The sequence below is a fragment of the Saccoglossus kowalevskii genome, chromosome 15, assembly GCF_978046115.1.
Source record: "Saccoglossus kowalevskii chromosome 15, keSacKowa6.1, whole genome shotgun sequence".
Lineage (NCBI taxonomy): Eukaryota > Metazoa > Hemichordata > Enteropneusta > Harrimaniidae > Saccoglossus > Saccoglossus kowalevskii.
The window spans coordinates 23,467,478-23,539,566 of NC_140655.1; the positions used below are offsets into that span (position 1 = coordinate 23,467,478).

General features: G+C 35.3%; 3 protein-coding genes across 7 annotated transcripts; 2 read left to right on the forward strand and 1 right to left on the reverse strand.

Moving 5' to 3' along the window:
- The first annotated feature begins 8,045 nt into the window (after positions 1-8,045).
- On the forward strand, positions 8,046-12,559 carry LOC144364584 (organic cation transporter protein-like). Its single transcript, XM_085508531.1, has 3 exons — positions 8,046-8,256; positions 8,340-8,454; positions 12,496-12,559. Exons 1-3 carry the CDS (start codon positions 8,046-8,048, stop codon positions 12,557-12,559), a joined length of 390 nt encoding a protein of 129 aa, XP_085364657.1.
- Positions 12,560-13,174: 615 nt separating this feature from the next.
- LOC102802950 (uncharacterized) lies at positions 13,175-28,429 on the forward strand. 5 transcript variants are annotated; one of them, XM_085490589.1, is made up of 15 exons: positions 13,175-13,416; positions 18,894-19,023; positions 19,305-19,580; positions 19,772-19,865; positions 20,999-21,105; positions 21,247-21,459; positions 22,757-22,952; positions 23,080-23,192; positions 23,313-23,381; positions 23,488-23,568; positions 23,775-23,843; positions 23,951-24,049; positions 24,286-24,348; positions 24,459-24,566; positions 25,239-28,429. In XM_085490589.1, the coding sequence occupies exons 1-15, from the start codon at positions 13,375-13,377 to the stop codon at positions 25,394-25,396; spliced, it is 1,818 nt and encodes a 605-aa protein (XP_085346715.1). In that variant the 5' UTR covers positions 13,175-13,374; the 3' UTR covers positions 25,397-28,429. The 5 variants fall into 5 exon arrangements, with proteins under 5 accessions (XP_085346715.1, XP_085346716.1, XP_085346717.1 ...); XM_085490590.1 differs by having other exon boundaries at positions 21,250-21,459; XM_085490591.1 differs by having other exon boundaries at positions 13,175-13,407.
- Positions 28,430-55,409: 26,980 nt separating this feature from the next.
- On the reverse strand, positions 55,410-62,130 carry LOC102802842 (organic cation transporter protein-like). The gene is made up of 10 exons (XM_006812528.1): positions 61,828-62,130; positions 61,348-61,451; positions 61,080-61,234; positions 60,199-60,367; positions 59,840-59,987; positions 58,861-58,979; positions 57,979-58,196; positions 57,781-57,895; positions 55,737-55,946; positions 55,410-55,449 (listed from the first exon to the last, which is right to left on the reverse strand). The coding sequence occupies exons 1-10, from the start codon at positions 62,128-62,130 to the stop codon at positions 55,410-55,412; spliced, it is 1,581 nt and encodes a 526-aa protein (XP_006812591.1).
- Between the last annotated feature and the right edge of the window lie 9,959 nt (positions 62,131-72,089).

A 72,089-nucleotide genomic window follows, 5' to 3' on the forward strand; every position in this document is an offset into this window, starting at 1 on the left:
TGTCCCAGACCATCGTATTATAATAGCTAGGCTGACCATACCATCATAATATATTAGGTAAATTTTCCCAGACCATCGTATTATAATAGCTAGGCTGACCATACCATCATAATATATTAGGTAAATTGTCCCAGACCATCGTATTATAATAGCTAGGCTGACCATACCATCACAATATATTAGGTAAATTGTCCCAGACCATCGTTTTATAATAGCTAGACTGATCATACCATCATAATATATTAGGTAAATTGTCCCAGACCATCGTATTATAACAGCTAGGCTGACCATACCATCATAATAGTTTAGGTTAATTGTCCCAGACCATCGTATTATAATAGCTAGGCTGACCATACCATCATAATATATTAGGTAAATTGTCCCAGACCATCGTATTATAATAGCTAGGCTGACCATACCATCATAATATATTAGGTAAATTGTCCCAGACCATCGTATTATAATAGCTAGGTTGACCATACCATCATAATATATTAGGTAAATTGTCCCAGACCATCGTATTATAATAGCTAGGCTGACCATACTATCATAATATATTAGGTAAATTGTCCCAGACCATCGTATTATAATAGCTAGGCTGAACATACTATCATAATATATTAGGTAAATTGTCCCAGACCATCGTATTATAATAGCTAGGCTGACCATACCATCATAATATATTAGGTAAATTTTCCCAGACCATCGTATTATAATAGCTAGGTTGACCATACCATCATAATATATTAGGTAAATTGTCCCAGACCATCGTATTATAATAGCTAGGCTGACCATACCATCACAATATATTAGGTAAATTGTCCCAGACCATCGTTTTATAATAGCTAGACTGATCATACCATCATAATATATTAGGTAAATTGTCCCAGACCATCGTATTATAACAGCTAGGCTGACCATACCATCATAATAGTTTAGGTTAATTGTCCCAGACCATCGTATTATAATAGCTAGGCTGACCATACCATCATAATATATTAGGTAAATTGTCCCAGACCATCGTATTATAATAGCTAGGCTGACCATACCATCATAATATATTAGGTAAATTGTCCCAGACCATCGTATTATAATAGCTAGGTTGACCATACCATCATAATATATTAGGTAAATTGTCCCAGACCATCGTATTATAATAGCTAGGCTGACCATACCATCATAATATATTAGGTAAATTGTCCCAGAATATCGTATTATAATAGCTAGGCTGACCATACCATCATAATATATTAGGTAAATTGTCCCAGACCATCGTATTATAATAGCTAGGTTGACCATACCATCATAATATCTTAGGTAAATTGTCCCAGACCATCGTATTATAATAGCTAGGCTGACCATTCCATCATAATATATTAGGTAAATTGTCCCAGACCATCGTATTATAATAGCTAGGCTGACCATACTATCATAATATATTAGGTAAATTGTCCCAGACCATCGTATTATAATAGATAGGCTGAACATACCATCATCATATATTAGGTAAATTGTCCCAGACCATCGTATTATAATAGCTAGGCTGACCATACCATCATAATATATTAGGTAAATTGTCCCAGACCATCGTATTATAATAGCTAGGCTGACCATACCATCATAATATATTAGGTAAATTGTCCCAGACCATCGTATTATAATAGCTAGGTTGACCATACCATCATAATATATTAGGTAAATTGTCCCAGACCATCGTATTATAATAGCTAGGCTGACCATACTATCATAATATATTAGGTAAATTGTCCCAGACCATCGTATTATAATAGCTAGGCTGAACATACTATCATAATATATTAGGTAAATTGTCCCAGACCATCGTATTATAATAGCTAGGCTGACTATACCATCATAATATATTAGGTAAATTTTCCCAGACCATCGTATTATAATAGCTAGGCTGACCATACCATCATAATATATTAGGTAAATTGTCCCAGACCATCGTATTATAATAGCTAGGCTGACCATACCATCACAATATATTAGGTAAATTGTCCCAGACCATCGTTTTATAATAGCTAGACTGACCATACCATCATAATATATTAGGTAAATTGTCCCAGACCATCGTATTATAACAGCTAGGCTGACCATACCATCATAATAGTTTAGGTTAATTGTCCCAGACCATCGTATTATAATAGCTAGGTTGACCATACCATCATAATATATTAGGTAAATTGTCCCAGACCATCGTATTATAATAGCTAGACTGAACATACCATCATCATATATTAGGTAAATTGTCCCAGACCATCGTATTATAATAGCTAGGCTGACCATACCATCATAATATATTAGGTAAATTGTCCCAGACCATCGTATTATAATAGCTAGGCTTACCAAGCCTTCGTAATAAAATAAGTAGACTGTCACAGTCCATCGTATTGTAATAGCTAGACTGACCACACCATTGTAATATAATAGGTAGACTGACCACACCATTGTAATATAATAGCTAGACTGACCAGACCATTGTAATACAATTAGTCTAGTAGGAAATAGGGGTCCCCATGCACCCCAATGATATATTTTTTTAACTTATATTTTTTGAATCCTCAGGATGTCTAGTACAGGAATTTTGATGTTCCCATTGCCAAATTTTGTCCCATGACGTCACTAGGTGGCCATTTTGACGGCCATCTTGGATTTTTACAGAAAACAATAATCGGTACAACTATTGAACTAGTCATCCTACAGAAACAAACAAATACATTTTTCCATTTAATTTGGACATGGGGAATTCAATGAGAATGTTATTTGTATGATTTTAAAAATAAATAAAATCATTTAAACCTGCAATAACTATTTCAAACTGTGTATAATTTTCATTAAAATGTCCGCATCGTAACATATATTCAACCTGACCAGTAACAATGATGAACATGTCATTTAAATATATGCATATCTGATTCACACATTTCACTGTCACGCAATCTAATGCGATCCACGTGTAGAGTGCACGTATGTGCATGCATCGATGTACACATGTATTATCGCGCACGCATCGATGCACACATGAATTATCGCACACCCTGGCTGTGAAATGACGATTTTGTGCGTCCAAAGTTCAGTGAGTTTTTGTTGAAATAAGGCATGTTTGTGTTCTCAGTACATTAGTTTTCCAATTTTGGCGTAATAAACCTTTCCATTTATTTAAAGTGGTATAATTTTGCATTGTCAACCAAGGCGATCATAGCCTCTTTCATTGGGTCAACAAAACTGAATAGTCACCTCTATTGCAGTAACCATGTGTATATCCAATTTGTTTCTGTAATACAGAGGATATTTTTTTTAGGATTCACACTACCTATTAATCCACAGGCACACAACAAGTCTGGTGCTGGTTGTGATAAAATCAGGTAATAGATTGGATTGTATAACCAAATTAGTAACATTTATACCAAATTGCATGGTATTTCAAAGCAATATTTTTTTCTGTCTTCAGAGTTTGGTGTGGTGTAAAACATATAGTAATCGGTGGTGGTGCTTGTGAACTAAACAATCTTAGCTAGTATAGAACAATAGTGTAGTGGTAGACAAACATGCCTAAATCAAGAAAGCGTAAGAGAGATAATGGTAGTGTGTTTAAAGATGTACACAAGCGTCCTCATGTAAGATGCATTTTGCATTTCATCATGGATATTTCACACCATTTAGTAAAATTAAAGGATCTGCAACAGACAAGCTAGCTCAGCTGCATGATATTCGTGACAAACGACTTTGTGAACCCAGAGATTCAAGAAATAGAATGGATGATATATGCAGTAACATCACAGAGGCAGCTACCAAAACTTCACTAAAAACAAAGATCGTCTGAAGAGTTCTAATATGCCATCACGTTCTCCCCGAAAACCATCTTCTGTCATGTACATGTTCCCTCCAGAATGTATCTTTTGTGGAAAGCAGGAAGTTAAAGTATCAGGAAAAACTGAGCGATGTAGTAAATTCCCTGTATTTAAGGACAAGAGTGGAACCCTCTATGAACCAACCTGGAAACAGATAGAATCTAGAGCACTAGAAGTGGGGAATATCCATCTCCATCGGATGGTGCAAGGTGAAGACTTGTTTGCACGAGAGGCAAATTCCCACCAGTCATGTCGCAAGTCATTCAATTTGCAGTATGTTAATCACATACATTATAAATCCCAATCCTCTCGCTATGTGTACAACACAAAGCAAGGTCGCATCGCTGATGCTCATCTCAAGTCTTTCAATACTGTACTTGTGCAGCTAACATCACTGTCTCTTCTTTACATACAAGAGTTGGAAAAACATGGGTTTGTTAATCCAGCTTATAGTAGTGAGAAGCTAAAGGCTTGTCTTGAAAACCATGACATTCATAAATCAATCGCCTTTGCAAAGGTCAATCCAGGTGACAAAGGCTGTATCACCTATAACCTGGTGTACAGTACCAACATGTCTGTTGCAGATGCAGTGACATATGCATATAAGCTTGGATCAAAAGACAAGTACCATGTAGTGGCCGGGCTTCTTTGTACTAAAATCAATCAAGCATTCAATCAGTCACAACCACTTCCTTGGCCTCCTACAGCAGATGATCTTGAGTTGCACTAACCAGACGCACTTCTTCCCGCTGAGTTAGTCAAGTTTCTTAATATCTCTGGTGATGCTGACATGGGTATATGTGAGAAGACTAGACGTATAGTGCTTTCAATTGGCCAGGTATGTAATATTAAGTCTGACACGTCTTAGTAATAATGTTCTCCATAATTTTATAATAGTTTTGTGTCATTCCAGTTTCTCTTATTTTTTTTTGCAGGATATCTGTCGAGCTGTAACAAAAGGAGAGTGGAATTATCAAAACACTTCCTTCTTCATACGACACATGTACCGCAGTAGACAGCTCACTACTATTCTCAACAGACTAGGTCACTGTGAGACATATGACTTCAGCTTGGAACTTGAGACTGCACTAACTCATGCTATTGATGAGGTTTCCAGTTCGCTCACTCCAAAAATAATCACTGGTGAAGGGAATGATATGTGTCATCTTGAGTGGAACAACATGAACAAAATAACAACAAACATGCATGGCCGTAATGTCGTAAACAGTGCTGGTGGAATCATGATACAGGAGGTGAAACCAGGATTAGATGTAACCAGCCAAGATCGAATACTTCCTCTACTTCAATGAAGCAAGATACGCTCATAGAAGGTTGACACTCCTGAAACACTGATACCAATCCACATCTATAGTCGAGTGAGACCAAAATTTCCTGATGGAGCTGTGTTTACTCAACCCATGGTAAATAAAGAAGTGTACTTGAAGTGTATTCAAGAGTATCGAACCTGGTTATTTGCATGGGTTGCTGGAAGCAGTGGAGAAAAACAACTCATTCCAGGATTTGGTGGTTTTATATCAGCAACTGGTGTCAAGCCTTCCAAAAAGTCAACCATCGATTACTTCACCCCAATTAATCAACCCTTCACCGAGTACTCTGTCATTAAGGAGCTGCTAAAGAGGTCTGAGGAGGCTACCATGGAGGTGGGGCAGGAGTATGTCCTCAATACATTCGACCTTAGAGGTTGCATGAAGGCACTACCACTAATTTGCAAGTTTCCAGATAAATACAAGATACACATTGTCACAATAGGGCCGTTCCACACTGGGATGAATTACATGGGCATGGTAACTGGTCGCAAGTGTAGATGCTCAGGATACTTTGAAATACTAATTGGAACTGAACTCATCACAAGTGGCTCCCTTTTGTCTGAAAACTGTCAGTGAAGTCATGGAACGATTGTTGATTGAGCAATTCATTGAAGAAGAAGAAATTGAGATAACCAATCCTGCAGTTCTACTCAATCTTGACCAGCCATGTAGTCGTGAGACCGTCAACCTTGCTTTGCAGGACCCCTCTACTCTCACCGTCCTTGAGAAGTATGTTGCCTATGAAGACAAAGTACGTACAGGCCACCTTGGCAAGACAGCAATCTTTTGGCTTAGTGTGATAGACCATGCACGTCTTATTCTAATGCTGCAGTATTCTGTGAAAACTAACTTGACTCTCTCTCTGGTAGGGGAGAATGAAAAGCTGACAAATAAATCAAAAGTGGATCTTTCCAGTAGGGACGATCTTGTTCCACATGTTGCATGTGTAAATTATCGGCTTGCCATCTTCAAGTGAGCTGACAAGTCTTTCTACTGGTCCCCCAAACCATATGATCCAGGACAGGGCTGGGCGAAGAATGAGAAAGATATCTTGGAGCCATTGTGGTCATGTGGTCCGATCCTCCCTTCTTCTCTAATTGACTTGCTGGTGAAAACTGTAGATGACGATCAGGAAGAAGAAGAAGAGGAGCAAGAGATTGATTATGAAGATTTTTTAAGTGATGACGACTAAATGATGACATTACCAAAACCTGTAGCGAAAAAAAAATATATCATTTTTCTGTCAACTTTTATGTCAACTGAACTACGCTTTTGTGCTTTTCACTAACTTTAGTTTACAGATATACTGGTGAATAAATATTGTTTTGTATACATAATATTGTGTACTTATTTTTACTACTTATGCTAATTGACCAAAAAAGATATCTTGGCTTTTGGGCATTTATACTGCTTCAATATTAAAAATAATATTCTCCTTGTCCCCATGTCCAAATTATATGGATAAATGCATTTATTTGTCTCTCTGGGATGTTTGGTTCAAAAGTTCTACCGATCATTGATTTCTGTAAAAAAAATCCAAGATGGCTTCCAAAATGGCCGCCTAGTGACGTCATGGGACAAAATTTCGCAATGGGAACATAAAAATTCGTATACTAGACAACCTGACGATTCCAAAAATATAAGTTAAAAAAATATATCATTGGGGTGCATGGGGACCCATATTTCCTACTCGACTAAATAGGTAGAATGCCCCACACCAATTTTTATAAGGCCACCCAAACAATAGCGATAGATAATACATATTTGTCATTGTACCTTAGTATGTGTTGCCTACTATCAGTCTCTGACGTACATTAGTAAATGCATATTTGGATCGCAGTGTTTGCCAGCTATCCCCCGTGAGCAGGCGATGTGGAACGATATTTATGGAATAGAGTATGCACATATATTTCGTTGTACCCGTCACTTGCTTTCTCGCAATCGCTTACCAACCCGAGGACCTTGCCGGGTTCAGCAACAATTGGTAGCTGCGAGATTATTGCTTCTGAACGTCTCATTTTGTTTGCTCACCGAAATACCCTTCATTTGACATAGGTTCCAATCAGTATACAATATATTGGGTATCAAATGTATCAAAGCAAATGTAAAGATATATTTTTGAATGCATGAATATAATTACGGCTATATATTCATTGTCATCACCACACATATTTCATAAAAAAATCTGGTGTTCTGTAGTGAAAACATCTATACAATATTCACCAATATATGTGTCCAGTCGTCAAACTGGGCACGGGCTTCTTAAGGCGTAGCGCCACAAATAACATGCAATGATATACCGAATTGACGACAAATTGTGTGATAGGATTAGTAATTTTATAGTATAGAATGGGGAATACGTGTAATACTTGATATGTTTTAATATTGAAAATATTGTAATTTAGTTAATTCTTCTAAATTATTTTTCAATAATTCAATGGTTTAGAAGAACAATTTAAATCACTTCATTATATGATCATCTGTTACAAATATAAAAATGTGCAGCATTTGAACGATTCTCTTGTATTTTTTTTGCTTTCTGGCAATTACGGGCATGTAGTAAGCATCTGTACTTTGTTTTTATTTCAGACAATTGACAATTCCTCCAGAAAATGACTCAACTAATACACTTTTCAGTCTTTTCCGCCATCGGAAAATGAAGAGAAAAACTGTGATCATTTACTACTGTGTGTAAGTTCCACTTTTTGATAGTGTTATTGAACAATTAAATATGTTTTGAACAAACGTTTGTACTACCATTACGAAATACATTTACTCATATAATATAACATTACGTTGAGATTTTACGTAACATGTGTAAGTTTGTATTTACTGAAGCTCTTCAATGTGTTTGATGTATTACGGATTAACGTTCAACGTTGGAAATCTAGGCGGCAATAATTACACGAATGCTCTGATTGCTGGAGCTGTCGAGATTGTAGCTTATTCCTCGTCGATGTATTTGGTGGAAACACGCTGTGGTAGAAAACTGACCATATGTATATTTTCAATGATAGCAGCTATTGCGACTGTATCAAGTGCATTTATATCTCAGTGTAAGTATAGTTTATATTGAATATTAATCGACACTGATATTTGTTTATTATTCTTATATATTATCACCCGTTTATACCCACAGGTGGAGGTACATTATGGGTCATGGCTGCTGTGCACATGGTTGGAAAGTTTGCAGCCACAGTGGGTTATGCAGTCAGTCAATTATATGCAGGAGAGCTCTTCCCTACAACATTGAGGTAAACAAGAACGTGTTAATTCGTTCAACTCTGCACATCCACTAAATGATCAGCTCATCTGATTACCATATTTGAAATGGACTTCACAGACGATGAATAATAATAATAACGCACATGTGTGTACACAGTTGTATTGAGATTGATAAGCAGGTCACAGCGAACAGTCATCAGCATCTCTTTGTTCACTTATATAATACTAGTATATGCATGGAGCACATGCCAAACATATTCCCTATATGATATTGGCTAGTTGCTGATATGACTGCAAATTTCTCCACGCTGCTATCGACATTGATTTTACCTCACCCGTTAGGCTTTGTAGCTCAGCGCATGGCAGTCAACTTGTAAAATGAGCCATTTTGTGTGAACCCATTTTTGTACAGAATATGCAAACAGATATTTTTAATAGAACTGGCATTTAATAAGTGGTAATTGTCCGTTTCACTTGAGATGTAACCCAAAAGTTGTTGTGAATTTGCATTATGATTGAAAAAAACGACCAAGAAATTCAAAAATACTGGAAGTACGAGCAATTGCAAAACAAAATTCCGAAATGAACTAAACACAGAAAGCACATAGGTTTTACTAAATGAATTTGAATGACCAGAGAATACAAACTTGTAAGCAGCAACAAATGAAGCACAATATTCTTAAAAGTTTCACTTTTATATCGCGATTATTTACAAGGACAATATTGTTAGTAGATGATAATTAACTTGTTTAATACGCCCTTTGTCGACGAAGTAAAAACAACTCATTTGAAGTGGTGAATGTCTATATTGTCGGTTACAGCTTAAGGCAGCAATGTTTTTGCTCGAATATAAAAAGGAGAATCTAAAGTGTGATTTTCCAAGTGTTCAACGCGTAACGGGAATTCAAGAGCCTGGACCCAGTTACCACATTATACTCAGCGCATGGCAGTCAACTTGTAAAATGAGCCATTTTGTGTGAACCCATTTTTGTACAGAATATGCAAACAGATATTTTTAATAGAACTGGCATTTAATAAGTGGTAATTGTCCGTTTCACTTGAGATGTAACCCAAAAGTTGTTGTGAATTTGCATTATGATTGAAAAAAACGACCAAGAAATTCAAAAATACTGGAAGTACGAGCAATTGCAAAACAAAATTCCGAAATGAACTAAACACAGAAAGCACATAGGTTTTACTAAATGAATTTGAATGACCAGAGAATACAAACTTGTAAGCAGCAACAAATGAAGCACAATATTCTTAAAAGTTTCACTTTTATATCGCGATTATTTACAAGGACAATATTGTTAGTAGATGATAATTAACTTGTTTAATACGCCCTTTGTCGACGAAGTAAAAACAACTCATTTGAAGTGGTGAATGTCTATATTGTCGGTTACAGCTTAAGGCAGCAATGTTTTTGCTCGAATATAAAAAGGAGAATCTAAAGTGTGATTTTCCAGGTGTTCAACGCGTAACGGGAATTCAAGAGCCTGGACCCAGTTACCACATTATACTTTTTTAAACTTCAATTCTGCCAATGGCCATACTGCCGAAATTTAGTTTATAATAAAAGACCCAACACTGAAATTAATTGTATATGCAATAAACTAAAATATGACCAAATACTATTGCAAGCGATTTGACATAACAACGGGCGCTCCACCAACCTTTTGTTTGAAGTAACAAATCTGGAAGCGATCCGTGTGTGAAATCGTATTTAGGTCATTTATGTACAGTAGGTAATTTTACTTGGGTTCGGCACTGGTGGTCTTAAGTACAAGGAAATGGCTCAAGGCACAGCATTATTCCAATGTGAATCAAAAGTAAATCTATAGTAGTACGTGCGTACGTATAAGCTCAAACAAACTGTGTTTTCGGATCGATCTTTTGCCTATATTACGGTTTTTCTCTGAGCAATTGAAAAATTGTTGCAATCTACAGGTTAGCAGGTAGAAGCAAATTGTTTTAAAATTGAGGGTGCTATCACTGATATACTCAAATCAATATTCGTCGTAGAGGTCGCTATTGTATTCTGGAAAAGTCCTCTTTTCATTTAGATACTTTATCAACTATAGTGGCTGTCACACGCAACGTAATATTACCGTAATTGGTATAGTACAGGTGTGATGTGATGGTTCAAATACCAAAATGGCAACAGTAACAAAAAGACTTCCCTGGCGGCGATGATAAAATACGAACACGGAGCCAACAGATGAGGTTTCAACTGGTACTGGTATTATTATACTCTGCAAACATCAAGTACAATAACGCGGTAAAACTCAACTACTCCAATAACTAGATTCTTAAACTCCAATACAATTCAACGAGATCTCCGATCTGATCTTAGTGCTGAACAACTCTCCTATATATACCCCCACTGTCTATAAATAGACCATTACATCAGCATACATAATGAGTCTGGAACTTACTACAAATTTCTAGAATGTTCCATTACCTTCTATTGCCTTCTACAGTGTCCTATTACATATTCAACCAGCTTCTAAAAATTCCACCCAGACACAGTACGGTTCTAGAACATTCTCAGTCATACGGAAGTGGTAAGCAAGTCGTATGCGACAGTGGCACTGTCAAATATATATAAAGTCGATCAACAAATGTTGATAACTACATCAAATCTTTTGAAATTTCCAATACCCGAAGACAGTATATTGATATGCATATTACAAATCACATGATGACGTATTGATAATGCAATTCATTCATAAAGTGGAACGATGTCAAACCTTTGAAATGGTAAAGAAATTCAGATTTCTTCGATGTGACTTACTTACACAGCTATGTCCTTGCGTTGAGTTACCTGCAGTTCTGATACCCAAGCACTGCATGAGACACAATCAGGCAAAAAGTATCTCCCAAATAAGACACAACCTTCAAATTTGAATACTCTAACACAATTATTAAGCTCCTCTAAAAGCCAAATCATTAACTCGTTAGCTCTATTTATTTATAAGTGTTTTTTTAATCAAAGATCAAATGAGAATAACCTAATAAGCTTGTATGTATATATATATATATATTAATATCCCCATCACATTATTGTATAGTGCTTATATTATCTATTGACGCCCTCTTCATCTATATTTTCATACATATTTTGTAATATAAATTTATTTCCTGTCAATAATTAATTTGTATGATTGTAATGGGCCGGAAGCCATTTTACAATTAATAAATTATGATTAAAATTGATACCCTAAAATATATAGGCAATTAGACAAGAGAAACCCCATTTCATTTTTTTATCCCGCGTTATTTTGACGTGTAGTGAATAATCCATGGTATCATGGTCGTTTGAATCTTTCAAAGTCTTGACCATTCATCATCAATTATGTACACTAACAGTACAATGAAACTTTGTGAACCTCGTGTTGGCATTCATGATGTATTCTTGGTGTCGATGGCCTTCTCAACAATGTGTCCTCTATTGACTGATTAACGTACTTTTGTCTGTGTGAAACGGAGAAATAGAGACTCGTGTGTTGTACAGGCTGGCGCCAATGAAAGGTTACGTTCATCCATACATTTTAATAAACCAATGATTTGATTGAACATTTTTTTTCATTTTCCAGGTCGGTTGGAGTAATGTCAACTACATCCTGCTCAATTCTGGCTAGCTCGCTTGCTCCTCTTCTTCTGCCCCTTCGAATGACCTGGAACCCATTGCCACAACAATCATGTCGGCTTTTATGGTATTAACTTTACCTGAAACAAGACGCAGAAAACTTCCTGCGAACATGAAGGAAGCTGAGATGTATGCATGTTATTATTTTGTTTGACATTTCCTGATTTACACAATTATTATTTAGATACTTACAAAACTGTGCCTGAATGGCTACCCGGCGCCACAGTTTTAGTAGACCAATCAGAGCGTAGATTGTTTGCTATTCCGACGTATCAATTTAACCACGTATATGTCCTGCGATTAAACTAGAGGTCTGTGGTTATCTTGCTAATCCCGTTGTGTGTGAAACGATAGACAACACACTAATGAAAAATACTGGTAATTCCAAATACAATAATGTATTGTATATTTATTTTCACAGAAAACATCCTAATTGCGAAAAAATCACAAAGGAACTCCACGATGTCAACGGCACAATGGTCTGAAGATCAAAACAAATCTGTCAATATCGCATAGAAATCAACATTGTATCATTTTCTCTTTGTAACATGAGTGTATAATACTAAGAACTGGCTTTAATATTGGAATCGCGATTTGTTGACGTACTAAAATTCATTCAAAAAAAGTTTATTTTCTTTTTCGCTTCGGTGAGATTGAATATAAACATTTTGATTTGTCAACTCGAAATTTAAATGCTCTCATTTTATATATTAACGATTCTTTGTTGGGTTGAAAGAAGTAAGTTTTGCACGTTTCATCAGACAGATTAAACTGCGCTATAGAAAATCAATTTCACATTCAACGCGTCCCAGATTCTACATCGAAACAAAGCAACGAATATAAACGATATGATTATGAAATCTCTATGTAACAACAACAATTACCAATGCTTCTGTGACGTTTAAGACATCGGAAAATGTTACAGTTCTCTCTCGGCGAGATGTATTACCAGTTGCTGATTTATTATTTATTATCCTGCATTTCGTATAGGATTTACATCGAAGTGTCGTAGTCCTGTACTACTTAACATAAAAGTTTTGACCCGCATCCCGACCTATGACAAATAGCTTTCTCAATTGTTCGTTCATGCGCGAGTGCTTTGTTACACGCCATGTTTAACAACTCGTCCCTTTGTTGATGACGCAGTGCGGAATTAGAGTATAGAAGTCTCTTCTCAAACTTTATTTGGGTCTTCAATGTTTACGTAACATAAAAAAAATTCATTAAGATTTGAGCGAGAGTCTATTCTCGAAGTTGGTAAACTTTTAAAGACAGAAAACAACCGTAAACGACGCTCAAGATGGTCTGGGTATTTCAGTTAAACAAAACATTGGTACGTAGTGTAAGTAAACATTAGTTGTTCAAAATATAAATCCACTATCCATGGCGTTACATTATATGATTAGTAATATATTCAGCATGCAGTTTTGGGATCTATTTGAACAAAATCGTGTTGGTTAATATATATTTTACTAGTTGTAGATCGCGGATTCAGTTTTTTGAAAACTATCATTATGGAAATTCAACCCTGGTAGCGGTATATGTAATGGTAACAATTGAAAAGCAATTATAATTAGATACGTAAGATAATAATTTTCTCGTGTGTTTAAAAAATATTTGTGGTTAATTTGGTATTAATATCACGTATGTTATTGTCACGTGCCTTTGAATCAAATAGAGGGCGAGATACGGGTCACTGAATTGTTTGAATGTTGTACATGTCATTATGCAATTGTATGATACGTCACACAATATGCCCTGTCAGGCTAGCAACACAATACTCGCTTACACCACGGTTACTGAAAGAACGGTTAGGAAACTATACTGTTAAATATGCTAATTATCCATTCATTTCGTGTTCAACCACTATGACGTCATCGCTTATATTGCTATCTCCCTACACTGCTTATGCGTGTCCACAAAATTGAAGAAATAGAGCTCATTGAGTCGAAAGATCGACGTAGAAACATACTTCTGTGCGAATGATATTTGAGTTTTCGTTGTACACACAAAATACCAATAGTTTGTCTTGTTGACAGATTTGTAGTGTGTAAATCGAAACTTACCATGACATTTGTAACCCTTAAAACTCTATTTGAAAATGTTATTATTTGCTAAAACGTTATTGTTTAGATATTTTAATGCGGAACTGCGATTATCATAACTAGTTTCAATTAGAAAATAACGCTTTTGTGTTGAGGTTATCGATGTCAGCCATAATGCCTGCCTTTGCACAAATTGCTAATAATTGGATGGAATTATATTTTAGTACAACGCATTGTTAAATAAGTATTTATACTTTACATTGTTATAATTTCTGTAAGTTAAAGACTAAGCTGTTGTAGAAAATGTTCATCGTTTCAGTAGAGCGATCGTAAAACTGCGTCTACTGATGTCCAACATGGCGACGAAATTTTGTACCCCAAAAATTCATCTCTGAGCGTTTCACAAGTTTGTTTTGCACATTGAATTATAATCTGTGTGAATTAGAATATGCGATTCTTTTATGAAAGAACTATGACAGTTCAAACAATGTTAGTTTCATTTTCTTGAAGTTTGCAGACATTTTTCTCCCAAATAGCAATGTTGGCCATCTTGATTTTTGTTCTGACCGTGGCGGTGAAAACGACCCAGGAAGTTGTATGGTTTCATAGTGCAGTTTTAATCTGAATATATATATATATATATTTTTATTGCGGTGTTATTATTCATACTAAATCCTGACATTGCTGTATAAATCGAGAAGATTTGTTAGGGGAAAAAAACATAGAAAACCCCAATGGGTGGAATTGTCGAATATGTGATTATCAGCAAATTACGATCGCGGCAACGTCGGGAGTATGCTATTTCCCCTTTGTTTTAAATTTTTACTGAGACACGCGTTCCAACAAAAGAATCGAGAGAGAGGAGCGTTTTCCGTTCGAATCTAAAGTAAATGCTAAACAAATATAAACTGGTTTTGAAAGAAAAAAAATACAAATATTCGTAACTCTGGTTTCACCTTGCTACTCTCCTTCAAGAATAGTATCTTTGGTGAATAATTGTCACACCAAGGATACTATTCCTGACTTACATGAATTCGAGAGTTTTCGTTGTGCGGAGGGTGGTGCTTTTATGTCACATTGCAACAGCCTGGCACATCACTCCCGGGAGATATTCATTATTCATTATAAATTTGTCATTTTAAAGTAAATGCAAATTATGCGCTTCGTTTGTTCTTGTCATGTGTTAGTAGCGATAATCGCGGATGTGACGTACTCAAATGCACATCGATGTTAAAATGTGCTTCTGGAAACCAGCACGATGTGTATGCGTGGATGAGAATGTCGATCGGCCAGAGTATGTTTGAAACAATAAACCGGTGCAGAAAGCGGATATACCAAGAGATATTGTCACTACTGACGCGAGTGCAAGACATAGAGTGGATTGTCAAAAATCAACCACTCTCGAGCATTGCGCTCTATGTCCCTATAGTATAATATTAGTTTTGTCGATTTCAGTTAGCAGCAGGATTTTCCCTAATGTGTTTTATTTACGTAAAAACACGCTCTTGTCCGATCAGAACGATGTATTCGGGCAATTATATTACTGGTAGAATATGTGTTCCATTTCATTCCACGTAACCAGTTCTCTTTCATTCATCCTAGCATACAGTATTTTTTACTCCGCGGCCAAACTATCTGTTTGTTAACACCTCGAATCCTTACAACTGTTTGTAACCACTGACCGACAATATTATATGTTTTGCATATATACTTGGCATGTTGGCGTTCCACGTGGAACTGAAAAAGAGCACTAGAAAACAAAAAACATGGTAGTTTGTGCAGGTTGACAGCAGCACGATCCACAGTATGCTATCTTATACATGTTTTTCCACTTTCATCTAGACTTTTCATTAATTGGATAGTTGTAATAAAAAAATGATTAGCGCGCAGACAGATTTATATTGTTTAAAAATCCCTGCTAAATCATTAGTATTGTTGAAAATGTCTTATAAATCGCCAATATTTATACCGAAGTAAAATGTTTGCATATTATATATATATATATATATATATATATATATATATATATATATATATATATATATATATATATATATATATATATATATATATAAATAAAGACTAACATTCTGTGTAACTGCAGTGATATTATTTTTCAATTGTGAACACGCCGTGTATATCTGGTCACCACCTCAGTTGTCTATCCATTCTACAGCAACTGTGAAAACATCAGTGCACGGGTGTATCGATTTCCATGATATTAAAAAAAAATCCCGGACAATGTATATGTGACGACACAGTTACTAGGAGTTAGAGATGTAAATTTAATTCAGTTAAAATAATATGGTTGTGATAAAATCATAGCATCATCGCTCTATGAATTACACATTTTTGAGCATTTACATACTAGTATTCTAAATCACGATTTGTTGGAAGAAAAAGTCTCCTCAAAAGTACATGTATCACCACAAAGGCCATTTCCATGATTGAAACTATTATCCACCGTCTTTCAACAAATTTATTCTTTTAATGAAATCACATGACGATGTCATTTTGAAATGTCTTGGTGAATATGTATTTCATACATTAAATGTTAGGTACGAAATTTCAGATCTATTGCTATATTGTAAACGCACAAATGTTCTTTGATTTGTAATCACTTTATGGGCCGAAGGCCTTTAATATTTGTAAATAAAGACCATATATAGCGTAATAGCGATTGGAACAACATTCGTTAGTAAACGAATCTCGGAAGGTGGAGTTGCCCTTCCCATTGTGTCTGTGGTACACTCATCTAGAGTAGGGATCAGCAATTTTAGCTGTTCAGCCTAGGGTAGGATTTGAACTTGGGTCCACTGATTGAGTCCTAAGCAACAACCACTATGCGTCCAGAAACCGATTTATATCATGATATTCTTATCAATGACATGTAGGATGATCATTCTTCAATTAATGTGGACAGAGTATACATTTGACTGATTCTGGCATGCACGTATATTATGTAAATCTTCTGTTATTCAACACATTGCGAAATGCGTATACGGTAGTTAAACATTTTTAAAGGTTGTTTGGCGCATGCGCATTAGAACGGGGGTTCCCCGCACGCTCCGGTAATTTATCAAGGGGTGCATTGTCAAATCAATTCAAACTTCCTAAGTTTAGATTGCGTATGACGCAGTAAAAAAAACAAATAGCCTCTTCGATCGATCTTCATCTTTGTAGTGGTTATCTAACTGTCTATGTGGATCATAACTGGATTTGGATGAGTGTATATTCTTGAAGTTGGCAAAATTGAGACGACTTTAAAAATGACGGCCATGACGGAAAAATTAACCATAGTACTGATTGTAAGTAGTAAATTTTATCTACAACACAATAATGTTTGATTCTAAAATAACAAAATGCCTTGACTTGCTCTCTTAATGAGCGAAGTTTCGACTCCTGGGTACCAATGTCCCAACAATGACGGGTTATGTGGTATGTTATTGTTGTTAAAAATCTCGTAAATCCTTGTAACAGTTATTTTCGTAATAATGAAATTTAAATACATGTATATAAAAACAGTTATTTTCGTAATAATGAAATTTAAATACATGTATATAAAAACGTAAACTCGTACACATTGGCAGGGCGTAACATGTAATTTGTTATTTTATTTTTCCATAATTGTTTTTAAGCGCATTTTCCATTTTCCACATTAAATGTAATTCGTAAAAAAAATTCCAATTTTGATTCTTAAACACAAATTATCAAATATATTATTAAAATGTAATTAGAATTTTTTTTATCTGTATAGTGTAAAAACCTATTTTTACTGTAATAGAAATTTTCATTGTATTTCCTGCAAACACGTAAAATGCCTTTTTTATTTCCTGTAACCTGTTCCAGCTATCATGTGACCGTCACATGTCCTTCGTTGAGGGTCAGATAAGTTCACTAAATCTGTGTTGGAATTGTTCAAAGGTAGCTAATATTTGCCTGGCTGAATAGTTGGTTAGAATCAAGATACGTGAAGACGCATGCGTAGTCAAAGAAATTGTTGCCTATGAGAACAACAACACTGGAGATGGAGTATTATCAACAACATAGAATTGTTCACCGACAGCAAGACAGACAATTAACAAAACAGAAAACTATAAATATTATTACGACCTAGGCGGTTGTCTATAGAGTGCAGTATACTGTGAATATGATCTCAGTGTGGCGTCGCCAATACTCGCAATGTTATGAGTTCTAATATATGTTTGTTTTGTTTAATACGATTTCATTACCAACTGAAATAACTATTGTTGACAATTAACGCTTTCTGGCACTCACTTCAAAACTTAGACTCTTTTATAAACTCTTTGTGACACAACCGTTTATTATTTTTCGAAAGGAGTAACTAAAGCCAGAATAATTTGTTTGTAGAAAAATAATTTAGTTTTCCCAATATTACACTATTATACCCCAGAAATGAAAAAAAAAATGCTGAATATTGCCAGAAATTCTTATTCCGTGGCGTGTTACTGGTTTTGTTTCTATAATATGTTTGCTGACTAACAGTGGAGCTAAAAACCATCGTCTTCAAATTTGTGTTCCTTCGTGATTGGTGGATGCCTCACTCAATATATATTTGCCTACCCATATACCATGCACCAATGGATAGTAACGGTTAGCCAGTGCATGCCTTCACAGGACAGCAACGAAGCGTCGGCTTTATTTAAAAGAGAGGTCGTGACACAATGAAAGGCACAAATAAAGCGCTGTACTTATAAACGTATTACTTATAAAGGTATCTTAACAAAACATTCCCTAATGTTGTATTTTGCAGGGTTTCACCTTTTTACTAGCTGTCCAGATTGCCGGCGTTTATTCTTTACCAACTTGTAAAACCGGGAAAACGCACGACTATGCCCAATACCTGAACGACGGACGAATCTGTTGCAATAGCTGCCCTGCAGGTAAATACCATGAACAGGTTTACTCACAGGTGTTTTGTGTAAATGTGTACGCATGCGTAGAATAACAAAATACCTGATTAGATTACGTGACAGCCAATTTAATAAATACTTGGTCTGAATATCTGCTTTGTTTAAAAGCAATACTATTGGCATTCCATTTGCGTTCCCAATAATTGCATAATTGATCGATATTTTCACTAGTACTTGATTCAGGAATTGACAATAGTTTCTAAACTTGTTTTAAGATTTGCCATGGGTTATTAACACATGTTTTCTTTCAGGGCAGCATATGAGTAAACCTTGTACGGCGGATAATCCGAGTACTACGGAGTGTAAAACGTGTGAAAATGGAACATACACCAAAATACCAAACATATTGGGTGATTGTCGTCTCTGGCGTAAGCCATGTAATCCTACCACTCAGGTGATCACGTTACCGGGTTCGAATGTCAATGACCGCGAGTGTGATTGCAAATCTGGTTACTTCAGATCTGCCGACGATATTCATTGCCACAAATGGGCTGAATGTGACGTTGGCAAGGGTGTAATCGTAGCAGGTATGTACTCATACCCTCTGTTTACGCGTCGTTTAATTAGACTATTCCGCGCACACGCGACTGCGTTACTAGTTTCTTTTTGCAACGATTCACCAAGCTGTTGTGCCAAGTGCAATCTGCATTAATGCATATTCATTCACCGATAAATAACACGTGCTCAATTCCTTGCAATATTCACGTTGTCCTTGTAGGTGATGCATATAATAATGTTCGTTGCGCCGAGTGCAAGGAAGGAACATTCAGTGACAAAAAAGACGCCTTGCAGCCATGTTTGAATCACACAATGTAAGTCGAGATAGTTTTACGACACCAGTCGAATAGTATAATAATTGGTGGTTTGTTTTAGGACGAATCTTGTTTTGTAAATGCACTGGGGTAGTTGCCATTTTCAGACGACTTTCGCTTTCTCTCTAGCCAATCGCCTCCCGTTAATAGTTTTAACTTTTTTGTAGTACATACCGTCACGATTCTAGAATGAACGCGAATTTTCTATTGAGCGAACTTGCATGACGCCCTCCGGGGTAAACCAATAACATTTGCTCTTCTGTGCCACGGCTTACAGACACACGCCACCATGCACCGTTATGATATGTTACAAATTCAAGATATGTGCCCAGGTTTTTGAGCAACCTAATATCGTATTAATTCCATTCAACAGGTTCATTTCTTTGGTAATTTCCAAGTGCTATTTTTTGTATAGGCTTTCAGAATGAATGTGTGTTTATTTGTGTTTGTTTTCGTTTATTTCAATCATTTAATAAGTCTCAGGCTACACAATAATTTAGAGTTCATGTACTATGCCTCCCTGCAAATTTCAAATGATATTTTTGAAAATTGTGTGTATTCTTTCTGTCAACTCAAGATAATTTCCACGTGGTCTGCACATTATCCCGTTGTCACACAAGACGATACTGTACGTTGTACGTTTTTCGTGCAAATCGGTTTGTGAGTTGTATTCTGCATACACCAATCTTTTCCATCTGCACTGTACAACCTTTTGTTGTTGCCCACAATATTACTAGACCTCTCATGACAAACATACTTCTATGTTGGCTGTGATGGTACCACAACCCTTTTTATTAATATTTTACATTCACAGAGTTATATTGGGTCATTCAACTTACTTCCTGACGTTCTTCTATACCACTCAACAGTTCGGAAACCATTTCCATTCGATTACATTCAACACACTTGTGTAGTTCTAGGAAACAACGTCAAAGATCCCCTGCCTACTTTTTGTAGAATTCACTGTAATTTTGTTTTCCTTTCTATTGTGCCCGTTCATTTTACCCATATTTCATTTTTTTCATCTGAATCTTGCGTAGTTGTATGTGTTAATAAACGTACCGTATTTCAAAATGACAAAAACAATTGTTGGGTAAAATAAATACACGTGTTATATTTTACATGTTACATAGATGTGAGATGAAAGGATTGCAGACATTGGCACCAGGAACAACAAAATCTGACGCAATATGCTCAGAAACAACACAGATTACCAAGATACACACAGAAGGGAATACAGGTACGATAACATGCAATTTAATACTTCGATAATTGTTATCATCAGAATATAGAACATAGCCTATTAAATCCAGTTCTATGCAATTATATGACTTTATATCTCTGATAATTCTCATTCTTATGTATATAACCTTATTTTTAGTAGAGAGAGTTAGCTCCGCGGAAAAAGTAAATCCCGCAGATATATCAGACCAAGAGGAGCCAGATCAAAAAGGGTCTTCTAACCAGACAAGTGTAGCTGGAATAGTAGTACCATGTGTCATAATTTTGATTATCATCATTGTAATATTGTACACAGTTTTTAGTAGACCTCAAAGAGTACACCCTTATGGAGACCAAGGCGTTCGCTATGCAGGTAAATCTGTCGTTTGTACAATTCAATTCGGAATCAATTGCGTCTTTCAATAAAGAGTGAAAGAACGTGTTTTTTTTTTTAATTTGTAAAGCATTATATAGAAGCCGTGTTCAAGATGTGTACACAATGAACACAATGCGTATTTACACAGAGTATTAGTATAGGTACTCACTAGAGCATAGTAGGCATTTTGTGTGGTACGCATTATTCACAACATGACATACATTACATGATATGCATACACCATTATGCTGTTTATCGGCTCTCGATGTCTCAAAAATAGCTCAATGACTGGGTCATGTGAAACGAAATAATTTAGATTTTACCTTTTGTTTGAAATACCAATGATGTAAGACAGTTCACGACACTCATAAAAAGTACAACGAGTTGATTTATTACATTGTTATTTCTTTCCTTGGCGTCAACTCGGGATTACTTCTATTCAAGGTAATACATTCAAGACCTAGCGTAACACGTGTGATTTTATCGTCCATGTTTCTGAACGACATAATGATCGGTGATAATGATATCCTCATAATATTGGCCTACAGAAATAAGAGTGAAAATATGTTTTGGCGTTTTTACCAAGAACAACATCTTTAGAGAACAAATATGCAAAACTGAAAACTATTTTCATAGGAATTGAAGTTGAAGCATTATTGAATAGAAATGAATAGTATTAATATATAATAACGACATTTATTTTTAAAAATTTTGAAATATCCTAACTAGAGGAAGCAGTTTTATATGGTTCACAAATCACCATTTCCATGAGTTTTGACAAGTATTTAGAACAAAAAATAATTAATTTTTATCCAGAAATCCATATAGTAAATATATAGGGAATGTGGCGAAAAACACTAATGGTAGCCGCCAGCGACGTTGAGTACCTGGGCTGATCATGTAACACCGTAATTCCATATTAGGTGGCATGATGAGAAGATGTATTCTTTAATGTTTTGTCTTTGTGTGTTTTCAACTTGAAACTACAACTAAAAACATATTCATGCAAAAACACATGCTATATTTTTGTATAACATGAAACGTAATTTATCCAACAATATGCATATTAAAAACATTCAAGTCATATGGCAAGTATTTTCTTGGTAACAGTTCAACCCGTACTTTTGACGGCCTGGGTTAATCCCAAGTAAATTGTTATTTTTTGAATATTACCAAGTATATGAGAAATGTATAACATGAATATGCGAAATGATATTAGCAACTTTTAGGTCATATTTAATGTGGAGTACAATTTGCGCGGCCAGGTAGTTTCAAATAACAGTATTTTTTATAGTGCGAAGTGAGATGTGCATCCTACCCACAAATGAAAATGATGAAGTTCATCGCAGACATATACATGAAAGTAATGAGCTTGTAAATAAGGACACAGAATCAAATCCAGCAGATACTACGATTCATATTGATCCATGTGATGAAAATGACGAAAGCATCCCAAGTGATGACATGCCTGCTGGTGCTGATGCGACAGAGTAAGTAATTTGCTTGCAAAAAACTGTCACGTTTACGTTACTAAAAGGACTATAATGTACGTGCTCGTATTGTTTATAATATTAAGGTTTTTATACTGTACGTATCCGTGTTTTTGTGTTTTTTTAGTTTCCCTGGAAAGGATAATCTGGTACAACAAGGGTCTATTCTAATTGGCATTGATGGTGATTCAAAAGCTCAGGGTAACGTGCATGGTATAATAAAGACGAATAATAAGAAAGGTATATTCATATATAATGATCGATAAGTTGAAACGAACCATTTCTTAGTTATGTTCACAATGGGAATTTTGAATTGTCTAAATAAAAGATCGTATAAATAATAATTTATTAATTTCCCAGAACCCAGTTTGGTATTCGGAATAAATGATACAGAGACAGCAAAAAGTATCTCATCTGAACATTTTTTAAGTAAGTATGGTTAGTTACGTTGAATATTTATTTATAAAATTTAACAAAATAATGAATTGTTTAATAAACACGAATGAGTCAAGGATTTTTACTTAATACTTAACAGGAAAAGTACTAGAAGTAGGAACGGACGACTTCAATCAATGCACAAAAGAGCCATCTAAAAATATTAACGATGTAAATGAAAGTAAGTTTCAATATTCATTGGTAGTTTAATACTAGCAACTGCCTGACAAAGGTCAAATAGCGATATTATACGAATATAATGTTTATTGTGTTTACACTTATCGGGAAATTGAAGATGAACTGTTTCTAGTTTTTTTTAAGTTGTCATCTTGGTGTTTAGTAGTTGTACATATATATTTATATATAAATGATAATTGTAATACACAGGACTAAGTTCAGTATTTGGAGTAAGTGATACAGTGGCAGCAAAAAATATTACATCTGGTCGATTTTTAAGTAAGTATTACCCGTTCTGTTGGATATCTTATTTGTAAAATTTTACAGGAGGCGAATTGTTGCAAAACCCGCAAACGGTCTAATGATTGTTCTCTATACTCTAACAGGACAAGTAGTAGAAGGGAAAGCGGATGGTAATAGATCAGCTGATGAAACGAAGAAATGCAAGGAAAACCCTGCTAAAAGTATTGACGATCTATCTGACAGTAAGTTTTTTTTTCATATTGTATTGGGTAGTTTAAAAGGCGATGATCGTCGCGCCGTCCCTTGTTCGATATAGGATTTGTGTTTGAATAATTTAGATGGGTTTCAGTTCTATCATGATATATATTAATATCCATCGACAAATTAAAACTATTTATAGTCACTTCTTTAAGATGCTTTGTAGATATTTATTAAATTGTACATATATAATAAATATAAATGATATTGTAATACACAGAACCAGTATTTGGAGTAAGTGATACAGATGCAGCAACAGGTATCACATCAGAGCGTCTTTTAAGTAAGTATAGCCAGTTCAGTTGGATATCTTATTTGTTAAATTTGACGATAGGGGAGGTGATTTGACAAGGAGCACATACAAGCTATCGATTAATCTTTATACGTTAACAGGAAAAGTATTAGAAGAAAAAACGGACAACTTCGATGAAAGTAGACCAGCTTATAAAATGTATCAGTGCACGGAAGACCCTGCGAAAAATATTGACGATCTATATGAAAGTAAGTTTCATTATTATACGCCTAGATCTGTAATATATAGCGTTGAGCCCAACAACGTGTTATTGTACTCGAGTTATTGTACTCTGTTTGACCCCTTCACAAGGTCAATGAAAATACAAACCAAATAACCGTGAAGTGTTTATGTCGAAACGTACGATGTACAAGAACCTAAATTTCGGTATTTTGTTAATAACTTTATAGTTGTACTTTTTAAAAAAAAAAAAAAAAACTGGAAGGAAAAGGTCAGCTTAAATATCACTTCCGCTTTTATTGCTAGTTTGCCACCAGACGCTGTTGTATTCTAAATTTGCATAATCGAACGCGCCACATAAGCGTAAACTGTGAGCTTGTTCCACACTCGATCGAACTACAAGAAAGGTCGTAACCGCCCTTATGCTTTCATAAAAGCTATAAAAACTGTCCAGCAAATGTATTTGTGCATCCGCGTCACGTTATCTCCATCAAGTATTAACAATGATGTAGTATCGACAAAAAGATCAACAGCCGGGATACTCCAGCGCTTGACGGAACGCGTTGAAAAACAGTGGCGGCGGCCGAGGGAGGTGATCCCCCCAAAATCAAGCTGAAACCTGTTGTGTCAGCACAATTTGCCTTTTGTATTTTACTTACAAATTATAAAAGTATTATTTCAACTTTGTCCGTTATCTGTAGAGGAAGCGAGATCTCCAGTAGAAGAAACCCCATTGCTCAACACGACAACATCGGAAGAGCCAATATGGGAAGTAGAGACGACCTACACTAAAGACGATAACGAAAGTACGCTGAGTGATCGAAGTGATGAGTCCAATACAGCCTGCAAAAAGATCTGATATGTAATAGTCCGTCAATGCAACATCATGTCTGTTTTGGACAATGCCAGATGCCCCGAGTCCAACGATCACGTAGATTGTTCAGTAATTATTCACTAAAATCCAAAGGTATAAAAGTTTAGGGAATGCAGGTGCCTTTATATACTAATGTTGTGCAATTCTATTAACACTGGGGTTCTCGAGTATATAGGTATTTAGTTTTATCTGCTGTCGAATTTGGTACAGAGAATGGTTACGGTGTCAGAAATAATACAGTTCCATGAAAATTGCTATAAGCAAGCGAATATTTCTATACATGACAGCCCGATCTCATTTGACATGTTCGAAAGTGGCTCTCGAAGAGAATTTCAATGGAAATATCGAAAGGTTAACTGTTTTACACATAAGTGCATATAAATATGTGCAATGTTAACTTAAACTATCAATGCAATACAATGATTCATCCTTGCAATTTACACTAACTACTTAACAATTGTATCTTGTTGGGTTCCCGTGATCGACAGGAGCGGAAATACGTGGTGATGTCAAACACTTTTCATGAGTGTATGTTACCTTATTTCGATGAAACAAATTAATAAAAATGTACACGCGGATGTAAAATGATGTTTTTTTATAGAAATGTTATTTATGAAACAATTTTGTAATATCATGTGTTTGTATACATCTGTCACCGTAACGCATAAGATACAGCGTGCCGTAATTTTGCGGTATTTTACGGGGTATTTTAATCATACCATATTAGGAAATGCGAATTCCAAATATGGAATGATTACGCGCTTAAGCGACCTCTAATAATAAAAACACACATGACTGCCACCATGGTTTGACGGGAATCCACACAAAGAAGTTCTGTTCTAAACATTTTGTATTTCGGCATCTTCATGATGTATCCTTGCAAGGAAAGGATGTATAATAATAAGATCGCAACTTCGTATATCTAAATATACGCAAATAAACATGGATTTTTATAGAAAACTGAGCATGACAACTGTACTCAGAAATATGTTGGAGAAATATTTATTCAGCAAGTATAATTATTTTACGTTTAATGATCTTTTATAAAGAATGGTCAATTAACAGTCTGTATACCCACATGGTGAACTTGTGTTTTTGGGAGTGTAATTGTCGTACTATTCTGTCCACACAAAACTGAAATAGCCCCTTTCGATATTCTTATACAATTCAGTCTTCAAGCAAAAAGTAATCTACATCACTAAAATTATTGTTCACATTTCTGTATAAACATGTTCAACATGTACGGCACAGTGCGTTATTCACTTTTAAAAAGCCTTGGAAAAAATACTCGCATAATTGCATTTGACAGTACCATGTAAATCTTTTATTTATATTTTGTAAAGTGAATGACATCCATCTCTGAATGGAACCACCTGAAATATCGCGGCTGTTGTTGAATGCTAGATTTGTAACGTCTAGTTAGCATGCAACACATGCGGATTATAGTAATATATGTGTATTTATAATACTATTTGTGCAAATATATGCATTCAATTGTACTGTGCATGAAAAATGTCAATTATTTATTTATTGCAATATTATATTTACAGCTTATTTAGAGTATGGGTATACTTATAGTATATTAGTTTTCATAACTATATTTCAAAATTATTACATATTTATTAAGGCAATTCAAGAAAAAGCTAGCAAACAAGAGGTTCTGCTAGTATGAATGCCTATGCAATATTTGGTTCTAAGTAGTCACCGTCAGATATGGTCAGATATGATGCACATTTTACAGCAGACCTTATTTTCAAATGGTCTCAAAATTCCTTTTGTAGCTGATATTATTCACTAATCAGTGGTTACTTTGAAAATCACAGTGATGGAACTATTGGGCGTTATGCAGCAGTTTCAGCAGTTTCGACTTGTAACGTTTCAGCTCATCTATAAATGTTGTGACGCATTTTGTGTAATTTGATATTTATAGACGTGTGTATTAATTTGTATGCCAATAGACGCTCACGAGAGGGCGTTAAGAATGATCGAATTTACTGGAGCTTAAGGAGTCTTTGTTCACTATAAATGTAGGTCACATGTCAATTTCAATTAGTCGTCTATTATCACAGAGTCTGGACACATGGCTAATCACCGACACCTTGCCACGTGGAGGCTAGCAGTTGCTTCGTTACGAGTTCTCAAGCCGAATTGAAGACAACGTACAGTTTCACTATGACATTCCGCGGACGTTTGTAAGAACTGCATCCTCTCTCTCTCTCAGCAAGATTTACAAGAACTCGTTGCCGTCCAGCCATCACGTCGCAATTGTTCGAGCCGAAGCCAGCCGAAAATTAGGCCACGCGTTGTTTGCGTCGAAAAGATTGACTTTTGAAACTAGGTATTTTAGTGTCCATATCATTTTATGACTCCAGGTGATTGTAAATGTATTTTTCTTGCGTTGTCTAATTTTGTGTGTCTTACCACACTGTTATTGTATTATGCTGAATTTGTGAATTTATTGTTCATTTGAATTAATGTCTTTTGATACCTCGTGAGCGCACTATATTTTTTACACGAATACGATAATAGAATTTGATAATATCCTGTGTTCGTGTCGTTTCTTGTTGCGAACCCCTTGTTTGGGTCAACGGAAAGATTCCAGTCTGTCCGTCATCCGACTTTAGACCCAAATACGGCCGTAACAATGTAGACAACATGATATATTTCATTTGTCACCATATAAAATAAAATATTATATATGTACATTTCTTTTTTTTAATTCACATCACTGTTGCATTGTCATGTCCGCGCTTATCAAAGTCGACTGGACTCGACAACGTGACAGTGAAATATTAGCTGTATTTATTTATTTATTTATTTATTCAGGTCAGTTCAGTTCACGTATTGACCCAAATCACGTAATGTTATTCTCCATTGTTGTATTAATGTCTGTCATTCTAACCAAATTGTAAGTTGAAACATGGTTTATGCTTGCATGTAACACACTACCGTTAACAACGTTGCACATATAATAAATATTTTAGAAGGTTACATTGAATAAAGTATTTATAAAAATAACGTTTCTTCATTTCTCTGTTAAATTTTAGTCTGGGCCATTTTCTGATATTTATGTATAAGAGTCTCGATTTGAATACAATGTTGGTGAAATCGATCAAGCTCGTTTAGCAACCAAATAGATGATTGTGCACCATCGAAAAAAACATGTAATAATATCAAATTAACATCAAAAGTAATTGCAAGAAAAAAAAACATAACCAAACTGACTGTCTTGAACTGACTACAAATTTCTACCGCTGGATGCATCGACACGTGTTTCACATTGAAAATGGGTCAGGTGATAAACGGCTCTTGTATTGGTTCATTGTATTATAAGGGTCAAATGCCAAAGGTGAATGACTGCCACGTGAACCGTATATGCACATGTTTCATAATGATGGCATTTTAAAAGTACGTGTAAATGTTGAATTTTCTTGATTCACTTGAAAAAACAAATAAGTGTCAATCAATAACAAATGTTAGACTAAATGAATTTACACCTGACGTTGCACGTGTCATTCAACCATATTTATCAAGAGGACATTTACAGTAACGAAGTGTCACGTGTTCAACAACAAGACAAGACAGTTGCCATGCTGAGAGCACACAAATTAATTTTCGAAATCAGGTAGGAGGAAATATTTGTGTATTGTAACTTTTTTTATTTAATCGTTATTTCAGGATTTTATTTGACTAAAATATGTACAGCTGTTTTATCAAATACAACTGAAAGTTCTCCATGTGGTCCAGTCTTTTACTGCTTGTATATTTAGTGGACATTTCAGATAAAAGTGGGACGACTCATCGAGGAAATGTTACTGACTATATATGGGTGATAGCTATTGGAGTGGTACTTGTGATCATCATAGTCGTCGCTATATTTACGTTTCATCATAAATTAAATAGATTGTTACGTACCGCAATGCATATCAATCTAACAGGTATGCTCTTACTAAATTATGCCACAAAATGTATACTGTCACTGATATAATAAATGAATATAATGTGCATGTCATGGAGTGATATACTTCTGTGACTTAAGTTTGATTTTAAAAACAAAACACAATGGGTAATGAGAATTTTGATCGTGTATAATTCAGGTAAATAATGTTAATTAGACTATGAATTTAGATAAATCATATTGCAATGTTGTTCACATGTAGGTTGAGATAACATATCAGTATATATGCCCAAAGAGAAAATAGAAATCCTTGGTGTGACTTGCGACAAAAATAGAATTATGAACTGCAGAAATCAAGGATTGAGCAAAATGGATGCCATGCAAGTCGCAGTTGAATTGACGGATCGACGGGAAGATTTACATATTCAACAGATGGCCGAACCATTATTTGACAGTGATGAAAGTATATTTAGTTCTGTCACATCATTGTCTATTGGCGCAGATGCCTTTACGTAAGTAACAGACTATTTTGATTTATCACGCTGGAAATAATATCCGACATGTGAATTTAAACATGAAATGCAAGTGATAGAAAAATTATGCACAATCATATACCGATCTAGCTATTAGAAGCAAATCGTTCAATTCCAACGTATAGATACATTGCATACGGGACACCCAGTCATGCGTCCGTCGCGCATCCTTTTTTATCTATGTTTGTACTTTAGATTTCGACAAATACCAGCAAGTCCGGTTTCTTCATGTGTCAATATTGATAACAATACATCTTACAAATATGGAAACATTCACCCAGAAAGTCAATGTGGTTCTCAAACATCTTCACATAATAATCTAACCAATAACAGTAAAGGCAAGCAATCTGGAGTGTTGTTAAAAGTAGTGCAAAATATTAAAGCAGACTGACTTTTATAACTTAATAATTTTAGAAAATTAAAATATGACAAGTATCACTATTAATGAATCATTTATCATCTATTGTATCGTTATAGCGCTCAGTTTGACATGTGGTTGTTCTGATACAGGAAAAATACCGAGTGTCTCATCTCAAGAAGGCTTGGTAAGTTTCAGCGGGTGTTAATATATGTATGATGAAATAACGTTTTGAATTAATATAGCGCATTTATTAATGGTTGCAACTCATTTTGATGTCTGACTTGTTTCAATAACTTATGCTAGGAAAAGTGTTAGAGGAAGATGGGAATCGGCAGAAAGTGAAAACGTTATCTCTGCTCAAATATGGTCTGTGAATAACATAAACGATGGATTTGTTAGTAATTGTATTAATTGTCATTCATAGTGTGAAGCATTGTTACATTTTATAATTGTCAATTTTATATTTTCATTAGTATTTTATGTTATATTTGGAATCATTTAGTCTATAAATATACAATATAATTCAACATGGGAACTTTATATGTTGTATCTTTCAGAGCCGTGTTTGCCATATGGATTTTCTGACACAGAAACACCGAATACGTCTTCACAGATGAAACTCAGTAAGTAGAGACCCAATATTCACGATCAATGTGACCTATCCAGTCAAGATTAACCTCGCTTCTAAATTCTCCTTAATGCTTCTAAATCATTAACTATGTTTGAATGTCACATAATATGCTCATTTAATTACTATAGAAAAACTTATTCTGCACCATGTTTATGTGTTATCATTTCTATGTTTAGCAAATAATCAAAACTCAAACAAATCTACATCTGTAATTGACAGAAGAAGATGATTATTCTTTGGAGGAAACACCACTTTGGATAGTTCGCCATCAAAGGTTCTGCGACAAGACGATAGGCATCGTAATCTGACAAATCATCATTCCAGCAATGATTATTAGTCAGTCAGTACTTATATTTTCGATTATTGAGATAACGCTGTCCCATGGTGTTAATGATATTCAACATTATCGTTAAAACGCCATATTAAATAAGATTATAGCATTTAAGGACATTTAAAAAAATTCTAACTTGCTGCTTTATTTCTATGCTATGTTTAGTTATCATATAAAATATGAAGTCATGAAATTTGATAATTTCTTGAGGTTGGAACCTTTAATTTGATACTAATAATTGTTTAACTTGCGACTGATATGTCCATTTTGTAACACTTGAACAACACCGTAACACAAGCTTATTAATCATAGTAGTAATAATATAATTAAACATGTACCTCTTAATGATACATTGATACACTTTCTGTGTACAAGCTATTATTTCTGTGGGGTACTTCAGTCCATTGTTTTGTTTTATACCATACTGCACAATGCCTTTTTGTATTATGTTTAACGCTGTTTTGCAGCAGCCAAGTGTCATGTTTTACGCATTTGAAAAATAAAAATAATGACGTAGTACATAATTTTAATTTGTTATCGTGAAACTGTCGGCGAGGATATGTCCTTCTGTATTTCACCTTCTTTAGTGAGTGAATCCAATTCATGAATGTGAATTTCTGAAATGTTTTCAATTAATTAGGAACAAGTTCGAATAATGAAAGCCTAATAACGTACTTGTTGTTTAATGAATGAACATTTAAGTAGCCAGTAATATGGAACATCCGCTTTCGTCATGAGTTTGGAACCGATAATGTTTACTTAGAAATTTCTTTTCTATTATTGTAAAACGATTCTGGAAAATGAAATATATAATAATATAATGCGAGATATTTTTGGAGCAATATGTCGATCTCCATGACATGGCTTGACTAACATTTCACCTGTTTTTAATTGTATGTGTGCATATACATGTGCAGTTACATGTGAATGTTTGAAGTTACTGTAACTAATTGTGATTTTTGATTTACGGGTATGTAAAACGAAATTACATTAACGGATGTAACTGATAACTTTTTCAATGAAATCCTTAGCACCCCGTTGGCAGGCCAGTCACACTGGTTCTCACCACAAGAGGTTACGGTCCCCCCTGCCAAATGCTAAGAACAACTGAAACTAATATCTACATATTTACATGAAAAATTGTCCACCTGTGCGGATCTGTTTGTGCAGGAGTTTTACGACCGTATGCCCTTACTGACGTCAACCGAACTTGTTATGTGGGAAGTTGGCACCCAAGGCTCACAGGTGCTACACCTTGCCCAAGGGTGACTTGGAGGTAGTTGTGGCAAAGGGTAACCTCATTCTCCCACGTCCATAGACTCCACAACCGGATGTAGTTTAAAATCTTGCCCAGGACACATATATACATATTTAAATAAACGTAAACGCTGCCTTTAATAGGTAATACCTCAAACGTGAGGCCGAGTTGGTGCAAGGCTTTTATGACCGTATGCCCTTACTGACGTTCACCAAACTTATTATGTGGGAAGTTGGCACCCAAGGCTGACAGGTACTACACCTTGCCCAAGGGTGACCTGGAGGTAGTTGCGGCAAAGGGTAACCTCATTCTCCCGAGTACAAAAACTCCGCAACCGGATGCAATTTTAACGTCGTACCCAGGACCTAAAAATATGTGTTAAAGCTGAAAACCGACATTTCTAAGTCGTGAGGCCAAAACCTGTAATAATCCGGGGAGCGCTGAAAAGCACCGCGTTCACCCGCGCGTTCAGTGTGTTGAGGAAAGAGCCAAGAGGGTGGCATTTCAGTGTTTGTGTGTGTAGACTGATATCCACCATGAGAACAAAATCCTCTGACACGACTAATGTCACGAAACCAGGGAGTACCACAACAATTACCAAAGCGGATAAAAGACCAGATATGACTCAATAGGGCAAAGGCCCTAAACAGCGAAGTGGACAAGTAAAACCTAGGTTTACAGATGAATTTGAAGTGCATCATTCTGAATGTCACATAACACACCGTCCACTGTCCAAAATGTTTCGAATTTAGGTAGCTGATTTTTAAAACGGTGGTATTCATATTCCGTTTTGATCCTCAAAATAAGTCTCGTTTTGAAAATTTCTAGAGAATCACTGACACCTTTTTGTTGCCTCTTGTTTCGACGACTGGTGTGAATTGCAGCTTTCACCATGCTTGTTAATAGGCAAAACATTTGTTGTGCCTGTCGGGAAAGAAAACCCTTGGAACGACGCGGTGGCAGAATTAAAAACCATCAGAATGGCATACGAAAGCCTGTTTGAAGCAGACAGACGTGATTATTTTAAATGTATGTAATAGATCGTTATTAGATGGGCATTCTATAAAGATGTGTTCAAGTGTATCCACCTCGCCACAATAAATACACTTATCCGAGCTTGATAACCGAGCTTTGAAAAGGAAACTACCAGTTGCAAAGGCGCCATGGGATATGCGCCACTGCATATCTCCGTCATACGTCGTAATTGGTGTTGCATAACAGTCCTGAAAATTGGGTTTAGTTGTTTCAGGTAGACTAAGTATGTCACACCATACATTTCTTGGTTGTTGTTGACGACCACTAGTACAGATAACTTCAATTAAATATTTATATATTGCGCCTTTTTCAAGTTTATAAAGTGCTAGATTCAGCTCATCAGAAAAGTGTAGCTGAAAACTGAGATGAGAGAGAACATAAACACGCTTGTTTTTTCGTTTGAAATAATTGTTCACAGTATCCTTCCATTTGGTAGGCATGGAATCATGAATAACCTTGAGACTGAGCTGCAGAATGCGTTCAGAATTTATATTTACTCTATCTGAGATGTTTGAAGCTTCTAACCACGTTTGATTTGTTTCATGGACCAGATCACATACTTTGGTTATACCCGCGTCCACAAAATGACGGAGTGCAAAAGGTTCCTTTCTATAGGAATGCATTGTGAAAAAGTGGTTCATTAAAAATATCAATCGGATTATTGTCATTAAATTTACGCACCTTATCTACAGACTTCCAGCATTGAAGGAGTTCACGATAGAATGGTGGTATGCTCTCCAGTTTTAAAGGAAGGCTATTCGTGGTGCACAACAGCTGCCTAGTGTAAGACATTTTGCTTGCTTGGATGAAGAAGTAGTCAGTGAACTTAAAGCAAAAATGATCAGTATTGCCATAAAGATATCTTTGAATATAATTAAGTCGCGTGGCGCTGATACGTGTAGGGAGATGGGTAACATTTTGTCCCCCCTTTTCCAGAGGAAGATAAAGTGTTTTAGCAGAAACCCAATGGCGACCTTGCCAAAAGAAGTCAAGTAATGAGTTTTGTATATTCAAAACAACATCAGTGGGTGGCTCTAGGCTAGTAAAACGGTATAGTATTTGGGATGACATAATGTTGTTAATTACCATAGAGCGCCCCCTATAGGACATACTGTGAACAAAGTGGTTCCAGAATTCAATTTTTCTACTTATCTTTGAAACCAACTCAGTCCAGTTCTGTTTGGTATACATTTTACCATTTCCGAGAAAAACGCCCAATAATTTTAACCCGGTGTTGTTCCACTTAATATTGAGAGGAGAAAACGTGTTGTTGCGCCAGCTACCAACCCATAAACCTTCCGACTTTTCGAGGTTGATTTTCGCATTTGACGCGCGTTCATAAATACGCAACTATGCAGCAAGTGATGCGAATTCTTGTTTATGTGTGATAACAAATTCTATATCATCAGCATAAGCTGTAAGTTTGCAGTGTTCATTGTTGAGATGTGGTATTGTTAAACCTTTAATATTTCCATCATTTCTGATTTTATGGAGCAGTGGCTCAATGGCAATAACATAAAGGGCTGTGGACAATGAGCAACCTTGCCTAATACCACGTGACAGCATGACGGGAGGGGTGAGGGCACTATTTATACGGATAAGGGACTGAGCACTTGAATATATAAGATGAATGTAAGAAATAAACTTGTCATCAAACCCAAAAGCATGAAGTGTGTTGAATAGATAAGCGTGATTTACTCCGTCAAATGCTTTTTCTTGATCTAGAGCCACGATGCCGAGGGGAGAGTTAGTCATATTAGCATAGTCAATGCTGTCACGTAAAAGACTGATGTTGTCATGGATATGCCTGTTTGGAATACTACAAGTTTGATCTGGGTGAATTATGGAACCAATGATCCCGCGCAGACGTATTGCTAGTGTTTTAGTGAAGATCTTATAATCACTGCAAAGAAGACTCGCTGGTCGCCAGTGTTTAAGTTGTGTAATATCACCTTTCTTTGGGAGTAGGGTAACAACTGCTCTAGAGCAAGAAAGTTGAAACAGATTTTCTTCAGTGGCTTTACTGAACACATCACAGAGGTCTTTCCCAATAAGATTCCAAAATGTTTGATAAAACTCGTTCGGAATCCCGTCAATGTCGGGAGTTCGCCCATGCGCAAGTTGCTTTACGGTGTTAGTAAGCTCGTCATACGTAATAGGCTCATCAAGGTCATCGCGGTCGGTATTACTCAGCTTTGGCAGTCCCTCAAGTATGGTATTCTGTGCATCTATATTAATATTATCTGTTGTATACAACTTAGTGTAAAAGTTGCGTACTATTTTGCGGATTTCAGCTTGATTTTGTGTGAGACTGTTGTCATGACGCCTGAGTTAAAAAATAGCTTTTTTGTTTCCATTCTTTTTCTCTATTTGAAAAAAGAAAGTATTACACACATCATTTTCATTTAGAAAATGGTGCCGCGCTCGTGTGATGAGACTTTTATTCTCATGTTGAACCATGTTTGAAAGGAGTCTCTTTTTTTCTATGTATGATTTTGTGGGCGGCGAATTCTGGGTGATATCGCGCTCCATAGCTCGGATGTCCCTTTCCAATGTTTGTTTTGCTTGTTTGTGTTTATATTGCTTGAATGCGCAATGCTGTTGAGTAATTAATTTTATTTTATTCTTTCCCACGTCCCACCAAGTTTGAATATGTGAATAGTTTTTACGTCAAAGTTGCCATTCCAGCCAGAAATCCGTAATTTCATTAACATATTCATCATCCTGTAAAATGTGTGTGTTCATACACCATACAGGACTTTTCTTTTTACCATTGTTAATTGTTATATACTAACAAGAGAGTGATCAGAAAAAGCCAACGCCCCGTTACTAATTTCAACAGACATGATTTTCCCACGCATACACTTGCTAATGTACATTCTGTCCAGGCGAACAAGTGTACCACTACGCCCCCAAGTAAAATTAACTGCATTCCCATGGTGGTGACGCCACGTATCAATTAGTTTGTGACGACGAATAACTGAAGTAAGGAGGTTAGCAGTACGCATGTCAGGCTCCCGTTCCCTATTGCGATCCATGTCAGGATCGGTTGTACAATTAAAATCTCCTCCCATAATCAGTGGGTCGTTATTTAAAGTAATTAATTGTTATATACGCTTAAAACTAAGACTAACTATTTCTCGTGCCATTAAATATGAGGAGATATATGTTTAACTTTGAAATACTACATCTGGAATTTTCATAATTATGTATATTTAAATATGAATTCGATTGTATTATACTATACTAAATTATTTTGTTGAAAATATTTATGTCGAAGCATTTTATAAGTATTTATATTTAATGAAGGCATTATTCAATTAATTCAGCAGCACAACACTGAAAAGAAAGAGTAAAGCAGAATGGTTTCAAAAATAACAATTAGGAATAATCTCCGTTTTGTCAATAATAATGTGATATACTTTTAAATACTAACATAACTGTATATGAAACATTAAGCAAATAAATAAAATAGTTTCAAACTAGAAGTAAAATGTCATTGTGCCATTATAAAGTTACATTTTTAAGGTGTAACTCTGAACTCTGTAACACTGATTTAGCGTACCATTGCGATTTATTCTTCTGGATATCAGGTATTTTCTTTTGTATATTGACGTATTGACTATAAATAAAGCAGTAATAATTGTTTGTGTATTACTTTACAACAACCAAATGTCTATTGTCGACATTATTGGCCACGCTGACCTTGAAACTTTCATACCGAAGACTTTCGATCATGTGGGCATACAATGACAATCATGTGTATGTCGCAATTTTATTTAGAAATAAAAAAACACGATTGTTTCAATCTGTACTTTCGATTGATAACAACCATAATTTTCGTAATAATAATGCCGACAAAGGAAAGATGGCCTTACCCTCTCATTTCCTGATTGGAATGCTCAGCTATGAACACGTACATTGGCCAAGGTGTACTGATGTTCACCAATAATTGTAGACTGTCGACAGTCTATCGTACCTAATATTGATCTGTTATTATTAATAAATATTGTGTATAAACGTAATAGGCGTGAATAAATTGCGAACGCCGGGACAGCAACTATGGGGTGCCGTTAGGCACGACCGTCCGGTGATGCAATTCACTGGTAGGATTATCAGATCCGAGTACTTTCATATGCAAATGATAGTCGCGCAGATGTCTATCTCTTTATCGTGGCCAATCGTGAAAAGGGTCAGGGGTCGCTGGCTACTTGGATCGCCCACGACTTACGCGAAGTTGGTTTTGACTGTACTATACGCGATCGCCACACTTTCCACAGCAGTTTTTGATATCATGACACGAACAAATCTAGACGAATGCATTATAAAGTGCTGGAACGTTTAGACTACCATAATATTACTTGCAAAGATTACCAGCGAGACACTATCGCAAACTACACAGAGGGGACAGATGTGTTCATCTGCGTGCCGTGTTGACATTTGTCTTGTCAAAAAGAACTCGTTTCGAAAGCAGGGTACCTCCACTTTCAGTTGCTATTATCTTAGAGGGAAATTCCTGCGGCTTTTTCCAATAACTCTTGCTTAGTTTGTTGAAATTCCTTCCTGAACTCATCCATTTTTTACGCAGAGTCGATGTAGATCGATCGCCTCTGCCACAACAAATTTGCATGTCGTAGTTCTGTTGATTCCGCAAAACAGTCTCCTCCGGTTTTCTATATGTTCTATTTTCATAACGTGAACAACCAACGCATTCAGGGGGTCATGTAGAATAAATTCGCATACATTATGTTAATATAATTTATTTCGTTACGTCAGCATCAACTATGAATTATTCATATCAACTAGAAACCTGCAGATGGGGACAGTTTATCGGGACTAAAGTCCCTTCGCTTTAAATTGTTCGCATTTACCATCAAACGCTTTTGGCGTTCGAATGTATAGGAAACATAATTACATTAGGCCCGAGAACTGCCAACAGTCTACAAAAAATGATGAAGTTTATTGATAAGCGGGACGACTGGATTATTTTAAATAGTTCTTTACTAATGTTGTGCTTACAAGTTTACTAATACATGCATACAATTCAGATTCCACAGTTAACGCAATGGCACACATTGTGGACACAACAATAATTACAGTAGAGGGGTAGCGCCATCAATGAAACTTATAGTAACTGCTTAACAATTATATCTGCGTAGGTCCACGCGATTTATGATTGTCTCGGTTTGGTTATAGTGCATTTCATGGCCAGATTTAAATTGGAAATATAGCAAAATAGTGTGGAACGCGTGTCTGTGTGAAAATAAAATAATCAGACGTCTAATCTGAGTCACTTTCCGAATAAATAACTCGTGGACGTTTAGTTGGGACCACGACAGGACCAGAACTTGAACTTGAACTGGAAGACTATGATACACAGTTAATGTTGAAGTTAAAAGTTCATCCACAGAATTTTGCATTGGCAAACATGCCGTGCAACTGCGGTACTCCACTGACGGGGTGATTTTCGTTGGCAGCGGTTGTCTCTGAGCTGCACGCTACAACTTCGTTTGTGATGTTGCTTGCTGGTCGTGGATTGACTGAGTCTTGGTTACCGGTTGAAATATAATGTTGCTCATTTGGCGTTGGTAATCTTTATTTGGAACGCCGCAACGTCGCCAGTAGAAACCTCCTGGTATCTCGATGTTGATGGTTGCGGCCCCATAGTAATCGCTGATTTTACTGCGAGAGCCCTTCAAGGTTTATAAAACTCAGTTTCCAGGTGATCAACATATATTAAGTTCTCCCAATCGTAGTATTCCATGTGATGTACACCTAACATGCCAAAAATGTTGTTGAACGATTTGAACCGGACAAAAATAGCAGACGAAAATGTGTTTACAAAATAAAAATAGTTCATTTGCATATCGACCGTGAAAATACCGAAAACATTATTGCATCCATTGGGTGATATTCAAGTTTGTTTTAGTCAAAATAAGTGACTGCGTAAAAGTACCATTACTGTACGTTGTTCAAATTTCATTTCACGCGGCAAGTATATTCATGTTCAGGGGAAAATATCGTACTTCTAAATATTGTTTATTGCTGCCATGTTTAAAAAAACAGTACTCCTGAAGGGCCTACTTTGTTTGCTCTCGGCCCTCATTTGTATATGAGTTGTGGAAATACTGATTTTGATTTCAGAGACGAATCAAAATAAACTGCAGTACATATGTAATGATATGCATTATTTCATTTTAAATATTTACTATCAGATGTATAACAAGTTGTTGCACATTTTACAGCAGACCTAAAATTGTTAGAGAGATCTCATTGAGAGCGAGAGACCACGCGACTTCTTTTGCTCACATTAATTGTTCTATCCCCTGCGACATCGCGTCCATTGTTTGTTCTCAATATTTGTGGATATTTGCGAATAAGGACTAATAAATTGAAACGGTATGTGATAAGTACTCTGTTGTAATTCAATATGTTTTGACGTGCGGTAGATATCCAACTTTTTATTTTGAAAATTATCGAGACTATAAATCGTAGAGCAGCAGATGGGAACCGTTTCAGCTTATTGTTATATAAAAGTAGAAAACATGATCACATACATATTATATAATAACATATCTCATTGGTTTCATTTTTACGCCTTAAACTGACCTTTGACCTGACCACGTGGCAGTGCAGAATTAGCTGCATTAATTTATGTAACATGTTTTTCGCCAAATTGGTATTACTTCCTGGTATTCTGAAACAATGTGTATAATTATAGTGACACTTTATTGTTATTGTTATCAAGTAAAATAATATTTTCTTTTCGATTTAAATTTACGCAATGTATGTAAAATCAGTCTTGTGGAGACCTTTTTCATTTATTTGTGCGCCATCGGATATTTTAACAGATATTTTTGTCTGTTTTATTCTGTTGCAATTTGATAATATCAAAATAATATAAAATAAGTTATTCAGAGAAAACAATTACAAATGACTGGCTATTCTTTAAACTGTCTACTAGTGGATGAATTGGCACATTTGCGTTACATTAAATGTAGGTTAGATGACAAAATGTTACTGTATTATAAGGTACAAATTTCAAACGTTGAATGGCCGCCATGATTACTGACGCACATGCTTATGTTTCTATGGATATTGCTGTAATTTTAAAAGTACAAATTTCATTAAAATATGAAAAGGTTGTTTTCTTCAATCAATTCATAAATGAATGACCTTGAAGTGTCAATGTATAAAAAATGTTTGAACTGAATTTACATCTGAACTGTGTCATTCAGCAAACCGTGTCAGCAAATTTGTTTATACTTAGCCTACATGGATCATTTACCGTGAAGTAATGGGTTCAATATTAAGTAGATAATCGGCAGGTGACATGACATGACAGTTGCCTATAATAAACAATAAAGGTATCAAGGACGAATAATAATAATAATAAACAACATCACGCGATTTTAGGGGGTTCCCCGGGCGGCCCCATATCATCCAAAAAGTTAAAATTTACCCCATCATCATCATTCATTAAGTTGTCGGTTGAAATTAGCTTTGCGATGTAGTGCATTAACATCAATTAGTCTAAATTTTTAAATTTTTGCATAAATTATTGTTGATAATTGTTGGAGGGGGCATTGGGTGTAGAGTACTGGTGTGTATTTGCAGACAATTAAAAAAAATCATGGCTTATGACTGAGCCCCTAAACAAATATAGGCAACACGTGATTAGTTGTTTTTACAATTGTGATTTGTTGTTGTCGAAGGTACCGTACACGTCAGCCATCGGATGTTGCGAATACGTCATGATGTCATAAACGCGTGATGTTTGTATCTAGCTACTATCTAGTGACTTCGTACGTGGGGGTATGCCACGTGGAACTCTATATAATAGACATCTATAAATCATCTATAAATCCGTTTCCCAGTGGATGGCAAAAACGTATCACGTCGCTTATCTGAGGTTAATACGTGCCAAAGAACTATTTTTTTTAATTAGGCTGTATTATATTTTGATGGGTAAATACATAATGTAAAACAAAAAATCGTGCGCATTGCGTAAATGATGGCTTTCCTGAGAAACACTTGATCTTTGCATGTATGTATGTCAATTTGCCACGAGTTATATTCTACGTGAATACTTGTAACCGAGAGATAATCATCGAACAGCATGACAGCTGGCAATCGTTTTTCTTCTAAGGATGTGTCAGCACTAGAACTAGCACTTGCAATTTGCTCATACTTGAGTTTTGAGCTCATATACAATGTTTACAAACTGCAGTTTCTGTCGCAAAATAAAAATCTTTGGTCATCTGAAAACTGTTTTTATACGTCATACTACCAGAAGATGTTTAGTTACAAGCCAACAAACTCTGTTTAAGTCACATGACTACCTGGGGTTCAGAAGTCAAATTCTAATTTGAACCAATCGTGTAATTGATTTCCTAAAATTTGTCAAGCAGATAGAATTACTTCATTTTAGCACATACAAGATGATTTATTCAGCTACTTCCAGCTGAAGTGGCTTAGCCACATAACCTGTATTTACCCAAACTAAGAATTAGTGTATAATCAGCAAGATATGTTCATAATAATTGTTCTATATTCAAGGTATAGTGATATGATAGTTCTCATTTAACATAACATTCACAGTTCCAATATTTCCATGGGTGTAGATCACGTATTACAATTTTCACCAATCACATGGATCAGCTCAAGTTTCAGACAGTTCTAACACATTGCAAATGGGAAACTAGTAAGGGACTCTAGACGCTAAAACATGTAATTTTTTGTTTAACCTTTGAACGTAACAAAATTGTTAATAACAGGAGTGCTCTCTTTTACTCAAAGTAGTAATCAGTAATAATGTTTTGGTGAGTGGAATGTATCGAAGGAGTCACCGGCGGTAATTAGTGCAGGTCTCGCCCAGGTCAATACTATTCTCATGATTTCCATTTGAACAGCGCATTGGATTGTGGGAAAATCAATGTTTATCAACACAAATATCGCACATGCGCGGCGGAACGATCCCCCCATGTATGTGGTTCCTATGTAGAGAAAGACTAATAACTGTGCCAAGTTTCGTTAATCTCCTGCTATGGGAAATAGGTCAGGGGTACTACTTATTGAACGACCCTCGTATTTCCATTGGCTACCGAACTATTTTTATTTTGTAAACACATTTTCGTCTGCTATGTCCGGTTAAAATCGTTCAGCAGCATTGTTTGCAAGTTATGTGTATATCACATGGAATACTACGATTGGGAGAACTTAATGTATGTTGACCACTCTAGATGTGATGTATTCTGCTACGCCCGTGAAAATAACTTACACACGCAACAAAAACCACGGGGAGGGTGTGGGGTTCTGTCATATTTACAATGAAATACCTTGTAGGAATATTTCTTTTTTTACTTCATATTATAATTGCGCAAATTCATGCCCTCGCCTTAACCTGATCTTTGACCTGACCACGTGGCAGTGAGGAATTAGCTGCATTAATTAATTGTATTATAAGGTACAAATTCCATACGCTGACATGACATGACATGACATGACAGTTACCTAATTAAAACTATTGGTTCGTAAACAGTAACATGTAGGTATCAATAACGAATAATAATAAACAAAATCACGCGATTTTAGGGGTTTCCCCAGGTGGCCTCATATCATCTACCAAGTTAAAATTGTTCCCATCACTTTTTATTGTTTACCAAGGCAATATTAAACATTTAAAAAGAAATTTTTATTGAATTTCGAGTAATGAAATTTGTTAGTTAGTTAGTTTATGTCAACATGAAACAGGTTTGTACCCACCCTAATTTATAAGTGTTTGACGACGTCGCTGCGAAGTGACCTCTAGTGGTCATATCGGATACCTACTAAATTATTCATGATTCACGTGACATAATTTCGTCAATATAACCGGCCTATACTAGTGGCTCGACTGGGTTTATGTTGTGCACCAATATAAAACAAAATACCTTTGATCGAATCCCTTCACAGCAAAGACGCAGAACTCATACCGGCTCCATCGTATGCTGTAGATGTGGATGAGATTTCTTTCAATAACACTATGAACATGAATATACTGTTACGTGTTCTTGTCATTCCAATAGTAAGTTTGTACTGATATTTGTTTGATTTCACAAGGTCAATTAAGTTAACCTCAACGTATCTAAATTTAATTTATTCGATCAAACGCATAATAGTGCAGGGTATGTTGTAAATATGTGGGTTAGGTATAGCCAGTCACTCACGTTTTTATACTAAAGGACAACCGAATAATTCTGAACTTATAATTAGTCGTCTTTATATGCCAGGTTAGAATACTATATTATTATACCTAATAGCCCTATCAGCCAATCAGATGCGCGAATTGACGGTCAAGTTAATATTTTTTGACTGTGTATTGCCTTCTTATTGTTTAGTATTATTAAAAAAATATGCAATTAGTGTTAAAACAAATGTATATCATTTTCCAGGTTTTCGTATGACAAAAGCATGCAAAGACGGATTTCCAAATACAACGGAATGCTCTGCATGTGGACCGCACTCTTATACTGCGCATCCAAATGTCTTGGATAAATGTCTTCCTTGGCGTCCTCCATGTAACCCCAAAACAGAGCAATTGAAGGTACATGGATCTATTAAGAATGACAGTGAATGTGAATGTAAAGACGGATATTATAGACTGGCTCAGGGGAGATGCTTTCCGTGGACTAAATGTGGTACTGGCAGAGGTGTGGTTAAATCAGGTATACTGTTTCATCAAACATTGATAATTATGAATTAAACATGTTTATTTTCTCCCCTAGATATCAATTATTTCAGCTATGAACCTTTTTTTAGGGAACTCGACTCATAATGTAGTCTGCGGGGAATGTACTGAAGGAACCTTTTCTGACCACTTAGACATAAGGCTGCCGTGTTTGAACCACACAGAGTAAGTTGATAAACTCGTTAAAAGTAGTAAAGATGATGAATAAATATATCAGTATATATTTATATATATATATATTATAACTTAGAATAACTTATAATTGTAATACTAGCAATGTGGCTAACAGCTTAACTTACATTTCAAATAATAAGATAATACTAATGTTGCAATAATATTTATTTGTGTATGCTCTTTGCCTAATAGTTGTGAGCGTGCAGGTATGACAACGGTGAATAAAGGAACACCAACTTCTGATACCAAATGTGGGGGGCCCACTCCCATTTGTCTCTGAACAACCTGGACGAGGTGCAGGTGAATCATAATTGGCGATAAATTATGATCATTATTATTATCCTTCAAATTATCGTTCCATGTGATTGAGTTAATATCTCGGGCTGTTCTCTTTATACTCATACTGAATTATACAATTCTGTTCTTACATTACATGGTGATAAGAAGAAATCGTATACACAACAAATCCATGGCTCGACGATTATGCCGTGTATCCACAGAAAATTGAAGTTAAAGAAGAAACCTCTAATCACGAAGAGGCATCTAGCTATAAGGGGTCGACCAATCAGATTATTCTATCGACGACTATCTCTATAATTATAGTAATACTGGCGTTACTAATTTTGAATACGCTGAGGAAATATTGTGCAAGGCAGGGCAATGCTGGTGAATCTGCGTGGTTGTTTACAGTAGTATTTTCAGAATCATATTCACCCACTGCCTACAATACAAGCAATTATTCGTTCAAAGATTCAATATGAATGAAAACATTCAATTTGTAATACACCTGATACTAGATGTTAACAAATATTGGTCCTTGAGCTCACATGAAATTTGCTTTACGCATATAGTTGTTTTCTTTCTTTTTTATCGAATTGATACTATACGGTGTGCAATCAGAACAAATTCATAATTAACTGTGCGGAGCGGGAGTCTCTTACTCAACGAGAAAACAATAACCACTTTTATTTGTACACAGGACAGAAAGCTCTGTCTTCAACTCAAGTTGCTGATCCCGAAAGAGGTGATGAGAACTTAAGAGATGACAACTGTGACAAACTAGTATGTGAGCGGAGGTTACATCAACCTGATAAGATTATTTGAGCAGGTGACCCGTCAAACCCGTCATCGACGAGACGAGATGATGACAATCTCCAACAGATGGCCGAACCATCGATGTATCGTGACAGTGACAGTGATAGTATAAGTGTGGACACATCAATGCCTATTGGCACTGAAGCAGTTAAGTAAGTAGTTTTGCATATGTCACGTAGTAGAATAAAATAGATTTGGATCTCATGGAATTAAAGAAAACGATACACATCCACATGCCTGTAAAATTTTCAACATTAAGATTATTAGGTAAACGGCATCCAGAAGCATTTGAAGCCATATCAACAAATGAATAAATTGATCTTTAATGTTTCGTTTTCCTTAACTGCCAAAAACAAACAAAAAAACAGTTTTAAATTCTTCCAAACACATCGAAACACCTATAATAGGAAATCTATTCATTGTTGAACAATGCGTAATACTTCATACCATGGGTTGGACAAAAACAACTTTGCAGATAATCAACTCCGCGTACCTGTACAGGTTTGCGTTAATTTTGCTTGGCACAAGGTATGTCTGTTAAACGAGCGAATTGAGGATTAACTGAACTAGGATCAGGTGAAAAGTGTAATTGTGTTAATGGTTTTAAATAGTCTGACATCAAATACCATATGTGACTGTGATTTTGGTAAAGTTAAAATAATACACAACAACACAAAATGTGGAAAATACATTAAATCACACTCATATGATCACATCAATAAATGGTGGGTGGTACAGTTCTTAATATTGTTCAGTTAGTCATTAGTTTAATATATATATATATATATATATATATATTTATATTACACTCGATATCTATTATTCACTTTTCAACTGAACTATGAAATGAAGTATTGTACACTGCGTGGAAAAAAATTGCAATGAATACCACAGTATTTATTTGATATGTTACCAAACTATTAAAACATTTTATTCGAATTATATATTTTAGCTACCAGCAAGTTAACTCAGTTGCCTCGAATTCAACCGAGTCATCTTCCTACATGTACGATGTGTCAGGCTTAAATAGAAATATGCACCCAGAAAGTCAGTGTAGTTCCGATCTATGTCGAAGTAAAGAATGTACCAGCATTAATAAAGGTATGTTTAATTCATGAAATCAATTGATTAAAGGAGGCATGGGTCTGGCTTTTGACATTCTGTACATGAAATTTGAGATCTATGAATGAATTCTGTCGATAAAAACAGCTTGTATGTGCTGCGAAATGCTCTAAATATCGGGTATATAACGGGCTGTGAAGCATACGACAAACGCCCGCTTCGCCTGGCGTTATTTCGCCTCAAGAGGGCCAGTCAAATTATGTCATCTGTGAACACTGATAATTGAACCCATTCATGCCAAAACGATTCATGTTAAGTTTCTCGAAATCCCAAATAAAAAATCACGTTGTTGGTTGCGATAAATCGGCAGAAGAACTAACCTGAAAGTGAAGACACGTACAGCGTTCTAGCTATAGTAAACAGTGAGTAAATAAATATTGTATTAAAAACTAATATTGTATTAAAAACTAAATTAGAAATAAGCAAATATCACTTGAACTACAGTACTCATTTCGCCTAACTTCCCACTTTTAATCGACCGCTTAACGCTTAATTTCCGACTGCACTGTATTTTCCGACCGCATTTTTATCGTATTTTTTTCTCTCGCTGGCTCATTGAAAACACCGACCGGTGGCCCAAATACTGGTCACTGGCATAGGAGTGGTCGAAATTGTGGTTTTAGTGATACAGTTTGGGGATACAACGGGTACTAACTATTATTAAATTCCGAACTACTCTTCAAATCTATAACACTTTGTATCGTTCGCGGACGAAATTTCATCTGTGGCCAATATTAAATAACTTAGTTTGCGTAATTATTATGAAAGCGATATATTACAATGTTGAAATTTTAGAGCCGGTACAACATTGTAAACAAATTTGCATAATTTGTAAAGCAGCGCACTAAGTACACTATCTTAAAATATACAAGTTTTCGTAATTACAGCACCGTTAGAACTAATAACATTTTTACAAGATCGTCGCGCGGAGCATGAAAGAACAATATTGCTAAGGTAACGCACCTGTTCAGGGCGTGACTTTGGGGTCAAACTTCGGTCAACACACACTTGATGTCAGCATCGCCGTGCAGTAAGTTACGCAATGAAGTACTTAAAGTTCAATTACGTCCCAAAATGATGTCGTTGATCACCCAGTTTTCTGCAAACTATTATACACTAGTTTCAAAGCTTTTGGCATTTGTTTACAATATTGTACCGGCTCTAATATTGGACACAGATGAAGTTGCGTCGCGAACGATACAAAGTGGTATGGATTTGAAGATTCGTTCAGAATTTATAATAGTTAACACTCGCTGTATCCCCAAACCAGTGACCAGTGTTTGGGCGAGCGGTCGGTATTTAAAATAAGCCAGCGAGAGAAAAACACGATAAAAATGCGGTCGTTTTCAATACCCGATAATCAGGGCATTTCTCAGCACATACAAGTTGTTTTTATCGACAGAAATCATTCATAGATCTCAAATTCATGTACAGAGTGTCAAAAGCCAGACCTTTGGTCCCCTTTAAATACTTTACATTTGTAAAATGAATTGTATTCATTCAAAACAAAGTCATAGATAACTTGATGTTGTATTTTCATAGAGACAAGCTTGCCGTCTGGGTTTCGTGACACAAGGACACCAAGCGCCTCATCGCAAACGCAACTTAGTGAGTAGTCTGACTGTTGGATGTATTTATCCCGAGAATAATAGCTTGAATATATTCTGCTTACAATATTCTTACAGTATTCCATTCTAGTGTATGTTATGATTAATTACTTACTGACAGAAACACTGTTTGAAAGAGAAAGGTTCAACTTAGCCGGAAATGAAAACCCTGCTCAAATGAGTACACATCAGTGCACAGACGATCTTGAAAATAATATAAAGGATATATATGAAAGTAAGTAAACTGTAATAATATTAGGTATTGGACCAGGTAACTTTGACAAATCCTATCTATAAATGCTTTGCACTAACTATTTCAAGATAGTAACTATTTCAACATTTTATTCCTTAATTGTTAATGCTTTTATTTTATAATAAAAATATTATTCGATGCACTATTCCTGAACAATAGCGTTGGAAACTAAAACTACCGTAATAAGGACATAGCATCGTTAATGTTCCCATTAAATGACAGCATAATTATTAGCCAACCCTATGAACTGGATGGTATTGTGACCCCATCAAGAGTTTATTTGCAATTGTACATTGACTAAGGGTATATCGAGATCGATGAATCGATAAATATTTGAGAATATTAAATACTTACATCATTTTTTTATTAACAGAGGAAGTTGGGTATGCGTTGGAAGAAATGCCGCTTCTGAACAGGCCACAGCAATGTGAAGTTGGACTAAGTAACCTGACGAACAATCATTGCACTACTAATACCGATTGCCGCGTTGATACTGACAGTGCAATTATTGTTAGAGAACCACATATAAAAGATGAGATATAATTTGAGTATAATGTGTAATTTCTCACAAACAAGACTTTCGAATCACATGTTTCTATATATTTTTTTTTCATATTTGTATATGTTTCTGTAATTTCGGTTTCCTCTGTAATTTTGCGAATGGTTTATGTATCAAATGCGATAATATTTTGTCTTATTTGAAATAATTGTGTAAGCCCGATTGTTTTAGAAGCACGTTAAAATTGTTTAAAGAAAATATAAATCATTACTTCAGATTTCTATTAATACAATTATTCAAACGGTGGTAGTTGTCATGACCAGTTATGTTAGATATATATCCCAACGCATGAAATATTTTTATTTTTACGAAATTTGAACCGGCCTTTCACATGGCTGATGCCAACGTGATAAAACATTCTTCTGCTTATTCAATATTGTATGTGTGGAGGTCTATAGAGGGAGCGCTATATATAGTATGGTGTGCGAATAACTTTGTTTATGCTTAAGTCTGTGCGTCCCTGTGTTGGCCACCATGGCGGTTTAATGTGTCATGTTCTAATTGTTTCCGTCTGTGCAAGTCTGGCAAGTCGATTCTCCTGTTAAATCGACTGAATTCCTTCCAAAGACTGAACTAAAGTGATTATGGAGGTTGTGGAACTCTGGGGACAGACGAAATCATGTTCGCATGAAATTTAGTGACTGGCAGAAGTCTTTTACGAAAGTTGTGGTTGTGTAGATCGACCGCAGAGGTTGCAGTCTGCTGTTGCCATTGTGTTGATTAACACCGTGGTTGAACCAAGTACCCTGGTTTGCGTGAGTACAATCGTTGACATTTTGAGTTCTTAACGCCAGTAATAATTGTTTCCAGTAGATCGACTCGATTAATTATGTTGTCCTATCCTGTTTCAACTAAAGTAAAGACTGTTCGTCGTTGTGGAAAAGTCTAGCCATTCGTATCACGTGACTTTCGGTTGTCGACATCCAGTCGGACTGACTTGGTTACCGTCCCAGACATCTACACAACTTTGATTCGTAAGACATTCAGCATCAAGTCGAAAGTGCAGAAACGGACTGTGACGTTTTACTATTGTGTATTTCCCGGATCAACGTTGTGATCAAACTATTATTTTCTATAACGTAAGTCTGCATTTAGTGTAATTCGCCTGCACTGGCATTGCGTAAGCCAGTGTGTAGTTTGCATTTTGCATGATATTTCCTTACTGATAATTATTTTGTGTCAGATATACATTTATTTAGTCCAGAGTACTTTACCTGGATTGTGTATTTTACTATACATACATATTGTGACTACCATTCTGGTGAGTGATATTACTAAATACTTACCTTAAATTGTGTCATTTTGGTATTCACTTTTGGTATCCTATTGTTGTTATAGTTGTTACATGCATAATTTGGAACTTTGGCCTGCCTTGCATGTTTAAAACATTCTGTATTTTAGATGTCTTTAGTATTCAATAGTTAAACTCATGTGTTATTTTATTATTGAATACTTAACTATTTTCTGTTGATATAAACCAGTGAATATACCATTTCAGTAATCGTGTAGGGATTATATGTACTTTTTTTACTATTACGGTATTGTAGATGAATGCATTGGTTGTTTATTATTTGAACACACAAGTTGCATTACGATAGTCCTAGTATTTTATAGTTAAGCCAATGTATACTGTTGTATTTAGTACGCCTTTGTTACCATAAGACTAGATAAGTAATCTTTTCAATTATAGTATTTTTTTTTTATTGTACCTTACCTGTATTTAATATGTGTGCTAATCTCTGTGATTGCTAGCATATACTTCTATGTACCTGGTGAATACTCAGGCATTCATAGCCTTAGTACCTATTACGTAGTATCTACCAGCACTTAGTGTTTCTAGTTAGTAAATACTATATTTTGTATGTGGTAGTCATTTGTATCAAAGTAAGTTAGCGTTCCTGCATATGCCATATATTCTCTTCAGTACTCTGTACTGATGTGTTGGCCTATATGGTTGTAGCAGTTAGTGGCACTATACATTACCCACAGTCCCCACGACCGCATGTAGCCCACTGCCCCGATATATTACTTGTATCCTACCGTTACTGTGTGTGCAGCTTACATATGCTATATCGTGTGTTGTTCGTATTAAAACGTAGCATTCTCATTGTGGATCGGTATCACTTGTAGTCTTGTTATCAGACGATAACGGAACAATGATTGGGGTCAATGCACTAGTATACCAATAAGTTGTGTTTGTGTGCGACTCGTCAACATTCAATGTTTGTCCACGTATATGAAGATAGTTAAAACAACAATCCCACAAATATTGGCTAAATTTCATTTGAATATTTACTAATATGCCCATGTTCACATGTCGCATGTGACGCACAACTGCAATAAAAGCGTTCTCAACGTGTCCATCACATAGTAAATTACTTTCTGCTCAAGCTACCGCTGTAAGTAGGACCCAATGAATGTTTTTTTTAAATGAAGGGCCAGCCTACGCGTCGCCAATTGTTGCGCACAAAGATATCCCTGCTTATGCCCTATTCGCACACAATAATTGGCGGCGCGTCGTCCCTAAATAAACACACCCCAGTATTTTAAGTCACGAAATGAATCTGATTTAGGCGGAAAGGAAAACAACCCTGACAACACGATCAGATAGCAAGGTAGGTTTGGTCTAATTGAAGATCATATGTCATCTTTCCATCCTCAGAATACCAAATATTAAAGCAAGTATTCAGATCACCAAACAGACAGAGAAACAAACACTCGAAATTGTGCATGTTTGCGATGTGTTTTTTTTGGTGGTATTTATTTTTCATATATGGCGTCAGTTTTATATCACACCACCATCTTGGCAGAATGACTGATTGGGCATCAAGTTAAGGTCATTATTTTATATATACATATCAGGCACTTAAAGGTAAATTATTAAACCTTTAACTTGTATCAAGGCACTATGCAAAGATACAACAAATAATTATAAATCATGCTTATATCAGTTGATATTCCATTGTAACAAGACTTTTTAACTACCAAATTAATTAATTATTTAATTGATTGGCATTTGTCAACACGCTTATGATGAATTAAAAATACACGATTATTGTCAAACCAGATTAGCTCGTGCAAGTTTTCAGGGTGCTGGACCTTGTGATTTTGAATATTAATTGCACCTGTGTTGCGTGATCAGTTAGGGAATGTCATGTCAATGCCAGCAACTCTATACAATGAGGCAACTAGTGTTACAGTACCTTAGCAATCCATGTAAGAATCGCGCACAACATAGTTTTTACCCTTTTAAGCGTTTTGCTTTTCATGGATGTAAACGTGATTATGCGTCTTTGTTTGTCTTTGTAACAATATCTAAAAAATAAATAACTAATACATTTGATAGACAAAGGAACAAATTTAAAAAAAATCCAACTGAAAAATTGAAGCACAACATTTACACATTAGTTATACCTTCTGCCTTCCCAAATATGATATAGTCGATCCATCTTTACATATAAGTAGTATCGGTAACAACGTCATTCCAGACGACACGGACCGTCGAATAGGCGTGTTTGATAGCGTATATCCTATATTAATATGTGCATATTTATTACCTGTGTCGGATCGAAGCAGGGCGTCGGTGGGCTGTACAGTGCTGTATATATGTAATTTTCCCACATATCATAGTAATTCAGTGCAATGAAGCTGTGTAGTACTCGAAAAAAAAAATCAGTCATCTACTTGAAAATTGCTTGGCTGCATAAAAATTACGACGCTATATGAAAAATGCTCCCCTATCTTGAAAATAGCGTCGCATATTGCGAGGTAACCTTCGATCTGCATATATGAATCGGAAGTACAATAAATTCTGTACACCATGTACGATTTTCTTGTGTATGCTTACGAAATCGGGTAAACCAGGTCGAGTTGACTGGGGATGTAAAGCTCCTATCTGTTTGTTAAATGATGTGAAGTCAACCACCGTCCTACTTGGAACACCATATTTGCATCAGTGTTGAATGTATTGGCATGCTGGCTGTATGCTTTGTAGGGAAACGAGTTACAAGTCAGTGCCCATTCTAATCCTATACAACTAAAGTACACCTAATATTAAACAATCGAATCATGGTTATCTAATTTGCACTGTCGACTCGTTACCAAAATCCACTGTACTGTGCATCACGGTTACATCATTAAAACAAAACATTGTGCACATAATGGCGTCCGAACTTTAAATAATTAGCAAACAGTAAACAAATTATTACTACTAAGTTTGGCCTTTATTCTCTGAAATGCGATATGACGGGATTCTTTGACGGCGTATGATTTTGGAAGTTTGGTTAAAACAGCCCTACCAATGGAGCTAAAAAATATGTCCTATAACGTCAGTAACTATTTTTCCCCTGACAACTCGTGTGTGATTGGTAGTTATTTTCCCGCCATGTTTTTCTGTTATGTCAGGAGACCGACAATCAGGACCATCATTCCCCTGGTCATCTGGTAGAGCTACAACTATGACAGTATATACGCATGTTAATATCCCTGCAACTACTTGTGTACGTTTAATATAATCTTTCTCACCCTTATCAAAGATCTTTTGTAATTTTTTAGCATATTGATAACAATGATAAAACTTCTGTTTACCAATTTTGTTGCGTTGGTCAACTTGCCCTACCTGCTATTTTATTTCATATGGCCCCTGCTGTTGCATACACAGTTTGTCCACAGAAGTGAACAACAAAAGCAAAATACTTCAAACCTTTGCTTTTATTGTTAAAATGCGATCTATACTGCTTACTTGACTTGATAACCGCTATGCTATCTGGCAGGTGGTTTCCGAACGATTTCTCATATTAAGGTAGGGATGCAGGTTCGTGTTCGTTCGTTCGTGAGTGAGTGAATTTTTTTTTTGCTTTTTATTATCCAAACAGTCTTGGTTATAGACTGTTCACAATTCTACAAAATTTTAACATACTCAAAAGACGATTATAAAATATAGATAACAGGTGCAAACATTCTCTCTTTTGAATGCTTAGCAAGATTTAGCAAGGCTGCACATAAATAATAAAAGAGAAACATGGTGAAAACAAGAAATGACAGGATCTCCATATCATGCACTATATTTAACTTCTTACAAAATGATAATACATTAAAATTTGGAAGTGTTACAGCCATTTTAATTATGAGTATGAGCAAACTTCTTACTGAGTGAATTGTTATGCAAATTAGCAATTATCCCAGCTTCTATTTAGTGCACATCCCAGAACTTTAAAAAAAATAGCTTCTAGACGCTTTGACCTACTGTTTTGAAATTTTCACAAATGATTGACAATGTGTTTATCTTCAAAACGCCGTCGGGGCATTGTTTTTGGTTGAACAGTGTTACAATAATCGTACAGACAACTAGTCTGGGTGTTAATTGATGCATAAACTTGAAGTAGTGAAATTTGAGCTGCTGCCCTGCAAAATTGACAACTGGTAGACAGTTTTCAAGATGGCACTTTCTTCATAGTAAACTTCAAACTCTGCTATACCAGTTCTAATTCTAGGCCCATTAATTAGTATGCAAGTGCCCTCCACATCACTCATTTGTTATGGGTGCATCAAACCAGTTCATACTGTTATCCCAGTACAGCCAGAATACTCACCGCAAGGCCAATTTCTTTGCCCACTGCAACAGGCACGGATATATCCTCAGACACCTCTCTGATACCAATCCCCATCATAGCAGGAACATGCATGACCTTCTCGTCTCACTTTTTTTTGTGAATTAGCCGTTTGTATTAGTTTGCCCTTGGTGATCGCAACCAGGGAAGGGCCACAGCGGAATTGTCAGATGGAACATTAGTAAGTACGCTGTCAGTATTCGTGCATGCCCCAACTTATGTACGTAGCTTCGTTGCGATGTGGAGTCTAGGGCGCGATGATTGTGAAAATGAATTTATATAGCGCTGTCTTATATTAATGATGAAAAATTACTTTATTCCGTCCAACAAACAGTCGTTATTATATAAGATGTGAGCATTTGAATTTCGAGTTAACGATTCAATCTCACCGGTGCAAAAACGAAAATATAAAATGTAGAATGGTTTTTAGTAATCCCAAAAAATTGCCATTCGAATTTTTCAGCTCTGTTGACATCAAATATGGGCGAGGAGCTTTTCCCAATAATCTACTATGTTTTCGTTTTCATTTTATTTCTATCCTTACAATTTCTTGACAGAATGTTAAGGTTGCTAGTTCTCAGTTAAGATGACATAATTCGTTTGGCGTCACTGACTCTATTAGTTGCAATACTTATATTAGAGTTTATCAGCTATGCTGTGTAATGTTTAACACAACTGAAATTGGCAGCTCCTAGTTATGGTTCAAAACATCGTGGGTTACTGACAAGATAAAATCCACTCTTTAATTGTATACGATGTTGACAGATTCGTTTTCAATTTCAAACCATTGTACCGTTGACATCCTAGAGTTCCTTGGTCATGGTTTCACAAGAAGGAAGTTTTCTGTGTAAAAAGAAAATACATTATTGTATTCAGTTACCCCATTTTAGCTTTCATTTGCATGGTCGCCCACTGATCTCCAGTTTATGACCGAATCATATATACGTGGTAGAATTGATATGACGGAAAAGCAAGTCAACACAGAAGCTACGCTCTGATCCGTCTGTTGACATTGTGGCACCGCGTAGCCAGTCACGCACAGTTTTGTAAGTATCTTTTAGATATTCTAGATCTCCCAAGAATAATTCTGTAAATCGTGCAAATGTAAAACGAAATAATAACATCCATACTTTTCGAACATCTCAGCCTCGTTTATGTTCGCAGGAAGTTTTCTGCGTCTTGTTTCAGGTAAAGTTAATACCAAAAAAGCCGACATGATTGATAGGCCTCCAAACACAAGCTGTGGCAATGGGTTCCAGGTCATTCGAAGGGGCAGAAGAAGAGGAGCAAGCGAGCTAGCCAGAATTGAACAGGATGAAGTAGACATTACTCCAACCGACCTTGAAAAACAAATGTTTGATCGAATTAGTGTTTATTAAAATGTATGGATGAACGTAACCTTTCATTGGTGCCTGTACAACACACTCCATTTCACTGAGACAAAAGTACGTTTTTTAGTCATTAGAAGGCACATACTTTTGAGGAAGCCATCGACACCAAGAATACATCACGAATGTAGAGACTAGATTCACACAGTTGCATTGAACAGTTGCAGACTATGAACATAAATGATAATGAATGGCTAAGACTTTGGAAGATTCAACCGACTGTCATACTCTGAGTTTGTCTACTATTCGCCGAACATATTTTTCATCAAAATGTCACAAAGAATGATGAAAAAAATAAATGGCTTTTCGCTTGTCAAAATGGCAATACATTTTAGGGAATCAGATTTGCAGATAACTAAACACAACAACTTCATATAGCTGTGTAAGCAAGACACATCGATGAAATCTAAATCTTTTTACCATTTCTAAGATTATATGCAAGTGAAAAAATTTACGTAAGCATGTTATCATTTACAATATTCGACTGAATTACATTATCAATAATACGTCACCATGTGATTGCAACAATGCATATAAACAATAGACTATCCACGAGTGTTGAAAATTACAAAAGATTTGGTGTAGTTATCAACATTTGTTGTTCGACTTCAATATTCGACAGCGCCACTATAGTTGATAAAGTGTCTAATTGAAAAGGTGAATTTTCCAGAATATAACAGCGACCTCTACGGCGAATATTTTATAAAAGTAAGTCGATAAAAGCGCCCTCAATTGTCAAACAAATAGTTTTAGCCCGCTAACAATGTAGATAGCAACAATTGTTCAATTACTTAGATAGAAAAACCGTAATATAGGTAATGGGTCGATCCGATAACACATTTTATTTGGGGTTATACGTACGTACTACAATATCTTTAGTCTTGATTCAATTGAAGCAATACTGTGTCTTGAGCCCAAATTAAATAACTTACCATACATAAACCTAAATACGGATTGCTTCCAGATTTCTTACTTTAAACAAAAATTGTATGAGGCACGTCTTGTTATGGCAAATCGCTTGCAATACTATTTGGTCATATTTTAGTCTGTTACATAATACAATAAATTCTAGTGTTTTATCCGGTATTTTATGGCCATGAACATAATTGAAACTTAAATAATCGAAAAAATAATGTGTTAATTGGGTCGCAGGCGCTTGTTTTCCAGTTACGCGTTGAATACTTGCAAAAACACGCTTTAAGATTCTCCTTCTTTTTATATTCCAGCAAAAAACATTGCTCCCATAAACAGCAATCTGGAAAGGTGACATTCACCACGTAGAATTTGCTTGGTTTTACTTCGTTGACAGAGGGCGTATTGAACAAGTTAATCAGGATACACTGTAACAATATTATCATTGTAAATAATCACGATATAAATGTCACACTTTAAAGAATATTGCGCTTAAATTTGTTGCTTCTAGTCATTCAAATTCATTCATTTGGTAACACATATGTGCTGTCTGTGTTTAGTTCATTTCGAAATTTTGTTTTGAATGTGCTCGTACGTCCAGTATTTTTGAATTTCTTGGTCGTTTTTTTGTAGACGTAATGCAAGTTCACAATTATTTGCGTGAAACATGTCAAATGAAATTAAATGCCAGTTTTATTCAGCTCAGCTCTGCATATCAATGTCAATACACTTGTGACTATGTACACACATGTGCATTTATGGTGTGCAGTAATATTATTCTTTGGCTGCAAAATCCATTTCAAATATTGTAATCAGATGAGGTGATCATTTATTGTATGTTGAGAGTTGAACGAATTAACACGTTTTTGCTTACCTTAATGTTGTAGGGAAGAGCTCTCCTGCATATAATTGACTGACTGCATAGCCCACTGTGGCTGCAAACTTTCCAACCATGTACACAGCAACCATGACCCATAATGTACCTCCACCTGTGGGTATAAACGGGTGATAATATATAAGAATAATAAGCAAATATTGGTGTCGATTAATATTCAATATGAACTATACTTACACTGAGATATAAATGCACTTGATACAGTCGCAATAGCTGCTATCATGGAAGATATACATATGGTCAGTTTTCTACCACAGCGTGTTTCTACCAAATACATCGACGAGGAATAAGCTACAATCTCGACAGCTCCAGCAATCAGAGCATTCGTGTAATTATTGCCGCCTAGATTCCCAACGTTGAAAGTTAATCCGTAATACAGCAAACTCAATGAAGAGCTACAGTAAATAAAAACACGTGAACTACTCAACGTATTGTTACATACATGAGAGTTTTGACCTTTAACAGTTTTTTTTGGTAATGTTAGTATGAGCTTTTGTTGAAAATATATTTCCTTTTTAAAAAAAACGGAACTTACACACAGTAGTAAATGATCAGAGTTTTTCTTCTCATATTTCGATGGCGAAAAAGACTGAAAAATGTATCAGTTGAGCCATTTTCTGGTGGAATTGTCTGAAATAAAAACAAATTACTGATGCTTACTACATGCTCGTAATTGCAAGTAAGCAAACAAACATGAAAGGCGTTGCGATGCTGTACATTTTTGTATTTGTAACAGATGACAATTTAATGAATCGATTTAGGTTACTCTTCTAAACCATTGAATAAGTGAATTATTTATTTATTTAGAGGAATGAATTGAATTACTATATTTTCAATGTGAAACGCCAATTCTATTCTATAGAATTAAAAATCCTATCATACACTTTATCATATATGCATATATACCCGCAAATATATTCGTAAATTCAAAAATATATCATTACATTTTGATTTACCCCGACTAACATATTCTAGATCTATACTGATAGGATCCTTTGTGGAACGAAATGAGACTTTCAGAAGCACTAAAATCGCAGCGAACGATTTTGTCTCACTGACCCGGCTCTTAGACACGTTGGTCTAGGGTCCGTGAGGTTGGTACGCGAAAGCAAATATGCCTGCTCTATTCCTGTGGTGACTTTGCCGGTAAACTCGTGTTTATCTTCGCTATGTACATTCTGTATTCATGCATAAGTCATTATAGCATTCCAAATAGCACGAGGGATAGCTAGTAAGCAATGGAATATCGACCCAAATATGCATGTACTAGTGTACCCCGGAGACTGACATTTGGCCAATAAACACTATAAAATCGTAACTTTCGAACAGCTATCCATTAAACTGGCATTATTTTTGGCTATGATTTGCACGGTCTTGCTGTATAAAACCATGGCATGGGGCAGTATACTTATTACAATGGCCTGGACGGTCTGGGCATTCTAGCTATTATAATACGAATAGTCTGGAATAGTCTACCTATTATGTTACGACAGTCTTGCTATTATAATAAGATGATCTGATCGGTCTGGCTATTATAATGCAATGGTTTTAAACAGCCTAGCTATTATAATACGATAGTCTGGAATAGTTTACCTATTATAATACGATGGTCTGGGGCAGTTCAGCTATTATAATACAAAGGTCTGGGATAGTCCTGCTATTATAATACGATGGTCTGAGACCGTCTAGGTATTTTAATACGATGATATTACACAGTCAAAATATTATAGTACGATGGTCTGATCGGTCTAGTTATTATACTACGGTGGTCTGCTCGGTCTAGCTATTATAACACGATAGTCTACGATAGTCCAGCTATTATATCACGATGATATTGGACAATCAAGCTATTATATTACGATGGTCTGCTCGGTCGAGTTATTATAATACTATGATAAAGGACAGTCTAGCTATTGCATGACGATGGTTTGAGACAGTCTAGCTTTACTTTTATATTACGATTATCTGGAGCAGACAATGGTCTGGAATGAGTTACTGTGGACACTAAGGACACTAAACGTGATATACACAGACATACCTTCAAAACACATTTCTCTTTATTCAAATCTTCAAATACACTCTCTGGTAGAATGACCTTATTGACTTTAGCCATTTTTTGTAGCACCTTTTTAGCTTGTTCAACTTTGCCGACTGATAGTAACCATCGTGGAGATTCAGAGAGTAACCTAAGTGGATGAGAACATTTTTTTAGCTGTTGATTTATTTGTGTTTCATTAAGTTCAACTGTTTAATTAGTATCGCAAATTACAACAGCATAAATATAATACTATATGATAATTCATTTTCAAATGGTCTAAAATAGTCTAAAACAAATAAACGAATATGACCCTTAGGTTTCACGCCACTAAAATATACAATGAAATAATTTCCACTTACCACCAATATGAAAGAAGAGCTGCAGCGGAAACACTGATGACGAGAACAAGAATTGACCAATCACGAATAAAGAAAGCTATCAAAGGTAATACAGTGAATCCCAGACTATAAAATACTACACACGCCATCGTCATAGAACCTCGTTTTGAAGGACCAACGATTTCTGAAACTGCAAGGAACCCAATATAGAATTTGTATCAGTGTATGTGATTAACATAAATGACGGAGCTGTAGGAACGATGTCAATGTTATGTTGTACAATTTGTTTCAACAATAATCTGTTAAAGAGATACCATTAATGGTATTAATAATAACATATTAATTTGTACGTATGAACTAGTGAATGTCAGAATCGAGTTTCAGATTATCCTGTTGCTTGGCTAACATGCGTGGTCAGACTTTAGGTCAACATATTAGATAATATAATAGATATTATCTCAATTTTGCGTGATATACGGACGTGTATAGAAATGTAAGTGTTATATTCGAATGCTTACAATGTTTCTGTAGTGTTTCGAAGATATAATTTTAATTTTGTTTTGAACATGTAATTGTATCTAGTGCAACTGCATTGTGTTGAAAGTTTACAAAATGGCCTTACATATTTCTCACTCACATGCACGCTTGCGACACAATAATGCATCATTTATTAAATTTGATATGCACGCATATACAGTTGTCAATTGGCATATAAATTTGGTATACACCCTTTTCTCACTGGGGACAAACTGTAAATATAATGTAAAAAATAAAATAGAAGGAATAATAAGAATGCACATCTATTCCGGCCGAAAGGTGTTACAGAAACATACCCATGAATGGACTTAGACATACTTGAAATAACATGAGTGGGCAGTTATGAATAAATAAATCAAACTTACCAAATACAAAAACTTGTGAATACATACCAAACATAGCTATGCCTACCATGAAATTACAGATAAAGAACACAACAGTGGTTCGTATCACAGATTGTAAAGCTCCAAATACCACGAATATAGTTATGTTAATCATCAACGTTGGTCGACGCCCAATCCTGGGTAAATAAATAATGTAAAATATATTTTTGGACTGCTGAAACTATTAAATAATCTCTCCAAATTCCAGTTTAAAAGAAATTGCGTTCCATTTAATTTAGTTAGAACTAACCTGTCTGCCAACTGGCCCATGAATATATTAGCCAGGAATGGACCAACTAAAAGTATTGTTGTTGAAAGAGGACCCAGATAATACCGGTCGCAAACAAAACCAAACTGTAACGATAAAATGTTTATACAGGGTAAATAACATTAATATAGTTTACCGAACTTTAGCCTTAGCTTTAATCCGATTTTCAAACAATCTTTTAAGTATGATTCTTTGGATTAGACATTGGTTTTTATGCAACTGAGTGTTTTGTTTTTATGTTTTAGTATTAGTATTTTATCACGCACAAAGTCTAGTGTCATTAGTTGATGCTATGAAAAATATAAATTTATAAAAACCTAAATTTGTAACAGTGGCAATTTGCATAGGGAGATATTCATATCTCTGGATCAATCATTACCTAGTGTGCATATATTATGTCTGTCCCTGCCGTTATGTCAAGCATAAAATTAATTGACTATTGTAATACAAACATTATCTAACCTCTTGGACAGCGGTGGATGTATACTGGCTTGTATCGTATTCCATCTTGTCACCGCAATTCATCGTTTTCCATGTATGATTATCATGTGTGTTCATCAAGTCAATGACGTCAGTAGTATTGACATCATATCTAAGACAACTGCTAAATTTCCACTTGGTGCCACAAGCACTGCTAACAGTTTCATTCGGAAGTGCCAAGGTTTTCGCAAACAAGTCACAATTTGTAGTAGCGTTAATGTATTTGCACTGTGTGACGAGATCTTCGTATCCAGGAAGCCTGCACCAGTGGTCTGTTTCCGCCATTATAAAAACAATCGAAGCTACTCGCATACCATTGGGTATGATAGACAAACCGAGTAATAGGAACGTGCGTTTCTGAAATGTACCAAACTCACCCAAGTGGTGTTTTAAGATATCGTCGTAATGCTTCATTTTAACTGATCCAATTTGGATTGTTTTGTCGATTTCAGGAGTAAGCACAGCATTCGTTAATTCATGGATCTAGTGTGCTAAATATGGAAACAAGAAACATAATGCCATATAATTCTGTTTATTGTTACTAAAGATTTGCAGACATTGGCTATTAACTCGCCATTTTACTTCTAGAAATCTGCAGCTATTGGAAACGGCGGATTTTTCTTAACTTTAATAATAAAAAAAGCATAGCTAAATGATATCAAATTATACTGATGAATAGGGGAGGGTGCTCAAGATTCTTGATCACAATAACATTATTTAAATTTGAATCAGGTGTGATCACGACCTACTAAAAACCTGACTTTTCTTCCCTTCAGATCGCAAAGAATAATTTCTTTTACACAAATAGCAATTACACTCAATTCATATCGTATTTGTTGGTATTTGCGCACTTAATTAACTATATACACAACTTTTAACAAAATAGTCTTTCGACAAAACGTTGTGAACTGAACTGCTATGTGGCATTGTAATATCATTATAGATCATTAAGACAAAGGTGTCATCTGATAGGTAAATTTCCCAGTTCTACTTTTTGTTGAAATTGGGGTAGCTGATTTTGAAAATACATGTTTTACAGGAGATGTCGTGTGCGTTGAGCCTTGATTTCCGTTTAAACTCTAGTTTTCGTCAAAATATTGTATATAGTTATGTGTAACTTGAGTGTGTCCCTAAAAACAGTATCGCAGCGTAGTAGGTCTTAGCTTACTTTACAGAACTTCGACCTATTAAAATGTTTGAATTAGCAAATCATTTGAGCAATTGTGACTATTTGCCGAAAACAAAGTTCAAAACTGAAGAGAAACGTACTCACTAAACACCTGTATATTATGCATTTGTGAAATATGCGTCTCACAAGTGACCAAAAACACTAGTTTGTCAGACAATTTATATTTCCAGTGACGCCTTGCCCCTTAAATTACTGGTTTGTATCTACGAAGATTTGACCAAAAAGGCGTTTTAAGTTGAAATTTAAGCATTTATCGAATCAGCACTTATAGATTTAACGGGAAAGGTTGGCCATATTTCTCCTTCATGAAATTCTTCTACATTTTACCGCGAATAGGATATTGAAATTAAATCAAACTTAAACGCGTCCGTATACACCTGTATTGACCACAGAAACTGGTCTAGCACATTTTTTTCAAGGTTACACCTTCCTCTTATGGTGTGCCATTAGGGCCAAAATTGAAATAAATAAAAGATTAAATATAAGATCAGATAAATAAATAAAAGAATAAATAAAAAAATAAAATTAAGAATAGAACAAGAAACAAAAGACTAAATTGAAGAATAGAACGATAACTTGAAAAATAGAAGATTAAATAAAATAATAAAATAAAAAAATAAATAGAAACAAAGAACAATAATTAAAAGAAAAAATAGAAAAATCAATAAATAAAAGAATAGAATAATAAATGTTTTAAAAAAGCAGTTTAAAAGTAAACCGCCGTTGCGTCGCAACGAAGCTAAAAAAATGACCCCAACCTTTAACCCCGACGTCCCAACGTTGGGGGAAGTCAACATCAACAGGGGGTACTGATCATCGTCGATTCCGTTTGCTAACAAATGTGAAACACTTCACCAAGGCGCTGATGACGTGGCGAAATTATTGGCCGAAGACCAGTCAAGTCGTGGCTTGATGAACTAAGTCATTCACATTTACAAATAATCCTGCCAATATTGTCAGCGCCTTCAAGCTCCCTCGACGCCGGCAGGTCTTTAACAAAATGACACACGACTTTTCAGTTGATAAGGCAGCCTAGTTTAAGGGGGTCATGTAACGTTCTGGAAATAGTCGCCCAAAACCTAAAAACAAGGTCTAAACACACGGAAACATAAATACTGAGGATAAGGAACAATTGAAACTTTTTTTTATATAAGACTCTGGACCTGCTGTTGCTTTGTGAAGCCATTAAGAAACAAATCTATCATTGAAACCAGAAGTGACGACAAGTTCAAAATTATGTAAGTGTTCTTGTCTGTTTTGTATTTATTTATTTATTTATTTATTTATTTATTTATTTATTTATTTATTTATTTATTTATTTATTTATTTATTTATTTTAATTATTGTGCTTTGTTTCTATTTATTCTTTCACTTTTTTTATTTATTGTTTTATTGTTTTATTTATTTTTCTATTTTTTTAATTTATCGTTCTTTTCTTCAATTTAGTCTTTTATTCTTTGATTTATTATTTGATTTATTTATTTATTTATTTATTTATTTATTTATTTATTTATTTATTCTTTGATTTATTTATTTATTATTTGATTTATTGGTGTTTTTCAATTTTGGCCCTAATGGCACACCATGTTCTCCTTGTTCTTCTGGTATATTATTTCAAATCACCGTCAAACAAAACGAGCTGTGGCTGATGCAACTGTTGATGAAACATTCTTCGTTCCATTCATTGTGCTATACCGTGTGCTGCCAGTTTTTAAAACATTGCATTCTCATTGTGGATCGGACAATAACAGAACAAAGCTTGAGGTTAATGCACTATCATACTCGTCAACATTCAATGTTTGTCCACGTGTATGAAGCTAGTTCAAACGACCACCCCGCCAATATTGGTTAAAGTTTCCTGTCATTTGAAAATTTACCAATATGCCTATGTTCGCATGTGACATACATCTGCAATACGAGCGACCACAACGCGCAAATCACATAGCACATTTCGTTCAACTCAAGCTATGCTATAAGTATCCCACTGCACGAAATAAAGGACTTAATGGGATGTTCGCATAATTAATAGCCTCGCCAATTATTGCGCAAATCTATGCATATGCCCTATTCTCAAACAATAATTGGCGGCGCGTCGTCCTTAAATAAACACACCAAAGTCACGAAATCAATCTGATTCAACTCTGACAGCACAGGCAATAGCAAGGTAGGTTGGGTTGAATTGAAGATCATATGTCATCTTACCATCCTCTCATTCTTAGTGTTATGCCATCAGGATACCAAAGGGGAAGACATTAACACGTCACCAGAAATTCTGTTCGACGTATTACAAAGTTTACCCTCTGAAAGAGTATACAAACATTTGAGACCTGCGACCCCGTTGGAAATAAATAAAGGCTGTTCTACACGTAACGATTCTCGGAGCAACTTTTATGGCGACACTACGACAGCTACGGGTCCAATAGGGAACTGACCTTGACGACTACTTGTCAACTTGTCATACATTGCGTTTATATCATACAAATGAAACATCTTAATAGGCAGAACATGTCGCTAGTCGTTATGTGTGCTCTGTCTTACCGATTTATCTTTCTATCCAGATTATCCACAATGCTCGACACATCTGCATGTAGCAAATTAAATTAAATGAGATGTGTACTGGTCGATGTACTAAGCCATAGACATGTTAGGACAGTTTCCCATTACTTGGTGTCAAGTAATTAAAACAAATCAAGCTAGTGTTTTCAGTTGCATTATTTAGGAAGTGTTTCGATTGGTTCGCAAATTAAATGGAAGTCCTGATTGCGAAAATATGATAAACTCATTGATTTGATACCGTTTCTTACCTTTTAGCTTACACGTCTTACGTCCATCCAGCCTGCACTGGCGTCAGTTTTATATCACGCCACTATTGCAGGTAAATTATTAAACCGTTTACTTGTATCAAGGCACTATGCCAAGAAACTACAAATAATTATAAATCTCCTTTAAATCCATTGATATTCCATTGTAACAAAAAAATTGTAAACAACTGTTAATACCAAACTAATTAATTAATTATATATATATATATAATTAATTGGCATTCGGATGAAATGAAAATACTCGACTATTGTCGAATAAGATTAGCTCGCAGAAGTTTCCAAAGAGCTGGCTGGACATTGTGATTTTAAATATTATTTGCACTTGTGTTGCATGGCCAATTAACGAATGCCGTTTCAATGCCAGAAACTATATTCAATATTTGGGAAATGATACAACTTGTATAATTGACAATCCATGCAAGAATCGTGAACAATAATTATTACATGCATATTGTACAACAAAGCTTTTATAACTTTGAGCGTTCTGCTTTTCATAGATGTAAACATGAATACACGTCTTTTTTGGTCCGGGATTAAATATCATGTCGTTACATGACCGCGTTTAGCAAATATATATAAAACATGATTTAAAGTGACCGTCAAACCATGACAATGGGCGGTGATAATGATTTATGAAATTCAACTGACAAAAATGAAGGAACAAATTTGTACATTTTTTTTATCTTTTGCCCTCCTAAATATATAATTGTCGATCACTGTTTACAAGTCATATCAGTAACAGCGTCATTCCAGACGACGGCGGCCGTCAAAGAGGCGTGACCGATGGCGTAGATCCAATATCCATGTATGCATATTATTACTTGCGTGAACTCAGCACGTCGTAAGGGCCTACGGTGCCGTATATGTATATTTACCCCATATATCATAGTAATTCAGTGTAATAAAGCAGTGTATTGCTATATCTACATACTGTATAGGTAAAATCATCTGGGTGGTGTGTAGAATGACCTACTGACATCATGACTGACTAACGCAAAAGAAGCTAATATTTCGAAATATTTTTAGAATTTGTATCGAAATTATATTAATACGAATATTTGGGAAATAAAGCCGCGTATATGTAAAACTTTGCCTTGAACAAATATTTTATTCAGGACTAGTGGCGATTGTTCAAGGATTGGAAACGGTCATGTTTTGAATTGACTACAAAATTAGTATTTGTGTTACTAATGCATCCATGAAACCTTAAAGATAGTGAGGACTCCAGCAATAACTATATTTCGTAATCGCAATAGGGTAAACTAGCGATAATTTGTGTTTATAGAACGGCGATCAATTTTGCCGAAGAGCCAGAACGTTTTACGATGTCGTGAATACACGCACACAAACTACTGTTTTTTTCTTAGTCATTAGAAGCTGTGAAATTGTACATACCAAATACAAGGATACCAAATTCGTGGAATATTAGATTTATTAGGAACTAATGAAAAATAGTAATGAGTGTAATAAATCAAATATTCTAGTCTTCATTATATTATATGTCGATATTATAAGTTAAAAAATAATAGATAGAGACAAACCCTGGCAGGGGTTTTGTGTTCACTATATAATTTGACTACAGATCATGCGGCTTCAATATTGACACAAATTACCCAAAGTCAAATAGTGTGTTTTGGGTGTTCAGTATTCAACTACAAAATAAAAATGGCTAGGGATTTCAAACACGGCCAACAATTATTCTGTATCTTTCGAATAAGCTAGTTAACATTTCACGTCAAAGGTCACGATTATACGTAATCTTCCGATAACTAACAGAAAATTGCCTTCACACTAGACCCAATCTCGCATATGTTATTTATTTTTACAAATACATTCAAATTATATAACTTAATTTATCTGTATTAACCTAAGTTTAATACCAGGTAATTTACATAATTTAATAATAATAATAATATTTGGTAGACCAATCTCCAAAACTATTTACTGTTAAATGCATCAATTATTCATTGTGTTTTAATTTTGCCAGTTTTCGTTGATAAGTTAATTCTGTTAAATTAAATCTATGTGTTCCTTGAAAAATTAGTGAATATGATCAAAACATAACAATCCTGATATTAAATGTCAGTGGAAGTAAATGTTTTTACAGTAGGTCATCCATGCACACATAATAACTGTATATGATTTTGGTCGGCTAAAGTTTACAACTACAACAACAATGACAACAACGAACTATAGACATATCACCACTACAATGACTTTCATTTCAATACAGACAAAAATTATTGTACTTACATTTGACCCAATATTGTCACCTTTATACTATTTTTCAATACTACAATTACAAGGCTCATATGCTTCATCTAAATATTCATCCATCTCGTGTACCAAATTTTCCACCCGACTTTCGTTCACCTATTTGATTTGGCGTCCAGGACACAATAAAGCAGAATCAATTAAGTATGTATCTTATTGGGAATGGCTACGAATAAAATTAATAAAGTGTACTGAAAGCTATATATTATAGTATTCATGGAGCAGACACAAACATTGAAGATAACTTTGGTTGCTGAAATGGTTAGTTAGTCGCTTGCCAGTCCACATAAAGTGCCATTTGATTACTATTATCATCACTGATATTTATAAAAAAAATATATCGCAGTAAATTTGGATACAAGGCGGGATAACAATGAACTATTATATGAACTGTTCTCTTTAGTTGGGTCAAGTTTTAAGTGTGCAGAGTATACCAAGTATATCACATTTTGACAAATAATATACTTCCCTTCGCTTTTACGTGAACACACATCAATTGTAATTAAGAAAGCGCCACAGTATTGATTAAGTGGTGAAAAAAAAACTAATTCCTGGCGTTGATGGCGCACATTTCCAAGGAAATGTTGCATAGTGGCATTGTAATTTTACGGATAATTCTTATGTTTTATATATGATTTTGATTAGCTATGCGATTATTAACATTTGCGAATGTAATTCCAATTGTCAAATGAAAATTGACACATGATTGGTGAAATATACTGCAAGATAAAGCAGATCGTATTTGGAAAATAAACAGAGGCTATAAGAAGAGGCGTATTTAGACGCGTATAGGGCCTGAGTTATGGTCCCCTCTGCAAATTGAACGTCCATCTGTGGGGGTTTTGTGAGGTTAAGTCTATCATATTCCTGTGATGTATTTATGTGAGTGCACCATGCAACCTCTAAAAATGAATGTATAATCACGCCCACTTATTTGATGAACTGAATTAAACATGTCTATTCAACTTTAAATTAACAGGTGTTTTAAATTTTGATCTGACATAATAAATGAATGTCTAACGAAGGTTGTGAATGTTGGATACTGTGAATCACATATTTTATAACTGGACGGTTGTCATGAGATATTAGTACCACTGCCTGACCTGCAAAGGATAATTACCACTTGCTACATTGCTTGCTACCAACAACAACGCTACAATGTTCATTGTTTTAAACATTTGAACGAACAAAGGTCAATAACATGCACAATTGGAAATGATCACATGATCGATACCATAGTGATACGATAACATACACAGTTTGGGGGTGGTACACAGGCACCACAACAGAGTACAAAATTAATGAAATATACATTAACACGACTTCTTGATTATATGATGCATCTGTTTTTCTTGGTCTTTTGCTGTACTACAAGCATGAAATACTGACTGAAGATGGTTGGTGGTGACGATTGACCGTTTACTGTGACAAGGTGAGTTAAATAAGTTTTAGAAACGAAATTAGTTTTCACAGGAAAACGTTATTTTTTTCCAAAGTAGTGAAACGTCCACTTGTACTATATTTATTTCGTCTATCATTATTCATGTTTTGTTGTTTCAAGCTGCTGTGGTTAATATTCCAAAAATCATTGTCCCAAAGTTATGCTTTTTTTCGTTGGACGTTTCAATCTCCAGTTCTTAGCGCTTAACCCAGGTTAGGTTAGGTTAAGTTATTTTACAGTTTACAACCAAAGTTGAATTTTAAAGAAACTACATTAGAAATTAATGTAATATTAGCAATGTTAATGAAGCGAACGTAGTTCGTTCGAATACTTTGAGTGCCCTTTCGCGTACGCCAGCGATGCATGTCGAGTCTGCTTTTTTGTTTTTCTTCATTAATGGGGTGTACTTAGTGTAGTACAATTGTACTACTGAGTAAAAAGTCATAAACCTGTACTTTCAAACTCCGCTCGCTCCATTAACATTACTGGCCTTATTTAAGTCCGACTTTTGTGTCATACCTGTAACTGTGACTATAAGGCATGCACACAATAAAGATTAAGGCCAGTTTTCTTACAATTTTAGAACCTAAATCTGACGTTAAAATAACATAAACGCCAGCAATGTCAATGGAGCGAGTAGAGTTAAAGGTACCGGTCATGTCATTATTTAACCCGATAATTAATAATCTTCTCAAATTCAGTTAAACTTCAAAAGATTTAATATAAAATACTTATAGTGTTCTGCTACTAAAATAAATGTCACTCACCAGATCATGACTCACTATCGCATACCAGACACTGTCGGCTATAACTATCCCACTACGGCATATGCGTAGGAGGGATAATGTATTATTATGTACTTTGGAACTGTTATCAGGTAGAATTGGCCCGTTTTATGTATGTATATAGGGAGTAAATTGTACTCTGCCAACACATGTATGCCTTTAGTTGTTCTGCAAAAAACATATTGTAAATGCAGTACACCTCCGTAGTGTAATCAATCAAGACCTTGGTTTAATATAACCAGTTTCCCATTGATGCATAGACGAATTACAATTTTGTAAAGTGGGCAATTTAACACAGTTGACTGTATATTGTATCTTGATGATGAATCATGTCACTTTCGTGCAACATAAAAAATAATGTTCATAGACAAGATGAACATGGCTGAATTAATTATTTTCATGGATAAATCAAGTTGTATGATTTTAGGAATCTAGCGCCTCTCCAGTCACCACAATACTGTGCTGTAAAGTCATATTCCCCTTTCCTATAAATTTGGTAGGACATTTATACTGTAAAAGACTCTTGCTAATGCATCTCGATAAGCAAATTGAATTCAGGCCGGTAGCGACAACGTCAGCATATGTGGCCTTTAATTGCCGCCTATTTACATGAAATTATTTTGTAATGTTCATTCTTCATCACAAATCATCGATATGTACTTTATTACGTTCAATTAGAATAATTCTCTCCATTCAGCATATTCAACATCTTGTAATAATAACGACACTGCATCCTATGTATAGAATGTATATCATTGCTATGATAGGTACGAGTACATCAAGTATAATTCCACCTTTGATTATATACAGCTGTAATTGCAAACTATATTCTTACCTAAATAATTAGTTTTACAGATTTTCAATATGTGCCGTCAGTGCAAGTACTCACACCTTTAAATGGAAACCACTATTACCACAGTATCATTTCTGATGAGTCATTATTGGTCACTCATAGTAACACATTGATGACGTTTGTTGACTTGCCTGCCTATCAAAAACTGTAACTGTCAAAATAACTTAGTTAGTGAGTTGCATTACAAAGCGTTGACAAGTAAGCACAATCAGAAGTGCGTCCGTTCCTTAACTCTTCTCATCACTGTAGTGATTTTAATGCGCTAGAAATCGTTCATTGGAGGGAAGTTACAACAAATATAAATATCCTCCCACCTTTACCTACTAACCATTATTTACTATTTTGAGAATAAAAAATTTCTAAGTTAAACACTTGAATAAAATTGAGATTGATGTTACTTGTTCAGAATAGCCTATACATGGAAGAACATTGTACGTATTCTAGTTTTAACTTCACTACAATTGTACGACTATGTGAAGTGTTATAACTTTTTATAAATGACGAGATCCATGATATTTGGTGATGTCTTAATATCTCAACAATAAGATTGTTTAAGTCACGAAATTGCAGAATAACCTGTTTGTACCAACAGCACTATATCTACGGAAAGCTTATTAATATTAATTAAATGAGTTATATTTTGTCTAACTTACAGTGTTTAGTTTGATAATGTTTTATGCTACCTTTTAGTATCCGTGTGTCTGTATTTAACAACAAAGGGCAAGAATATGTTCTTCATTGACGGCAACATTTGTATTGTTTATTTTCTTGAAACTATATTTTTAATTTGTTGGGGAGTAGGTTAAAGGTATTTTGAGTATCCTATTATGCAGACGAGTGAATTTAGTCTACAATACAGCAAAGTTTATTGTCACCTTGA

What these genes read in the sequence shown, in the direction of transcription:
- LOC102802950 (XM_085490589.1), top strand. Translation starts at nt 13,375, where the DNA reads ATGGTCTGGGTATTTCAGTTAAACAAAACATTGGTACGTAGT. An exon ending in ACAAAACATTGGTACGTAGT is followed by an intron (nt 13,417 to 18,893) that starts GTAAGTAAACAT and finishes TGTATTTTGCAG; the next exon opens with GGTTTCACCTTTTTACTAGC. An exon ending in CTCATCTGAACATTTTTTAA is followed by an intron (nt 23,382 to 23,487) that starts GTAAGTATGGTT and finishes AATACTTAACAG; the next exon opens with GAAAAGTACTAGAAGTAGGA.
- LOC144364584 (XM_085508531.1), top strand. Translation starts at nt 8,046, where the DNA reads ATGTGTTTGATGTATTACGGATTAACGTTCAACGTTGGAAATCTAGGC. An exon ending in AAGTGCATTTATATCTCAGT is followed by an intron (nt 8,257 to 8,339) that starts GTAAGTATAGTT and finishes TTATACCCACAG; the next exon opens with GTGGAGGTACATTATGGGTC. An exon ending in CTCTTCCCTACAACATTGAG is followed by an intron (nt 8,455 to 12,495) that starts GTAAACAAGAAC and finishes TTATTTTCACAG; the next exon opens with AAAACATCCTAATTGCGAAA.
- LOC102802842 (XM_006812528.1), bottom strand. Translation starts at nt 62,130, where the DNA reads ATGGCGGAAACAGACCACTGGTGCAGGCTTCCTGGATACGAAGATCTC. An exon ending in CATCCACCGCTGTCCAAGAG is followed by an intron (nt 61,452 to 61,827) that starts GTTAGATAATGT and finishes TTATCGTTACAG; the next exon opens with TTTGGTTTTGTTTGCGACCG. An exon ending in GCTCTTCTTTCATATTGGTG is followed by an intron (nt 59,988 to 60,198) that starts GTAAGTGGAAAT and finishes TCATCCACTTAG; the next exon opens with GTTACTCTCTGAATCTCCAC.